This window comes from Pollicipes pollicipes, unplaced genomic scaffold (assembly GCF_011947565.3).
Source record: "Pollicipes pollicipes isolate AB1234 unplaced genomic scaffold, Ppol_2.1 Scaffold_4002;HRSCAF=4701_pilon_pilon_pilon, whole genome shotgun sequence".
NCBI classification, from domain to species: Eukaryota; Metazoa; Arthropoda; class Thecostraca; order Pollicipedomorpha; family Pollicipedidae; genus Pollicipes; species Pollicipes pollicipes.
Genome location: NW_023596420.1, coordinates 19,414,895 through 19,486,832, shown reverse-complemented (window position 1 = coordinate 19,486,832; position 71,938 = coordinate 19,414,895). Strand labels below are relative to the sequence as shown.

The window sequence follows — 71,938 nt, the reverse complement described above, 5'->3', positions numbered from 1 at the left end:
CGGGGGAGCTGGCGCGGCGTTGATCACAGCAGAGAGATGGCGAAATGGGTGGCGCTGGCCCCAGCGGAGGAGCTGGCGCGGAGGGTGATGTTGGTCACACCGGAGGAGCTGGTGAGATGGACGGCGCCGGCCCCAGCGGAGGAGCTAGCGCGGAGGATGACGCGGGTCGCAGCGGGAGAGCTGGCGAGGTAAACGGCGCTGATCCCAGCGGAGGAGCTCCAGTGAGCGGAAGGATTGCGTCTGCAAAGACGCTGCTAGGAGAGTGATTACCATTACCCAGGGCACAAAAAAGAAAACGCGCCCGTAAAACGGAGAAGTCTGCAGTCTTAACCTCATCTCCGTCCAAAGAAAAGCTACTTGTAAGCTACCTCAAGAAAACAAAAGGCACTAAGACAAAGCCGGCGCAAAAGAAGTCAGCGCCCGGCTCCGAGAAAAACGTGACATGCCTGATATGTCCAATGGACCTCTCCTTCTGTGAGGAGTGGACTCAGTGTGGGAGCTGCAAAGGATGGGCTTGTGTTCCTTGCACTGGCGCAGATGACACTCAGACGGTGTACGTATGCGACCACTGCCGTGAGTAGTTCATTCGTCTCTTGCCGTGTTTAGTTCTGGCGTAGAGGATGGCAGGAAGATATTTGTGGGACTGGTGTCCATTCATTATGATCAGCTGTGGGTTGTTGATGCTGCTTTGCGTCCACTGCTGAACGTGCACCAGTCACTTCAAGAACAGTTCGCCGTCGTCCATCCTGAATCACTGGTACCAGCGATGGACCATGGAGGTGTCCCATTCATGAGCTTGTCCAGCAGACGCTTTCTCGGTCAGATCATCACCGGAGTTATGTAACGTCCCGCGGCGCTGCAAGCAGCAACAGCTATCACAAGTTCGCCTCATTCCGCGCTAGTCAGCGCTCCGACGCAAAGTCTCCCACACTTGGCCAAAACCTTTGAAGGTGTCTGGGCAGTGGCAACACCAGTTTCGTCCATCTTCCAAGCCTGCCAGCTCTCAAACTTGAACTTTTCAGGAAGATCTTCAAATATCTCGAAAAACTGAGCCATCATGCCTTTGTTAAAGCCAATCGCCCGATGGGTGCTGGTCCCTTGCGGCTTTCTGAGGCTGATATCTGGGTTGCGGTTCAGAAAGCCGCATAGTCATTCTTTTCCAGCGGATCCATCTCGAAACTGATGCGGGAGTTTTATACGTTCAGCCATCTGAAATGCCAGCCTCCGTATGTCCACGGTAGTCAAGCCAAAAAGACGACTTTCCATCTAAAAAATGTGTTCTTTGAAAAACATTTCCATATCGGAAGGGAAGACTGTGTCGTACCTTCCAAGATGCTGCTCTCCCGGATATTTCACGTTACCGTCGCGATGACGTCGGAGCGTTCTAAGCGGCACACCATATTTGCGTGACAACTCCCGCACACCCAGTCCTTTTTTCAGATCATCCAGAGATTTTCTCATCACAATTTCGCCATATTTGATGCGCTGTGATTTTCGCTTGTATGTGCGCACCACACCTGAAACAAAAAATCATTTTTATTGCACGCTGCCCAATTACAATATAAACAACAATATGGCTGTTAACTTAAACCACATTTCAAAGCTTAAATGGCGAATCAACTGCCAATATCATTATCTTCCTGCTATTATATTTCCTCAAAATTGTGTCCCTTTAAAGTACTCCAGTACTCCAGTAGTACTCCAGACAAGCTACCGCACCAGCTAAAGCTACCATCCGCCTAACGTGGAGCGCAGGTATGCCTGAATACACGTCTATTGTTTTGGTACAAATCTGTTTTGGTGTTTAGAAAGGTGACATCTACAAGATGTAAATGCTTAGTTTAGTGACCGCAGGCAGATAAAAAATCTGTTTGAACCCCGACCTGAACTTTTGGTGTTAGATGGGATGACTCTCCTGGTGAAGTCCTTTGCCTTAATACCCGGGGCTTCTTGTCCCATGGCCCAGGGCTTCTTGTCCCATGGCCAGGGGCTTCTCACCTGCCTGCAGGCTTCTCGAAAATTACTTCCCGAAAGCGTATGAACTGAAGAATGAGGACGTAAGCCTTCCCTAAATCAGCAAAAATGTGCAAAGAATGGTTCAATAACTGTACTTGCAATGGTAATAAGACAGGACAAAAGATATTCAGCAAATTGCATTTTCTGGGGCGTCTTGCCCCGCCTTACCCTATGCATTCTTGCATTACGTGGCACAAAATGAAATTCGTATTAAAATTTGGCAAAGCTTGCACAACATTGGTTGAGAGCCAATTGGTGGCCGTTACATGTGGAAATCGTGTTCACGAACACTAGATATCAACGACGGACAATTGCATTTTTCTTTACCTAGGGCACCGCATGGCCAGAGGAACGTCCAAATTTAAGTTACGTTATTATTGCGTCATATATTCCTGGGTGACCTTGAAATAGTCTGCATGGAATTACCCGCAAATTTTCACCAGGGTGTAGCTCGGAAACTAAAACGTGTTCGGTCTTAAGAAGATCACGGCTATGGACTACACCGAATGATCTTCGAAATGGCATTTCAAGGCGTTATCAGCTGGTAATTTACACCTTTTTACGGGAATGCGAAACATTATCCAGGACTGGGGGCTCAGAGGAAAGTTAAGTCGATTGGGAATTTCCATTATCATGCATCGCCTTAAGCCTAGTGCTAAATGTCCACAAATCTGTGGGCAGACTTGAGCCCCCGAAGCCCTCTCCAGAACCCTATGGTTTTCACGCCTCTGCCTTATAGATCAGTATCTAAGTGCCCAAGCAGAGAAGACTGTGCGGTTTATCAGTGCTTATTCCTACACTTGGTACGCGAATATGAGGGGAAATTCAGGGTGGTGCATGATAACCAGTTTGGCCCGAAAACTATTGGGTGTTTATCTCCACACAGGGGGTACGTGGTCTTCGTCGATGCTTTTCTTAGAAGTGGTGGTGGGCACTCCTACTGCCCTTCCACTATGTTCGCGGGAACCGAGTGGAGGGGATGGGGAGGGAATCTCGCTCCCAGTCCCGTTTTGAAGACTGGGGACGTCCCTCCCATCCCAGCTTGGAGGTTCTGTGAAAGGCCCATGCTGAACTGTAAATGTATTATGCAACCTGTACAAGATAATTCCGACTTGTCAATGGGTCAATCTGGCTCATTTATGGTTCATTCTGATCATAAGAGGACAATTTTAGGCTTTAAGAGAGTCCATTCTAACCTGAAAGAGGACCATTATTGATTGTGGAGGCCCCATTCCACCTGTACATGGCCCATTTTGATCTGTACAGGGACCTGTTCAGGTCCGTAGAGGGCCCATTATTGAGTCTAGTCCACTATCTAATTTAACAGGATCCATTTTTGCATTTTTTAGCCCCCAAACTTGAACCTAGTTGCCGCGCCCCTGCCTTCCATTGCTTCTGGTTTTCACATGCATTGTTTTGCATTCTTCCCGAACAGGACCGCAGTCGGGATTTCCTTATGAGAGGGCCCGGAGCTCGGTGCCTTTGCACAATGCCAGGGGCCTAGTTTTGCAAAATCAGTAAGGGAGACGATGAGCAGGGGACAGTTAGTCAATCTTCCCCAAAGGACGCCAAAGAAACTGGTTTCACCCGGGATTTAGCCCACTTTCTCCTCAAAGCTTGCGCGTAGGGGCTTCTGAAGCCCAAGAGCCATGGAGCCTGTCTTGAGCCACCAAAATGGTGAATGAAGAAAGTGAAACAACAGAGCCGGGAATAAATAGGTGACACAGACCCCGAAGACCTTCTCTTGGCTGCTCCCTCCTCCAAAATTTGTATTTAATAGGCGAAACAATGTCAATCAAAGCTTTCCATATAGTGACGCAAAGTTTAGACATGTTACTGCGCTGCCAGGATGAAATCCCCACATCCCCCCATGCTCACATGATTGGAGGGGGAAGGGCATATTGGACTTGGAAGTATCTTGACTTCAGCGAAATGATGCGATTAAAGACGATTTATCTCGCGCTGGAGGAAAAGCCCTTCAGCTGCCGGTTCTGGAATGGGTCATGCATAGTACGGTTACCCCTGCAACAGGACTCCTGTGTTCTTCTCTCAGGTGTTAACCCTCCTGCATTACCCCCGCCATGGAGGTTTATCCATCCCATTTACACCGATGCCAGCAGTTACTATCGTCGTTAACCATTACTGGGAGGGTAACCCGCTTGATATGCGCTCTATGTAGGGGTCACTTCGTGTTTGCCTTCAGGTGATGAGGGAATTTTCTCCCAGTATGCAGGTGAACCCATTACGCATACTCCCCGGCCGTGGTTGGGAAAAGAATATGCTCCCAGCCCGGAACGTCATCCTTCCATTCGGCATTGACTTCAGCTGCAAGGTTCTCGTCTGGTACCATCAGCTCGACGGTGTAACAGGGTACAGCCTTATTTGGAAATTTTTCGGCTCGGATGGCTTGGTTTCCAAATAGGCTGTTTACAACTCCTTTTTAGTAGTCGTTAGCACGTCCCTTTCACGGCAATCCGTGCACACATTTACTCACGGCAAACTACGGCTCGTAAAAGGTATTGTTGCAGATGTCGGCACACCTGCCCATGTTATGTCACCTTTGTGCATTAGGCAATGCTCGGCTTGCGGGGGCAGGCTGGCCCCTCCTTAGGGCTTTGTATGCTCCTTAACTGTATCTGCTTTTACTTTGACTCAACTCCAATAGCTATGTTTGGCACAAAAGCAGGGAAGCAGATTAAGGGGCAGGGGTGGGCAACTGCTCCAAGCTCCAGGCAGCATGTATCGTTAACCCTGTGGCGCTGCGTGGAAGATTCGAGGCAAATTTGTGTCAGTCGTCTCCTCCTCCCCAAATCCATGGTGGTTCCGCGGGCTGTTCGTGAGTTGGCGATGACCAGCCAGTCAAGGCGTATCGTGTCTGAATCTGATGGCATTTGGCAGCGAACTTTAAAAGGAATGATCCTTGTTTAATGATACTGAAGCAAGCATCAGGTATAAAGAAATAAGATCACTTATAATTGTTGGATTCCTTTTTAAGTGGAGCAGGATGCTCCAGACAGCACAATTTCTCTACATAGTAAACATGCTCCTCAATACGTCATTGTTTGATTACTTCATCGTGCCTTGCATTACATTAGTTGATAGCCAATTGGCGACTGTTATACTTGGAGATCGTGCTCACGAACGACAGATATTAACGACTCGACACTTATATTTTTGTTGGCTTTGATCGCCGCATGACCAACGGAATGGCAGGATTTGAACGCTATTTTTATGGCGTCACGGATACTTGGGTGACCTTGAAATAGTTACTCCCGAAATAGTCTGTACATCTTCGCGGGCGGTAAGCTCAGAACGGGTTTGGGTCTTAAGAAGGGCAGGGCTGTGAACTGCACCGGATGATCTTTAAGATGGCTAGTTCAGTTCAAAACCCTATAAGATTGTGGAGCACTTCTTGAACTCGTTTTACCCTATGTTCTTCAAATATTAATGGAAAGATCCATTAGCACCTGAAAAAGATGCACGCGCGCCACGGTCATAGGTATTTATCGTCTAGCCCTCTACGACGCGTAGAAGTCGAAAGTTTCCCGATTCGAAATAAGATTTGAAGATGAAGAGGCCGAAATTTGGGATCTTCTTTTATAACACTGTCGATCTGTTACTGGTGGTACACCTTTCAAAAGCTGCGCACCGTTTTGTTGTCGCTTGCACTGCGGCTGTGGAGCATCCATGGCTCGACTAGTGGCCTGTGCAGCACGAGGTTGATTGCAAAGACGCGCTTGAATTTCGCATTCATTACAGCTGTCTGAAATGCAGTGTTTACGCCTCTTTTCACCCACACATTCCAAAAACTCGTTGAGCGAAATAGCTCAGTAATTAGACTATACAGGCCTAAGAAGCACATGAAAACGTATTCTCGTAGTTGAACTGCATTCCCATGTTGCTACATTTTGAGCAAAAACTAAGGCATCTTTATTTACAAGAACTGATACGGAGTATGGTGGACTATGTTTCCCATTTGAAGGCCCGGCCCAATATGTGTGCTCCCATGCCGTTACTGCGGGGACCCAGCTCTTTATTGGGGGGAGTGGCTCAAACCGGGGGTGTGAGCAGCTCAACATTGAGTGAGGCATGTCTCCGGCCCAAATGGATACAAAGTTCCGTCCCTGGTTGTGGCTGTGGTCGGACGCTCACCTGGACAGGATCAGCATTCCCAAGGCCAGCAGGCACACTGGCACTGCCAGCCGGGATGCTTTGTGTACCGATGCCATTGGGTTGACCCCTGTTATGGTGTAGCTAAGTTGAGTCTGGCGGGCGGGACGCGCCGCCGAGCACCACGCACTCGCGCCGTCCAGTGCATACTGCCAGCATTCATGGACTGTCGGGCCGACGCTAGCTCTCCCGAAGAGTCGGGCCGACGCCAGCTCTCCCGAAGAGTCGGGCCGACCGCCAGAGTTCTGGTGTAACCAAAGGTGTAGACGTCAAGACACGCGACCCCTACAGACCTCCTACACTTTCGTCCCCAGGAATATCGCATGCATGTATGCAGAGGGGCACAAACTCCCTGAACTGTCCCCTACAAGATATCAGCGAATAACCATCTATCTCACCAATCTTTGTATTATCTCACCACTCTTTCTCCACTCTTTGTCAACGTGAGATACAACTGATAGTCACTAGCTTTTGTGATCATTTCTCTTTCCTCATCATTTTTAAGAAGAACGGTTAACAGCGCGGATGTGTATTTTAGTGGTTCAAGCATCTAAATGCCAAAGATGAATACAAAAACGTAACATGCGTTCAAGTGGGGGTCAAAATTGTTCTCCCTCCAAAGTGTTTGTCCTGCGAAGTTTCCGAAAAGCGCGGTGTAGCCGCGCCAAACTTCGCATAGCTGTAAGCGATTGAGTAGGGGATCGTTTTGTATCAAGAATTTAGATGCACCTTGTCAGGTCGCTGACCTACAGCAATTCAAAGCCAGGCCACGGATTCTGCGAAGTCAATGTCTAGAGAGTCGTTAAATATGACGCAACAAATGAGTGTTAGACGAGACCATACATCTGTGGGATACTTTCTTAGGCAACACAACAATTGAATGAACAAATTGTATGGGCTTAAGGTCAATTTTGAAGGTCACACCAAGGTAAAAAACAGCCTTTTATTGCTCTAGGGTTTGCTGTGTGGTGGAGTTTCTGCTGATCGTTTCGAATTTATTGATAACAAAGCAGATTATACATCTTGGGGTCCTCAAAAAGGTCAGAAAAGGTTGCTCACATAAAATGACCCAGGTCGACGTTTTGCTTTTAGGAATAAACTGCGTAGCGTAATCTTTGTCGCTTATTCGAATATAAAACTCAAAGCAGCCTTGTATTATTTTGTCACCATAACCTTCAAAAGGTCGGATAAGGTTACCGACATTAAATGCGCATCTGGCTTTTTGCTTAGAACAGATGCCTAGGTTCTTGGGACACTTTGGAGACCAACCGGGGTATTGACCCTGTTTGACCTTATCTGACCCAAAGGTCACAACCTGGTGACCTCAAACTTTGGCCTGAGTAAGTTCAGATACCGGCCAACACACCTAGTAAATTTGGCGCCTCTAGATCTCTTAGTTCCTGAAATCTTAGGGGGGGGGGGGTAAACTGACCCTAACGGCTAGAGGGGTCAATCTGACTCTCCACCTTTTAGGGGGTCAATTTGATCCCCACCTGAGCGAGTGGTAACCAATCGGCCACCCGAACTCGTGTGAATTCGGTGGACACATTGTCTTTGAAACACTAACACTCATAATGCCGTAACCACAGCAATATGCACATTCATCCAGTACAATAGCTTTTGTCAATTCAATTCATGACCTTAAAAGCAGAATTGCACTAACGCGGGAGAATACATTGATGCATTTAGGTCTAAGATATCTCCTAAGCCAGAGGCGGATCCAAGACTTCGTCAAGGGGGGAGCACGCCACGTTGTGGGGCCCGCATAGAGTTAAAGCCTCCTCCCCCCCCCCCCAAAAAAAAAAACCTCGTCGAAGTCCCACCTTCAAACTGTAAAATTGTTTGTACGCTATTTTAATACGGAAACCCATCTTGCTCTGCACATCACCAGAAAACTAGGCAAACCACGTATGCACATACATGGATCTTATTCATTTTTATGCAGATCGTGGTGAATCCTGTCATTGTAAGGCGATGTTTGTCGGAAAAAGTGGCAAAAGAAGCCAGAGTTGGCTACTAAAAGCCATTACACTCAAACAAGAACTCGATTCCTTGCATATTTGCAGCTAGCTGGCTGGTCAATGTGATCAGCTGATGACTGATGGTTAGCGCATAGTTTTTGCGTTTCTACTAAGGAAAATGAGATGTTTCAGCATTAACATGCATTATGTTAAATGGATAGGGAAACCCATAAGTACAATAGGTATTACAAATTCAATAACCAACCGCAATATCACATACGACACTGGTGGCACGCCAAATTATGTCCGACAATTGTGCGTAAAAATTTGTCGGCGCATATCCGTCTCCTGCTCTAAGGCTAGGGCACCGAGGCCAACAGCGACGAAACTTGAGCGGCCATGGGTGCCGCGGCAGACCAACAAAGAGATTTCCGTATGGGGTCAAGTATGGGTCCTCAGAGCAAGTGAGAAGAACCCAAGACCAACGTGAACAATCGGGAGTGTGCCGGCAGCCTGACACGTAGGACCCTGGCCGGAGCACAGGGCCCTTTGAGCAAAGGGGCCAGTGTGCGTGTGCGCAACCAAGACCAGTGTGCGTAAATGAATGCGCCTGTGAGATTAGGGAATGCCTGGGAAGGTTAACAAAAAGGGCCGCGATTGGGGTAAAGGGTTCTTCGCAAACGAGATCAGAACGAAGGAGCCCTAGATCGATGCAGAGGGTCCTGAGCATCGAGTGGCTCAGTGTCTCACCTTACATTGGCCCCAACAACAGCACAAGACCCTCCGAGCAAGTGCAAGGAACCCGAGACCAATATGAAGGGCCGCTGGGTAACTGAGTGCACCCCAGCATATTGGGGCCCAACAAAAGCGTAAAAAGCCTTTCGGGCAAATGGGAAGAATACATGAAGGGCCCCTGATCGATCAAGAGTGCCGAGGCATGTCAGCTGATAGTGCCACAAAAGCAGCGTAGGGCCATACGAGAAAATGCAGATAGATCAAGGGCGGCGTGGAATTCTTCGTAGAGATCGGATTGACCCGGCAAGTAGACATATCAGGCCCTGGCAACAGCGTAGCGCCTTTTGACAGCGTGATGAGCTTGTCTGCCCACTGGCTTCACTTTCGCTTGTGACTGTTCCTGGTCATCTGGTGGCTTAAAGGCGTCCAATTTTGTTGTTTTGTGTTTGAAAACTGCGTCTTTTCGCCTTGTCATGGGCTTCTTCAGAGTCCATGGGTACCCACGGGATACAAAGGGGAGAGCAGGGTTTCGTTACCCCCCCCCCCCCCCCCCCCCCCCGCCTCACCCTGGATCCACCATTGCTCCGAGCAATTTGATAGATGAGGCCGCGACAAGAACATAAAGATATCCATTCAGACAAGAAGTACCCAAGACACAAAATGGAGGGCCTATGAATGATCGAGTGTGCCCAAGCACGTTATCAGAAGGCGCCCGACAAGAACGCAGGGCCCTCCATTCAAGCAAAAAGCCCCCAAGACCCAGTATGGAGGGTCTCCGAAAGATTGAATGTACCTGTGCAGGCTATCAGATGGCTCCTGACAGGGGCGGGGTGTCCTACATTCAAGTGCTAAGGCTCATTGTGCAGGGCCTCGAACAAGCCAGTGTCCCCGGAGAGGTGTACAGATGGGGCCGCCGACATGTGCGTACGGCCCTCCACTCAGTTAATGAAGTACCCAGGGCACAATGTGGAGGGTCCCCGAACGATCGAGTGTGCCGGAGCAGGGTAGCAGGTGGGGGGCCTCCGATAAAAGCATAGGGCGCTCCTATGAAAATAAATGCCTTAGACACTGTGTAGGAGCGCCTGAACGATTGAGTGGGCCAGAGCAGGCTAACAGACAGGGTGTCCAACAAGACGGTAGGTCCCTCCATTCAAATGGAAAGCACCCAAGGCCTAATAAAAAGGGCTCCCGAACGATCGAGTGTGCCCGGGCAGGTCATCAGATGGGGCCCCGACAAAAGCGTGGGGCCATCCATCCAAATAAAAAGACTTAAAACTCAGTGTGCAGGGTCCTTAAAACATTGAGTCTACCCAAGCAGGCTAATGGCCCCGTCAGGGGCATAGGGCTCTGCATTCAAATGCCAAAACCCAATGTGCAGGGCCCCTCAGCAATCAAGTGCACCCGAGCAAGTTAACCTGGACCCGCCCCTGTTCTAAACCTATGGTGTAATTACAAACCATATATGTTGTTGAAAATGGCACCTGGGTCTCTTCAGGCTAGCTAGCATACAGAACGTAATGATACCGATTAGAACCATACACCACATATTTTGACGGTACAACTTATTGGGGAGCAAACTATTTGTTTCTTTTTTCACAACAAGCAGGGTAACACAAAGTGCCCCACCAGGCTGCCTTCTGAAATTGCAATGTATATAAAATGATTAAAATCATGGCCCACCCGCAGTTCATCGCACCCAAAGCCGCATGATAACAACTTCGAAAGCAACAGTACGTAGGGCCACGGCTCCCATACTACATACATGTAGCTGATACCCTTAATAGTTCTGTACTTCATCTTGAAACACGCAGCCTTTATAGCCACATTGTGCATGCCTCCGTAATGGAGTAGTCATCCTCCTTCTCACACGCTGACATACTTCAAGCTTGCTTTGCTATCGATACAGTTGAAGCGACACGCTACGCAGCACGACACGACCCCTGACTGTCCACGACAAGCTAACGGTATGGCAAGCCCCAAGATGTTTTACCGTGCTGGTTGGCTAGGTTTTCAAATGTTTTGTGCCTTGTGTTTGAAACACGTTCGTCAAATTTGGTACATTGCTTCCTTCACGCTGCTTACGTGGAAGGTCTTCTGACCCGCGCAGTTGGCCCCGGACCGATGCAAGAACCCTCAATGACGCAACAACATCCCTGGTTACCGAAGGTGGTCCAACAATTGGCGCATAGCCTCCAGTTAGGGTTGGTCGGCCTATGATGGAGTTGGATTGGAGGGGGGGGGGGGGGGGGGGGGGGGGGCACCGCTCAGTACTCAGGGAGCCCTGACTGGCATAGGATCCTCCCATTGTCTTAATGTGGGCACTCATCATAAGTTATAATGTTTCGTTTCATTATCAGAGGGCCCCGACCAACGCAAGAGGTCCTCTGTTATTCGGAGTCCCGCTCCCGTCCATGTTGAGCAAGTTCTCCCCTGCCCGACTCGAAACTCCTTTTCGACACAGAACACCCTGTTAAGTACTGGGCCCCTGACCGATACAGGCACCCCCCATTGTTAAAGGGGCCCCGACCAATGCAAAGCGTGGGCTCGGCTTTGGCCCTGCTGGGAAAATGGGCCCCAAGACATCAGACCGACACGGAGCCGACTGATTGAGTCCATGGCCGACGCAGTGGTCCCGACATTGATTTGACTTGCGAGCACGCATGTTCAACACCACATGACGTGGTTTTCTTATCAGTAATTGGCTCTGACAGGATCTTGAGCATTTTGAGACGAACGTGAGTCAGCCATATTAATACAAATTAGGAACCCCATTTCATCTACAATCGACAGTTAAGGAGAACGCAATTTCTCTGAAGACACAGAAAAACACGCAACTGGAGTCTATGTGACAACTACGGACTGCCTGCAGTGATCAGGGATGTTGTTGCGTCAATGAGGGTTCCTGTGCGTATCCGGGGCAAACTGCGCGGGTCAGATGGCCTCCCGTGTCAGGGGTGGCAACAATGTGCTATGATACATCCTTCTAATGGCCTCCGGATCGACCAGGGGATCCCGCCCCGTGCCACCAGGATGGTAGCCAGAAGACACTTGGCGATGGGACGAAACAGCCATTCAGCCCTTGACCGGAAATGATAATGTACCCCTGGTGCTCTACTCAAGAAGCCCATTGCCCGGAAGGAAATAAGGGGTCTGATTATTGTTGAGTAGAACGGGGCTTTCATTGCTGTTGAATGGCGCGGCTCGAAATGATTTTTTTTGACGCTCATGGTCATGCGATGTTTGCCTGAGAACGTTCATTTTTTCAGAATGTATTGTTGAAACAAATCTCATCCGAAGGCTTGAACATGCCCGCCCGCAACCTCGAGAGCAGGGACAAGGATGATCTGGGTTGCAACTTTCGTAAAACCGAAAAGTTTCGGCCTCTGCAAGTGCCACCAGACGGCGGGCGCCGCGTTCACCTGTCTTCTGGACAGGTAAATAGCTGCGAAAACACGAAAAATGGGGATTTTACCTTCACTGTAGTTCATCCACCAGATTCCAGCCCCACTTCGCGGTGCTTTACGGGCCAATCCGTCCTTTTAATCAGTATAAATAGCGCACACGTGAAATATGCGCTCAGGCTGCCTTCTAAATGCAACATCTGATGTCACGAAGCGTCCAAGGATACTTTTTCACAAGCGTCGTCATTTTCGTCCACCCGTTGGACACAATTTGATACTAGCTCTTACGCCGACACTGCGCGGCCTGCGGAAACTGTAACACCTGGGGTCGAGGTTCGTGTTTCTAAAATTTTCGACAGCGCATGCTCAAAACTACGTCGCATAACTTGAAAGTGGTTAAAGGTAATAATTTCAGAAGCGTCATCATTTCCGTCCACCGGTGGGCCACGGCCATATCTTAGCTACTGGGCTACGGCTCCGCGGACTACGGAGACTGCAACGCCTGGCGTCAGGGTTTTTGTCGCTAAGACCTGCGAGCGCGCATAAAAAAAAACACTTTTAATAATTGTATCACTAATCGATTCTGAATGAATGGTGAACATTTTCTGACAAACATGGCTTGGCCATGTTAATGCATATTGTTCACCACTTGATCTACAATCAAATTTTCATCTTCAAATTTGGATCAAACATATCGATCTACAATCTACCTTCACGATTTCCTCAATGTCTGTAGAGCCAATATAAAAATTGACAACGCTGCTGACTTCTGTCGGTTTAGAAAGTCAACTAACCATTGTAAATTAAAAGCGCCTGTGATTTCTTCCATGCAGTCGTTTAACGCCTGGTTTTTGCAGTTTATTGACCCCAAAATGCAAATAGAATTGAGCTCACGGTAGCTTCCGGTTTCTGTTTTGGTTATAGGGTAAAATAACAATAAAATGAAGAAAACAGTGTCACTTGTTGACAAGTAAGCTATATCAGGGGAGTTTTGGGGAATTACCATAAACTGGGTTTTTGTCAACCTTGTGCTCCTCCTTGGCAAGGCTCTGGTTGCGCCCCTGCCTACACACAGAAGCAAATCAAGTCGCATGCGTTGCATGATGGGCAATGAAGTGTCCATTGGGCCAATTTATACCTAAGGCAGACAGCTTCACGGAGACTATTTTTCTGGGATGGTGTGGTGTGAGGGAAGATAATTCGGAAAAAGATGCTGCTGCAGGTGTCCAACACGTGTCTCACACACCACGTAGTAGTAAAGCTGGTCCCAAAGTATGCGACAAAGAGGCCATACGATCAGTTTGCAGTCAGTCATGCTGGAGGTATCCGGGCCAGGGCAGTGGCCACTGACGGCGGACAGAGGCAGGGCCCAGATGAGGGAATATGACAAACGGGCCTTGTTATGTGACTTGATTCTTAAAAGAGAATCTCCAGTTCTATGGCTTTTATCACGTTGTTTCTAGCAGTTTCAATCTCCCGAATTTGTTTCCGCCTAAAATGCTGCCACAAGTCTTATCCCTTGAAAAGCAGCCAACGAAATGAGGGCGCATGAAAAATCTGTCGCGCTGTGAGGCATCAATCCACTTTCAAAACTCTCCCCAGCCTATACCCAGGCCGTATTTTGGCATCTACGTTGTGAAGGCTTCAAGCTTCCTTATGACCCAAAATACCTACCAGCTCATGAAATTCCGCCTAGTCAAGAAAGACAGTGTTAAAATGGCCGCACGGTCTAAGGAAGCCGGATAGCTTTATTTGCCAAATGACAGATGAGTCGCATAGGCCAGATGTGCACCAGTGATAAGCAGCTCTAGATGCATATCTAGCATAGCAGCCATGACATTTGAGTGAGGAGCGATAACAACCTCCATTCCTATCCTCCCCCTCCCCCCCCCCCCCCCCGGATCATCGGGCTCACATTCCAGAAAAGTTCCTGAAGTACATCCTGAGCTTGCCCCCCCCCCCCCACACTTTTGGAAACGTTCCTACGCCCATGATGTGCAACGTTTAGGCCTGTTGAGAAACACAGTTTGAATATGACACCTGCCAAACAAAAACTGGCAAGCACACAGGGAGGCCATAATTTCTATATTTGCGAATTTATTGTTGCGGTCCAGGTAACATCCGAAAAATGTCGACGCACTCCCGAGAGAACCCCCCCCCCCCCCACAAAGTTCATAACTGGCGCGGATGAGAGGAAAAGGGCCACGCGTCCTTAAAAGACGGATACCGTCAGCGCTACAAGACCACCAGGCGGGTACCCGAATACCTCTTTAGAAAGTAGCCGAGTGATTATCTATGTGAGCAAGCTGCCTTATACCAGCAACATCTCTTCAAGCTAGGAAATAGATGGTAAATTTCGAGGGAATTAGCGGCGGAAGCAACGCAGCATTGAAAATGTCTTCATGAATGAAAACAGCATTTGGAAAGGAAATGTTGGGGCAGAATCACCACGAGACGAGAACAGATTTGAGTTCGTCATATGCACGGTGTAGGGAGCCGTAAGAATTTGGTCAATTTTAGTTGGCTGGGACAATCCATATAAGAGTGCCCTTTCGTAGCCTATTACTTAGGCAATTGAGCTCTAAGCTCACTGATACATATGGCAGAGTTACTAAACCTAAACCCGTCTTGAATCTGTTTCACAGGTATACGGCTGCGGATAGCTTTTACTATGTTCTTGGTGACAGCCATGGATCCCAACAGTCGACCATATGCCGGACTGTGTTTGGGAGGGCAATCCCAGCGAAGCCGATAACCTTTCGCAGCGTAGTCAGCTGTTGTGATCACGAAGAAGCAAAGCGTCGACCCCTTGAGAAAGCGGGGTTGTCGGATATTGTTGATATGCTAAGTTGTTTGGTTTGTTATTACGGTGATCTTTGAAGATTCAAATGGTCCAGCACTTTTCTTCTTGTTTTGAAATCGACGAAAATGTATTTAATCCCACAAAATTCAGGCTTTTTGGGTATGAACAGTATTACGACGATGATATTATACCAGTTATAGCAAAACGGGATTCCTGTCCGTATATTCGAACGCAACTAATTCCTACTCGCTCTTGCTGCAAAGCAAACGAACTAAAGGAAATGTTCCACATTTGTAACAGGTTTTGAACTGAAATAGCCACCCTGAAGATACTCCGGTGCAGTTCGCAGTCCTGCCATTCTTCAGACCTAAAAAACCTTCCGGCTTCCGAGCTACACACCCACGAAGGTGTGCCGACTACACGTGTCGTTCATATGTGGCGTTCATGATTACGGTTTTCAGACGTAACGACGTCCATTGACCCTCAAATAATGTTGTGCGGGCTGTGCAAGATTCAATCACGAATCACGTTTTGTGCTACGTAGTACAAGAAGTTGGATATCCTTATTAGTCATCACGGAACAAAGCCTGTGCTCGAGCAGCTTGATCGTACTGCAATAACGAAAAACGTGAATGCGTATCAACATCTTAAACTCACGAGTAAATATGCAAGACCACCACGAAAAGGGCCAAAACAAGAGCACATCCCGATTATTTGTTCTGCAAACACCTCCAGCAACACGTGACCATCTCTCGAGAGACTTACACTTAGTACTACACTTAGTACTACAAGTGGGTGCTAGGGTGGCGATTTCGCGTGGCCAGTCTAGCAGCACCTCAGCGACATGTAAAGGTTCCACGACGTAACCGATGGCGTAATGAGGAGCATGTTTAACAGGTAGAGAAATTGCGGTGCCTAGAACAGTATCTTACTCTATGAGGTATACCGATAGCTACAAGTGAGCTTACTTTATGTCTGACGTTCATTTCAACATGTTCAAATAAGGAGCACTTTCTTTAACAATGGCCTAGCAAGGAGATTGCTGTGGTCAATGAAGCTGGCATCGTTCCGAATCTACTGAGATCTAACACAGTATATTTTGGAGGACTCAAGTTTTGCCGATGCCTGCAAAAAAAAATCACTAGCTTCGATGTAAATAGGTGTAACTTTGAAATAGCCATTCAAGCGCTTGTAGCGTTAAGTTCTGCTGGCCGCGTGCATCTACCGAGCTGTTATCGCGGCCAAGACAGTATGCCTGCCGTTGATTTCGACTGTCTCCCGCCGCTGTCCTCCCTGTCTCCTGTCGTTGTCCTCTCCAGTCTCCTGCCGTTACCCTCTCCCGTCTCCTGCCGTTACTCTCTCTCGTCTCCTGCCGTTGCCCTCCCCTGTCTCCTGCCATTGTCTTTACATGTCTCCTGCCGTTGCCCTCCCCTGCCTCCTGCCATTGTCTTCCCCGATCTCCTGTCGTTATCCTCCCCTATCTCCTGCCGTTATTGTCTCCTGTCCCCTGCCGTTATCGTCTCCTGTCTCCTGCCGTTATCGTCTCCTGTCTCCTGCCGTTGTCCTCTCTTGTCTCCTGCCGTCATCGTCTCCTGTCTCCTGCCGTTATCGTCTCCTGTCTCCTGCCGTTGTCCTCTCTTGTCTCCTGTCGTCCGCTCCCGTCTCCTGCCGATGTCCTCACCTGTCTCTCATTGGGCAACACTCCTCACCATAAAAACAGTGATGTAGGACGGCATATCTGCATATTTGCAAGCATGCTTCGTACATGCTTTGAATCCGAACCCATATCACATGTTCACAAACACTAATGTGGCGATCTACATACACACTCGCTCACTGCATTAAATCGTGAAATGTCACTTTTCTGTCATTTAGAAGGAGTCATACCAGATGAAAAACCATGAGCAATGATATATTCCCAGTAGTAAGACACCGTTCACAAGTTCACTGCTTGTGCTCGAGACCTGCCGATCCTTCACTTCTTGCAATTACTCTGTTGATGCCCATGGTACCTGGTACCTTGCTTGTTAGCTTGGATTACCTAATGGTTCCAGCTGACATGCACAATATTATATTCGCCGCGTTCGTTTAAGCTGCCTCGCACAGGGTCGCAGCATTACGCACCACAGCAATTATTGACTATCACGCGACCGAGCCAATAGCTCAGATATCACTCTTGATACTACAACTAGCTACGATCCCTGGGGACGGAACAACCATGAATGCCAATGCTATGAACATATTGAAAATATGAAAATAAAACAGCGACTAGATGCATCAAGACAAAACCACAAACACACACACACACACACGCACACACGCGCAACCAATACCAATGGGGCGGGAGTGCGTACAAACGCAGGCATAACATATCAATTACTGCTGTGTTGAGTCTTCTGGGTGAAATCATTAATGTTGTGATAAATACTTACGATAAAAAGGCACCACGGGACGCACTGAAAGGCTTCATGGAGAGACTGGTCATGAAAAATCCAAGCACATCCAACAAATGACATTTGAACGGTCGCGTGACTGTCCGGCGAACAATGAAAGCGAGGCGAACACGCAAACGCTGCGCGCGAGCAGGCAGGATTGCCTGGCACAAATCTCTGGCCATTGCACGCCAGTCCCTTCTAATCTCGAAAGGCCCACTGTGGCACCGATCCCAAACAGCGAAATCACATGTTCACAGCAAAACACTGACTACACCAGACAGCACAGCACAACCCAATGACGCGACGGCAGTATGGGGTAGTCCGCCACTCAGGTTACGTTGTTTCGTCTTTTCGCCACCTGGCCAAGAATTACGAGCCCACCGCTTTGCGTGAGCGCTGCTGAACACAGCTACGCAGCCTCATATTTGCTGCACTAGAGACTGGGCCTGCTCTGGGTTGGGTGCAGTGTGGACTGCTGTCGCCGGCGGGTTCCGTACCGGCTGCTGCGAATACACACAGATGGCGACGGACACCACGGCGATGGCCACCACGGTGTTCAGGTACACCGGGATGCCGAAGATGAGCCAGCACAGCACGGCGGTAAACATCAGCTCCAGCGCGCTGGCAAACGTTTTCAGGATCGAGTTCAGCGAGTGAAGAAAGAAGCATGTGACGATGCCAATGCAAGCGTTGTTCAGCACGATGGCGAGCACAGCCGGATGCAGGATGGAGCGGAGGGCCTCGCCGGTCAGCGCCGTGCCCAGCTGGCCGCGGAGCCAGAGAGCCAGCGTCGCCGCCACGATCGAGTCGACGTACAGAAACATGTTCTGCAGCATGATGTGCACCTCCACTGCCTGGTGCTTCAGCAGGTACTCGTTGTAGACGCCAGCGAAGCAGGAGCAGAACACCTGCGACCGACACAGCCAGCCACAATCGTCTTCAACTCGGCTTCACTGTACGGTTCCAACGCGTTGCAAGCATTCCTTAATTTTGTTTAATGCAAAAACTGGCGCATTGGTGCGACGTGGTATGCCATGTAATAGCATGCTTAGACATGAAACATGAAACGCTATCAACACATTCGAATTTATCGTCACTTCAAACAGCATTACAAAAAAGAAGGTTCTGAATGCAAGTCAACACCAGCAGGAGCTACGCGCGCGTTCCAACACGCGCACAGAGTTGTTTTTTTTCTATGTAATGCGCTGCCACACCGTGCACACGCTACCTGCACTAGGATGAGAATTATATTGAAGCTGAAGATGCCCCGGAGCCAGTCCGAGCTCGACGCCGACGCCGGGCCCGTGTTCAGCTGTTTGATGATGCACCCCACGGTGAGAAGCAAAAGCGAAAGCCACTGACGGGACGTCAACTTCTTCTTGAAAAGCACCTGAGGACATGGGAAGACCATCATTGGAAACTGCTGACGCATTCACAGCACACGATGGATACAAGCTGGGCGGTGTGCGCACGGTCTTGACCCTTAACCCCCGCCCTGCAGCGGTGAGTCCAAAGCAAAGCCCCCTAGTATTCCCAACATTGCGGGAAAGTGCATGTTGCCGCTCTACACATGGTGACGACATCTTAATGCTCACAATTTGAGGCAAGTCACGACCTCGCATCATGGCATGGAGCACCAAACTACTGAATGCGCTATCGACCATATTCCTAGCTGTTCTGAGCGTGTAACGTAGATGCTTGGTAATTGATCATGGATTCGGGATAACCTTCAGTCAAAAAGTTACAAAAGGCCTGTGGGCGGCGTGTGGGCGGCCTGCAGGCTTGACCTCCCAAACGACTCTGCACAACATTGTTGTTTTGCCACGCCAAGCCAGTCTCAGGTTATGTCAGGCTACATGGGTTGCAGCGCCCAGAATGGGGCCAAAGCAGATTTTCGAGTGCTCCACGCTACCGTGCGGCGACATAAAACACGAGAAATATGGACTTAAATAAATAGGTAGCAACAATTTTTGACTTATCGTGCAAGCATCAGCCTCAGAATTGTCCCCACTTCGAGCGGTTTTACATTCAGTATAATAATTAAACCAGCCGACACAACTCAGGCGGTAGCCGGGGCGGAGTGACGTTAGGTTAAGGGACGTCACCATGGAAAAAGCTAAAGGTGTTGATAATCATTTGCCGGCTCGTGAGCTTTATGTTACCGGTTTGAAAACAGTGCACACACTTGTATTAACTGTGAAACACAAGACTCTTGGCAAAACATTCTTAGCCACCCTCCCTACTGGCTGCTACCATGACACCACACGACGTCGTAACGCGCAGGCATGCCTCGACATGTGCTGTTCGTTCCCCTCAGCCTCTGACCTGGAACGTGACGCCTGTGACCACCACTCGCAGCTGAAGCAGCAAGAAGTACGTGGTGGGATCGAATGCCGCCAAGTTGGTGAAGGTGAGGATGTTGTACACGCAGTAGAGGCCGGCTGGCACCGTATAGTAGAGCAGCGCTGGCGGTACCACAGCGGGCATGTCAGCCCGGGCGCACGCCGGGCGTGCCAGCCAACCGTCAGGTCAGGGCCCGTCGCGCGCAGCGTCGGGCGTGCCAGCCAACCGTCAGGTCAGGGCCCGTCGCGCGCAGCGTCGGGCGTGCCAGCCAACCGTCAGGTCAGGGTCTGTCGCATGCAGCACCGGCCAACACATCACGCGCAGCACTCAGCTGAGTACACACGGGTTGGGGTCATGCGCACATGAGCCACATGATCGGTGGGGGTCCATCTACGGAGAACGCGATCATGTGCGGAAGCAGGCAGGGCAACCGGTGATTAACACACTAAGCGGACGTCTCACCAAACTTAATGGGCATAAAATGGTATACCTCATATCCAGCTCCACATTTAGCGGGCAACGATTAAGTTCATGAGACGGACCAACCAGACTGGCGACAGAAACAACCGACTGCCACGGAGAAGACAACATTATCATATCGGCCACGTGCTGGCTATCGGGCTGGCGCGAGACAGCTGGCGCCACCAGACACGGTTACGCCGCCAGCTGTCGTCCGCGGTGGCAGTCAGTTTCAGTTTTTCAAACTTCAAGTGTCGCATACCAATGACCTTATATACAGGTGCCTAACGAGCGACTGCGTACAGCTGGGCCACGATACAGGACACAGGCCGGGCAGGACAACAGGCCGTCGACGCAAGCACGACGCTTGGTCACCATCGGGAGAGACAAGTGCCTAAATCGGGACTGGGACTACAGGGCGCGCTACTCCCCTACGCCGGCGGAAGGTGACGGCAAGTCCCTCCGTCTGGTAAAACAGCTACTCTGGACATGCTTATTTACTTCTCGTACTTTGCGTTGCTGAACTGAGAACCTCCGTTCAACTCAATATTCCCGCCATATAAAAACTGTTGTTGGCGTTCGAAAATTTTGCCTAACGGGACTAATAATTAACACGCTCAAATACTCGCCCAACCAAATGCCCGGTCGAACGCTGCAACGTGGCCAATCCGAATACTGGGCCCCAGCGTCAACGCACGACACGCGCTGTTCAACACCTGTGATCGCTCACAGTGTAACACCTGACAGCACACACATGGTATCAGCAGATGATGGCTAGTTGGAGTTTTGGGCCGCATCGGCTGCAGGGGGTCGTGCAACACCCAATACTATCATATCATGCAGGGCCGCAAATCAAACACGTTTATCAGACAGGTGTGAAGTTTGATGGGTCAAGCAAGATATCATGGTGAAAACGAGTCTTACCACGTCTGTGCGTACAGATATCCTCCAGCAGGTCCTGCACACGCCATTTATGCCTGAAAACAGCACAAAATCACGTTCAGAAGCAGCACACGTCAGCGCAGCGCAAGAAACACGAGGAGAAACGACATCATAGCAAACTGGTAACAATGACACATCAACCTATGTATGGATTTTGCGGAACGGATAACCAAGTTCCCAACGAGGACGTTTCGCAATAGCATCGCGACAGGCTCCCCATTCACAAGACGTCGACTGCAAGTATGTAACGAGTATTCTGTGAACTGCGCAAAGCAAACAACTGGGATGATATCACACATACCGAACACGCGGCATTTACTTCAAAATGGTCGAGCGTAAACTCTAGGTCTGATTCGCTTTCAAGTCGATTCAATTCAATAAACTTCCAGGTCCAAGTCGAGGCAGATTAGTTGGACCTAGGACTATCCAGTTTTAACATGGCATGACGTATGGGAACGGCGATCAGTAAATGCACTTTGGTGATGATTGTTTACTCACTCTTGCAGATATATTAAGGATGACATAAACAATTTGGTGACCTCAGCCAGAAGAACTACAGTCACCGAGTTATAGCTGTAACTGTTGTCTTCCTTCTTTGTGGCAGTAACCAGAAGCCCTGAAAGCACAACCAAGTCATTTGTATGGTGACACATTATGGCTACAATATCCTGTTATGGTGATGACAAACTGCTATGGCTGTGACAACATGCTATGGTCATTTCATATTGTAGCAGTAATGACATCCTGTTATGATATCTTCCCATGGTTATGACACACTGATATGGCTATATAATTGCACATGGTTATAAGGCTGTGCATGGTTACACTGCTATGCATGGCGAGTAGTAATGCTGACAAAGGGTTCAACTTCCTTGGCATGCACAACATGTCTTCAACGACCATCATGCCTACTCGCAGTAACGTATGGATTATTTGACTCTTAGCAGTGCAATGGTGAGGGTGCTTGCCACAATTGCAAGAGAGCATCAAATTTTCTGTGCTGACTTCCGGTGACGAATATCACCAAAACCCATCGTGACAGCTCAAACGCTGGCCTCACAGAGCTGTGGTGCGTGCAATGTCCTCCCTCCGCACTACAGCGCTGCAGTGCGTGGGTATGAACACGACCCGCATACGTTGGCTGTGACGTTCCGTGACGTGGCCAGGATTCCGCCCAGGAGGGGGGGGGGGGGCAGGTAGTTCGGGGTATTGTGACCGTTTTCACTCACAGATACTCCACTTCATCACTATGGACCAATTTTTTATTCGGGATCTGTTTAGGCTCAGGATCTGGTTGTGATGCATCGAGGGCCCGTTCTTAAAGAACCCCTTCCGTGAAAACCATGGAATGTATTGAATCCTTGGGCCCCCAGGAAGCCCATCACCCCTCTGAGGGGAATGCGGCCCCCCCTAAACTATCCGGTTATGGTGCTGGTTATGTCGGAATTATAGCACTGAAAAGTTTTCGACGGTTCAGTGTCATCAACGGTTACCTTGCGCTCCAGAAACGCGAATTTCACATTATTTCGTAATCACATCCGGTCTTCTACAGCCCCACTCTATCTTCTTCTTACGGACTATAATTTCATATGAACCAAACACCTTAAACAAGTGCCGCAAACATTGTGCCACACATACACTCGCACCCTTTTTGGTTACACCCACCTTGGTTGATGAAAAGAGCCATGTAAGCAATGAAGATGAAAAGGCTCCATTTGGAAGGGAAAAGCTCTCTTAGCTGGGTCATCAGTGGCATGGCTCCCAACTGTTGTGCTGAAAAAGTCATGACATCATGCTAAAAGCCTATTACAACCACTTCTTGCTTGGCATGAAGTCCCCACCCACCCACTTGTCTATACGCAATTCACACTATCCTCAATTTTTTGCTTCACACAGCCTACATGTAACTTGATGCAACAATTAAAAGTGGTTTTATTGTTTTTTCTCAAACACTCTGATTGGTTCTGTTTTAAAGAGCTACATTCCGGCAAATTTCGCGATATTTCCTACGGTGTCAATCGCGGCCGCCGGGATACGTGGATTTTCCTACACCTTCCATGTGATTGAATGCACCACATTTTCTTAACATTATGCTATTTTTCATTTCAGTCAACTGCACTCACATGTTCTGTAAATGAAGATTTTGAATGTGGGCAAATGGCCTAGATGAGCTCACACATTTCCAACCATCAAATTTCCATACCCCACATCAGCCTGTCCATGGAACATACATACCAAACACAGCATGCATACTTCCTCAATATTTTGGTGACTATGTCCACATAAGAGGCGTACACAGAGTTTGCATACAAGAATAGAAAATAGCATTAAACTCCCTGCTCACCACCATGAAAGTAATACATTGGATTTGCCTTGCTTTTTCCAACATGTGCATTCTGTAATGTTTGTAACATACCAAACTCTCAAAATGTGTAACAAATGCTATGCAAGTTTATGCAAACTTGAAGTTATCACCCAGCAAATGCAACAAATGTTATCTGAAGGCTTTGATTTCTCCCCTTTTCTCTCCTATCTTATCCCTTACCATGGTGTCCACCACAGCAGGTCTCCTTGAAGTTCACTTTGGCTTCACGACATGGAATATCACATGGTCGACAGTGACACACTGGTTCAAACTTTGGCCAGTGCCATATCTGGCCCTTGCTGCTGGCTGTATTGATCACAAATGTTTGTTTGTGCTGATGCCATTCAGCAACAGCTGATAACTTCCAATGTCAGGAGAGTGTTCAAGCTAGAGAGGTTCTCTAGCTGGATTATGCAGTGTGTTTGTAACACATTGTTCTCAGCTTATCATGGTTTCATGAGACATAATTGCCCAGCCATTAACAGCTTGGTAATATGGTTCATCAGGTAAAGCAGACAATTCATGTCTCCCACTGCTGCAACTTTTCTGAGACAAAACATGCCATGGTCATTTAGAAGCTGTGGGCCTGAAAAGGGCTTCATATCTGCTGGCACATGCAGGCACCTGTATGTTTACAGCTCAAAACATGGTGCCAAAATGGGATGGTTGCTGTTGTCTCTGATATCAGTTTTCCAATCCAAAAGAGACAATTTGCTTTTTTCAATTTTCATCTTTACGGACATGATGACAACTACTCATTTTGAGGTGCACCAAACAAATTATGTGATATCAATGGCATCAATTTCATATAGACTTGCAACTTTTTAAATTACACTAATTTCAAATGACCATGTGAATGGCCTTCAGCTTGAAGCATGTGCTAGACTGAGCTTATGGGTTTATGGAACTTGATGGGATGGAGACTAAGCTTATATATGCCCTTAAAGCACCACCCAAGCCATGCCCATCTGATTATTCATATGATTTTGCATCAGGCATATTTACTATGAAAAATTTTGGTGGATTCTACCTGAAAGCCAATATCAATACATCGCTGGCTCAGGAAGTCTGATTCTCGTCAGCCAGTTGCCATCTTACTTTCCACATAATTTGGGTTGCATTGCTCCAGATCCAGGACTGCTATGCAGCACCAATATATTAAGAGTCTAGCATTTTCCCTACTCCAGGGGTGGCACTGCATTTAATTCATCTATCATATTGGGATCACTGGCTGCAGAAAGACACCACTGACTGGCTGACTTCATATTGCCATGTTCTCTTGCTTCTTATCTGTTGTTGTTGTTTACTGGAGTTTAGGGGCGCGCCAACTGCGGTGGTCATTTGGCGCCCAACTTCTTACTTTCTATTAGCTAGTTTGGTACACCAATATCAAAAAAATTTCCTAGAACCCCCTTGTGTGTGTATTGAGTGAGAGTAAGTGATAAAATGATACATATTGTAATATGATGCCTGTGAATACTGTTGGTCTAATCCTGGTCCAAACACAGCAAACAAGCTACAGAAATGCTTGCGCAGCCATTCAGAACACAAATTCATGCATATTCAACTTAGCTGAACCACCAACTGAAGGCAAATAAAAGTGCTTCTTCTCCTAGCATCAGGTGACCTAAAGAACTTCATTCAGAATAGACTACTTGATCACTTCAAAACAATGACCTGGTATATAACTGAGCAAAATAGGGCTGCCCTTATATAATAATAAATAAGGGCTGCCTTTCCTTGATATTCAATCACAAAGGTGTTGAAAAGACTTTGGACAGTTATATGCACAGCCATAAAACAGGCCACACCACCACAAAAAACACATCATGCTGAACATGGCTGACACAGCAAGAACATTGCATACAAACTTAGTGTATGTACACTGTACACAATGCATGGCAGCTCACAGTTCAGTATACACACACAACCAAATCAATGTCATGGAGCCCATTTTTCAGGGAAGGATGCTGTGGTGAAGGTAATTTCCAAGCAAAACTACATCAAAAATATTTTCAACACGAAGACATATTTGAAAATCTAGCACAACATGGCATGGCAAGAATACAGTCATGCGAATGCAACGTTCATTCACGCTGAAGTCACAGCGGCATGCAAGGTAACAAGGCAGTGGATGCATGTTTAACGGATAAACAGGCAGACGGGTGTATGCTAGTCTTCTTATACTACTTAATGAGAGCAACAAGCATTACCCTCCCTTCCACGAACCTAACCTCGACCACCAGGCCCGGACGCTGAGCCTCACACCACCCCGCCAAGTCGGTGTGAGAGGCAAAACTGTCCCGTGATTCTCACGTCATCTTGTTAGCATGACGTCACTGGTGCTAATATTGCAATGCGTGGCGGGCTTTCAGATGCCAAAAGTAATGCTAAGGGGCAGCCAGAACAACAAAATAATCGTGCAGGTAATGAAAAAGCCGTTAGCAGGAGGTGCATATGATAAGAGGGCCGACTACGTACGATTCCACGAAGAACATGATGATTTGCCTCGCAGGCCTATGCGGGCAGACGTTAAAAATGGAAACGCTTGAAAAGTGCAGACGCGCACACAATACTTATTTCCAATATGACGGCAGGAACACCAGGATGCATTCGTTCCGATGAAAAAACAGTCTGCTACTGACAGCTTACATGGCCAGCGAGACAAATGTGTAAAAATTAGCGGCGGGCGTGATAATGTGCGTGGCAACCTATTAAGCGGAACGGCATTGCGATCCACTTTGATCCTACACGGCATCGCACCCCATGGATGTGCCGCCTCCGGCGGTGAGAGTGAGCGGCGAGAGTGAAGAGTCTGTCAATTGTTTTGCTCTAGATGCGCCAGACTTCCGCCAGATGTGCCGTGCTCGGCCCGCGCTGATGTACACTGCCGTGCTCGGTCATCACCTGGTTAAGGGCCGGCCGTGCTCGATCCATGCCCGTCTGCATTCTGTCGTGCTCGGTCCGTGTCAGGTCGCCGACAGTGTCCGGTCCCTACATGCCTGCTTAGTCACCGTGGGTGTCGAGTCACGTATGTTGTGTGCTTGAGACGTTTCTGTGCGTCGCTCAAAATGATCTCCGGATGGAATTATTGATAACTGATCGGAGTGCAGAGCACGATATGCATCTTTGATACCAAATTATTGTTAGCAGGAACAACGCTAGCTGTACAACTGATGAATATCTGTGCGCTTAACTCGAGTGGCAGTACGCTCCAATCACTATGTTTATTCCATCCCTGAACATAATTTGCTTGGCCGCGACCACACAAAAGCCCCGATGATGTAAACACAGAATGGCATGCGTGCAAAGTCTCATGGGCAGCACGCAGCGAGCCAGGTTCATGGCTGATTGTTTCCTCAGTCTTCCGTGGCAGCATTTAGGCTTCGTGGCCAATTATGAGCTTTCTTTGTTTAGTGCACTCCCCGTAACGTCGCTACTCAACCTCAAAAAGCGAATTTACAATCAGTGTTCAGCACAGAATGCTAGCCGGCTCCCGTAAAGGCGCGGGAGCAACAGAAGTTCCCTGAGTGTGTATGTGTGGGGGAGGGGGGGGGGAAGGCGGGTGATAGTCACTTTCGCTACTTCTTGGCAGTTCACACCCATAGGGCTTAAGATAAATGATAAGGCTTATTGAAGTTAGGGCTCATCCCCTTCTTAGTACTTGCGCGCCCCTTCGAAGACATATTCATTTCCCATGCCGACTGAATTTTAACAGCATAATCATAATCTCGCCGATCTCGTCGTGCAAATCTCGCCGAGCATGTGTTCATGCTTATTATTTAATCCTACTTTATTGGTTCGCTAGTATATTCACCTACCAGCAATGATCTACGCACTTAGAAATTGGCAAGAAAGTAGCTCAATGTTCAGGTTGCCTGTCTCGAAAAGAGTGAAAACGTGCACTCATGGACTGTCCGAACAGTCCGCGCGCGCACGTTTTCGCCATTCACCCTGATCACATTCAAACTGCTATGTATATGAACTTGTAATTAGCACATCATCATGCTCACCATCAAATTCTACGCATTCGGCCCTTACGCGTTTTCTAAATGTGCTTGCTTCCAACAGCTTGTTCATTTGAGGTGCGAAGGAAGTCCGGTATCTCGGCCATCCATTTATGTAGCAGTTCTCGCGAAAGGGTTTTCGATTTCCACGTCAATTTCATTGCGTATTGGAGGTCCACATAAGCCTGCTAAACCTGTATTCATATTCGGCGTTAAATGCTACGCGGTTGGCTGGCTGGTCATATCCACCTCACGCTAAAAATTTGTTCATTATTGATACGAGGAGAGCCCGACGTTCCGGCCGTCTTCTCTCTAAACTTTACCGTGTGTACGCTTTCACCTCTTATGTTATTGCATTTTGTCTAAAGGTTAGCGGCATAGTGACATACAGGTTGACTTGTTTTGCACATCATCATACTCACCATGGCATTCTACGTGTTTGACTGGCTGTTCATATACACCTCCTACTAATGTTCTGCGGAGATTTTCAGCTACATCGTTGTTTTCTTCAACTTGATGGTCGCTGTCTGCGTAACCCGGAACAAAGGCTTCTCATTTTTTTAGCAATTTTGCCATGCTCACCCGACTGATTTCTCACCGACAGGTAACGGCAATCACAAGGCTCTCAAAGCCCAGCTAGCATAATAGCAACACGCGCCATGACTGTCTCAATAATTTAGCTTAAGTTCCCGTATGGTTTTCGAAGTTATGCACTCGCACATGATTTTGTTTCATGCACAATGTCATAAATACCTTTCTAGGGCTAGTGGCTGTACTCACTAATTATCAACCTCACGACAGAAAATGAAAGCTCCTTGGGTTACGTCAGCAATAATCATATTTACTTAGATCGCTTATGCATGCCATTGCTAATGCGGGGCTGTTGGCTAGTTGGCCCACCGTATTGACCTGCAGGTGATTACCATCGAGGCCATTCCCTGTGATGAACCGACTAACTAGGGCGACTGCAAATGATGGGGAAAACATTGGCTCACCGACATTACATGGGCTTTTACGAAACAAATGCCTTCGTCCTAACGTGGGCAGTCCCTAAATGCCCCCCCCCCCCCCCCCCCCCCCCACCTGCATTCGTCGACACCGCGAAGTGGTAGGAAGCTAAGGGCCGTGTCCTCACCTTTTAGCTCCATGACGAATATGTTACAGTGGAACTGCTGGGGCGTCCGAACAAGGTACCAGGATCTCCAAGTATGCGTTAACGAGCGGCGGCCGGCGGTGGTACGTCACCAGGGGACAAAGCTGGCACCTGGCAGCGTTTTTGGTCTTTCGGGTTATGCTGCCTGGTGGCGAGATTTACCAGCTGACCCTGTTGCACATGGTGGCGTTCTCCTGACCGTGCGCCACAGCGTGTCTGCTCAAAGGCTGGTTTTAAATACGGAGCTTCAAGCTGTCGCAGCCAAAGTGTTCTTAAACTGCCATACGATCACCATATGCTCAGTCTACTCGCCTCCGGGAACCGGGTTTCCGTTCGCTCGCCCGAGACACCTGTTGGCTCAGCTTCCGCCGCCTGTCCTCATATTAGGTGATTTTAACACTCACCACTCAGCGTGGGGATGGGTCCAGACAAACACTCGCGGAGCTCTCCTACATGAAGAATTGCTGTGCCTCTTAAGCGCGGGAACATGAACCCACTTCCATCCCCATCGAGACGGGCATCGGCAATCAACCTAAGTCTTTGGAGCCCACAACTGACGATCAATTTTGGCTAGTCGGTGTCAGACGATCCCATGGGAAGTGGCCGCTTTCACATCTGGATCAAGTACCGGACTGACGTTCTCCCTGGGTCTCGACCACAGCGCTGGAATATCAGAAAAGCTGACTGAACTGAGTTTCGAGCGAGAGTCGAGCATTTCCTTGCCATGCAACCAGCGAGTGAACCCCCGTCAGAATAAGATTTGGCTTAGCTGGCTCTGCTCTGCTCTGCTCTGCTCTGCGGAAGGGTGTTTGCTGCGAACGTCGGGCTGTCCTCGCCGAACTCTTGTCCCATGGTGGACACAGCAGTGTCGCGGCGCCGTCTGTGGTCGTAAGAGAGCCCTTAGGAAGTTTGACCGTTTGAGCACGACAGAAAATCTAATTGCATTTCGACGAGCACGAGCGGCTACTAGACGCACCATTCTAGACGCTGAGCGGGCGTCGTGGAGAGCTTACGTCGGCCAACTTAACTGCCAAACATCTGCATCCAATGTATGGGCGCGCAACGCATTCGTGGACAGCACTCGTCTATACCACACCCTGTGCTCCATAGCAAAGGGCATGCCATTATACACCCAGCTGACGTCGCAAATGCAATCGCCCGCGCATTCTCCGGACGGTGTGGTAGCAGCAATGCCATCCCACAGCTTATACGTCACCGGATCCGCTGCGAGGCATCCCCTGTCGACTTCAGCACGACGGAGCAGATGTACAACCGACCTTTTACAATGGCCGAACGAATTTCCGCGATCGGATCGCTGCGCAACGTGGCAGAGGGTCCGAATCTAGGTCACAACGCCATGCTTCAGTAACTCCCCACTTCAGCAGTTGAGGACATCTTAGCAGCTAACAACAAACTCTGGGCGAATGGAGGTTTTCCAGAGACTTGTCGTGAGTCGTACATTGTCCCTATGCTCTAGCCTTGTAAGAGTGGGGCTGACCCTGCTGGCTATCGCCCTATCTCACTGACATCATGCATTTGTAAGTTGATGGAGCGTATGGCAACTGCACGTTTGTCGTGATTTTTAGAGTGGTGCAACGTTTTTACGGCTGCTCAATATGGATTTAGGAAAAGTGTAACACTGTTGACCATCTCATAGCTCTCGACACCAGCGTCCACACCAGCTTTAAGGAACACGTGCCGTGACTGACGCGATAATTTAGGTGGAGTTCCTGTATGGTTTCCGAAGTTATGCACTCGCACATGATGTTGATACCTTTCTGAAGATAGTGGCTGAACTAATTAATTATGAACCTCACGAACGAAAAGAAAAGCTGCTTGGAAATAATACGTCTGCTGGCGATAATCATATTTGCTTAGATTACTTATGCATACCATTGCTAATGGCGGCTGTTGGCTAGTTGGCCCATTGTATTGACCTGCAGGTAATTACCATCGAGCCAATTCCCTGTGATATACCAACTTACTGGGACGACTGCAAGTGAGGGGGAAAACATTGGCTCACCAACATGACATGGGCTTTTACGAAACAAATGCTTTCGTCCTAGCGTGGGCAGCAAACGTCACTTTACTGCCATTCCGCAACTAGCATGCGGGATACATTCACACCGTCTCATGCATGCTTGTCACCGGCTATGTTAAAGGGAGGTCTGTAGTGCGGTTGCTACACACAGTCTGCAGGGTAAATGCGACGATCAAACCCCCTGAATTATGAGCGTAACCGTACAGTCAGACACCACGTATACCTCGAAAGGCATACACCACGTGCATCTCGGAATTTAGCCGAGGTAAATAACAGCCGCCTGGCGCAAGGCTGACGGCGGCACTACCACGTAGCCCCTACCTTCTCCCGTCACTGAATAATGCCGGAATCCCTCATCGGTGCGCCGGAATCCCACATCGGCTCATAACACTTTGTCACCGGAATCACACATCGGCACGCCGAAATCCCTCATCCGCGTATGTGTGCGAGCCTCGCCTTCTGGAGCCGATGTAATGATTCTAACAACGGCACCCTCAGTGACGGAATTCACTGCCGCCGCTCGACGCCAGTTACTCACGTTCATCTTAGCAAACCTTTTTCTGAGGCCGTATGTCAATCCACCTCCGGAAAAAATCAAACAAATTTGCCGACAGCCCAAATCCTTTTCCGACCTCCATCTCATGGGAGTCGCAACGAGGCAGCTGAAAAACGCGTCTCACGGTCTACGAGAGGCGAATCCATCAGCGGTACCCTACACGTGCTGCTGCTTCTTTCACTAGTGGCCAGCGACGTACAAAAATGCGTCCTCATTTGTCAGCCGCGGAGAGATCGACCAAGAGCCAACTCCCTGATTTCTGTAGAGAGTGGAATCTTTCAACCCTCGGCTTAACGAAGTACCTACGTACCGCGGAGGATTTCCCCATCGCCCCCCTCGAGGAGTCACTGCGCATCTGTGAAGCATTTAGCCCGTGGTGACAAAAGTCCTTAGGTTAAAATCGTAGAAAATCCACAGCCATCCTAAGCTGTACACACTACATGAGCTACCCAAGATAATTAATTTGACATGTAAGCATGGACTTGACCACGACAGGTCCTCTCTCATGACACAAAGATTCAGGCCGCACATTAACCAATAATCTGCTATTTTCCCACAGATTCTTCGCTGATGCGCACAGAAAAATAACAGACGTGGGTCGGCACGTCACGTAACAACATACATTAGCGACATATTGATATATTAGGCATGCTAATTACCGCGACGCGATGTAAGTAATAAAAGAGAGCACGACATACAACATATCAGAATTTAGGTGCGAGCACGTGATCTCAAAACATCTGCAGAACACTTCTTCTTAATTATCTAAAAAGAGACAAAAGGGCCGGGATCTCAGATTTGCCGAAGGGTCGGCCATTCCTCAGTCGGGTTTACATTTTTCTGAGGTGAAGGCGCCGAGCGCCCGACCGTCGGCGCGCCAGGCCGATACGGGCTCCCATCACCGCCTCCGTGTCAGCGTTCCTCTCACCGCTATTGCACTGAACCGTGGCCATGTACTGGCTGAACCTCTCCTCCTCTGACAAGGTCGGTGTTTTTAAAGGGCTGCCCCTATTGATCGTCCTGGCGCGAATGTCCGGAACGAGCACTCGGGCCAAACGTAACAAACAAAAACCGTCCGCGCGCACAAAAGAACAGCATGTGGCCCGCGGCGGACAGATACGGCGCGTGCGACAATAGTCCACTCATATTCTCGTATATGGCTACCCATGATAAGCATTTTATATATATATATATATATATATATATGCATATATACTGATATTTATGTCTATGCATGTATATGTGCACGTATATATATATATATATATATATATATATATATATATATATATATATATATATATGTATATAAACTAAACTTACCACATAGTTTTGCAAGCTCCTGTCCGTAGCCACAGCAACACATTTGGGAGGCCGGCAGTTTTCATCAGCTTCGTTTATACGTACCTGTTTTGTGAAACCGAAGGCGTGTTATTGCATCTCTCTCGCAAACTGAAAAGTTCTATAAGTGCACAATTATTTATTATGTGCTCCTGTAGTTGTTTGGTGTATACATTTCTGTATTAACAAGAATAGTGTCCGCAAGATGTTGGCATTGCACCCCGTTCATGCAAAGCTTCCCTACATTCCAACAATGTCATCGATAAACCATATGCATTTCAGTTGATGTAAAACAAATCATAAGCACTCCTCCACACATCATTTCAGAAAACGGTTCCCAACCTTTCCCCAAAACGCCTAGGCACATGCCCTGCTCTTGGTAATATTTTTCCCGGGTCACTTCATTAAACACGCATTGCGAGCCAGCTGTAATTCAGGGAGACGCTATTCCATGCTGTTGCACCACTGGGGGGAAAGCAACTCTAAACCGCTTTAGTTCGCATGTATGGCAACTAAAACGACCAAAATGCCAATGTCACGCGGAGCGCGGGTTGAGTGTACAGCTGTTGCTAGTCGAGCTGGCAACAGCTGTACACTCAACCCGCAGCTGTACACTAACAAAGTGACCATGTTAGTCTGGGAAGGTTCATCCTTTCTTCAGAACCGATAAGTGAGAGAATCACGTAACATAGCTTTGGCCATGCCAGCTCTCAAGTCTTGAAACAAAAACCCCGATTTCCGGCGTTGCAGTCTCCGTGGGCCGCGCCGGGTCTGTCCCTTCGCTAATATTAAGCGGTGGTCGGTGGGCGGATGAAAAGGGCAACGTTTCTGAAAGAAGCACCTGCGAACGCTGTGAGATGTCGATTCATGCGTGTAGAACGCAGTCCGGAGCATGCTTCTCCAGGACAGTGTACACACACACACACACACACACACACACACACACACACACACACACACACACACACACACACATATATATATATATATATATATATATATATATATATATATATATATATATATAATAGCAAGGGATATGTGTTCAAAGCACTGCGAACCCGTGCTAGAATTTGGTTTTGGAACTAGACAAGTAAGCATGATATCCCCTTTTCTTGCTGCTGGCGCTTTTGATCTGTCCATGGGACATCATCAAGATTTTACATGCGAAGTTTCACTCGCCAGTCTAATTTCTGAGGCGTACGAATTCCTTTTGAAAGACTCTCGGAGGCATTATTTCATGACGGCTGTTCTCGTGCGACAGGCGCCGCCGTCCGGTGTAGGCCTGTCAATGCCACTCGGTTTGATGGAAACTGTAACCTCGGCCGTCGGTGCTTTTGCTTCGAAGACTGCGAGAATTGCAAGTCCAAAATTTTAAAAAATAATTTGCTTGACATATCTATCCGGAGCTAGAATGAACACAAGGGTGTAACTTTATAAAACAGGGGAGGATGAGCCAGTTAAGTTAACCTGTCCTGGCCAAGATGCTCCCGGGCGGCCGGTTGGATACCCTTCGCTCGAGTTGAAGGTCAATTTGACCCCATGGTATCTCAGGAACTAAGAAAGCTAGATACCAAATTCACAGGGTGTGTTGACCTGTACGTGAAATCACTCCGGTCAAAGTTTGAGGTTCTAGGTCATGACATTCTGGTCAAATAAGGTCAAACAATGTCAAATTTCAGGTTCGTCTCCCAAGGGCCCCTAGGACCTGCATAACTGTTCTAAGCAAAAGGTCACATGCTCATCTAAGGTCAGTGACCTTGTTTAACCTTTTGAAGGTCATGGTGACCAAAATCATACAAGAGCGCTTTGAGCTTTGCATTTGAATAAGCGACAAAGAGTACGCTGGGCAGTACGTTCCTGAAAACAAAATGTTGACCTAGATAATTCCAGGTCAGTGACCTATTCCGATCTTGAAAAATATATGGGAGGTGCGCAATGAGGTTCGTGTTATCAATGAATCCGAAATAAGCGCCAGGAACTGCCTCATAGAGCAAGCGCTAGAGTAATAAAACAGGCTGGTTTGACATTGGTCTGACGTTCATACCTGACCCTAGGTCAATGTAACTTGTTCATTCAATTGTTGTGTCGCTTAAGAAGGTATCTCAGAGATGTATGACTTCGACTAACACTCCGTTGTTGGATCAGATGGAATTATTCCTTAGAAATTGCCTTCGCTGAAACCGTGGCCGGACTTCAAATCTGCCATAGGTCAAAGACCTTACAAGGAACACCTAAATTTCTGATGCCAGAGAATCCGCTATTCGACTTGCCTACATCTATGCGAAGTTTGGCGCGGCTATGCCTTGCCCGTTAGATAGCCTTGGCCTTGCCGTACGGAAACCATTTTGGAAAAACCTTCGGGGAGGGGGTCAGTTTGACCTCGCACCCGAGCGCGTATAAAGTCCCGGTAACTTCTGGAATTTTGGACACTCTGATTTGCGTGTCCTGATCTTAAAATTGAGCTTAAAATCAATTGTTTGGTCGGTTTCAAAATTGTTTTGATGTTGGGAGAACTACTTCCCTTATGGAGCCAATGTGACAGTTACAGTGATGATATATGAAGATGAGGATATAGATCGTGATGCGCTTAGGACCTGTGCCCTGCTCGCAGTGCGGACAGGTCCAGTGCTGTTAACTGGCCCAGTGTTTCATTTTTCGTCCATATGCATTTGAGGCGAGGCTTCAGAATAGCAATAAAGTAGATTGAAGAGTGCCCCACATTTGTAAATGGTTTGGAAATGAAATAGGCTTTTTGAAAATCATTCGGTGCAGTTCACAACTCTAACCTTGTTAAGAACAAAAACCCTCTATTTTCTTAGCTTAACGCTCGCAAAGATGTGCGACTGCTTCGTGCTGATTATTTCAACGCCATTCAGGCATGCATGACGCGATACCAACGCCATTCAAATCCTGCCACCCCATAGGCCACACGGCATTCAAGGCCAACCACAGAATGTTCGTTGAGCAGTTTAGGCCCTGCGTCCGTGGGCATGATCTTCAACTATAGTAGTCTTTTATTGGCTGTCGCTCAATATTGAGGAAATTGAGGTTTCAATTACGGATCACGATTCGCGCCACGTAATGGGAGAAGTTGGACGTGGTTGGTAGCTATTACGGAAATGAGACTTATGATAGAATAGCTTGAAAATAGCGCTATAACCGAGGATATGAATGCAAGCAAATTTCCTAACCCACGGCGAAATGTGAAAAAAACACCACGAGCAACGGCCAAAAGCACAAGCGCGTACCGATATTTGACTCAGCGAACATTTCCAGCGCCGCCGATGCCATCTTTCGGCGAGTTGAAGTACTACATTTGAGGGCTTGGGCGGCGACCTTGCACTGCTAGTTTGGCGGAAGCGTTATGTCATACAAACGTTCCATGACGCAATCGCACATTGACCTATTGCTAATGACATTTGCTTAATTGGGAAATTCTGTCATCATGAGCAGTCTTTTCCACTTAAAATGTACCAACACTCACAAGCTCGCTGATTTCATCATATCTGATGTTTATTTCAATAGCTTCAAAAGTGGAACATTCTCTTAAGCATTATGGGGGAGGGGGAGGGGACTGAGGTACTCTGAAAGCATGCAAGGTGACACCCCTGGATGGACATCCTTATTTCTGTTGGCCTTTTTCTTATTTTTTTCTCTGATTTTCATCCGTCCCCGTCTCTAAAAACACGACAAAGAGGTCCCTGACCAACGCAAGAAGTCCTCTAGCACTCTGGGTCCGGTCTCTATTCCCGATCTGCAAATGTTTCCCTGGCCGACTCAGAGCCCCTTACTGGCACAAATCCCTATGTTAGGCACTGTGGGTCCCTGGCCAACGCAGGATCCTCATTGTTTAGGGGTCCCGACCAATGTAAATCAGCTGGTCCCAGCCTTGTCCTTGCTTGGGAAATAGGCTCCCAGGGCTCAGACCTGACACGGCAGCCGGCTGTTCGTTATGTGTGGTCTCTGACCAGAATAGAGGCCCTTATCGTCATAAACGATGGTGTCCCCAAACGGTGCAAGAGACTCTGACTGGCATTTCACGGCGCGCTCCTGCAGACCGGGGTCCTTAATGAGACCTACAGCGAGCTCTTGGTACCTTCCAGTCAGGCGCTTGATCGAAGGCCCTTCTGCGGACCTCCTCGAACACTGCCCCAGGCCGATTCTGAGCTCCTTGCCATACATGACCCTTGTTTTGCACTGTAGTCCCCAGATCGATACAAGGGCCCTTCATTGTCTCAGGGGCCCTGACCGATGTAAGTCGTGGGCAACGGCCTTATCCCTGCTAAGGAAATAAGCCCTCAATCCTAGACCTGACGCTGGAGTAGTTTGGTCGTCAATCCGTCGCGTGTCACGGTCGTTAAGCCTCGACCGCAGGAGTGTAATTTTGCAAGATAGGCTTGGGGAGGGGGGACTGAGCGGGAAGCCCTAACTTTAACTACACTAAAGATAGGGATTTTCCCGATTTGAGCCACTTTCCTCTCAACCTGATAAAGTTTGATCTACACCCAACTGAGTAGGAAACTACAGTACTCCTTTAACACGCGCCCGGGTGGCCGGTTGGACACCCTTCGCTCGGGGTCGGGGATGGGGTTCACTTTGATCCCTCCTGAGATCTCAGGAACTGAAAAAAGCTAGAGGCACCAAATTCACAGGCTGTGTTGACCTATACGCTAAATCACTTAGGTCACAGTTTCAAATTCCTAGATTATGACCTTCTGGTCAAATAAGGTCAAACAAGGCCAAATTTTAGGTTGGCGTTCAAAGAGCCCCTGGGACATAGATGACTGTTCTAAACAAAAAGTGGCATGTTCATTTAAGGTCAGTGATCTTATTTGACCTTTATAAGATTATGGTGACCAAAATCATACAAGACTGCTTTGCGTTTTACATTGTTTCCATATTCCAAAGGTTCATTCAACCATTGTCGGCCAAAAAACTGTTAACGTTTCTTGATATCAACATTTGACTGGTTTGTTTTCCATTTCCGACAAGACATCATAAGTGCGAAAACCATGAGCCTGACTGCGTGATCCTGACTACTGACATCATCACTTACACGTCTGACATAGCACGGGCGATGCACTTGCAGTTTAGTTCGAATTTTCAAAATTCACACAGAGCTCATTTATGATAAGCTGTCAACAACGTCAGCATAAACACAAAAAAGAATGGCTATTTATCTCGAAATTTCCGTGCAATAGCCGGGTTGGCTAAAACTAACAGGCGAACAACACCGTTCGGAAGATTACGCAACGCACGGGGCCGCGCGCAGAATGCTTCAGTGACGTCACGCTACCAATGGACGGATGGGGCGCTAAAATCGCCCGATGATCATGAGCACTTTATACGGCCTTGGCTCCCGGCGATTTCCTCGGAATTTGCTTGTTTACTTATTGTGTTGGGGGTTGTTATTCGACGCTCCGAATATGATATGCGTGATTCTGGCTGCTGGCCAGGCTGATAAGCTGGAAAATGACATTCGAGTAAGAATGGCCGTTGGATGACTTGGGTCCTTGAATGTTGGTGTATTATTTAGGGCACACAAACCGGCATAGTATAAGAGGTACACTAGTGAGGGCACTACTACAGTCCGTCAGTAAATGTGGTAACGTCTCGGCAGCTTAGAGTTATATTCAATGAATTTAGGTGTTGGAGCTACTACTTCAGTGGACATTGTGGGCACAATATGTTTGCATCTAATAAGCATGAATCACATTACCCATGCTCATGTCTGATGTGCACTGCACCAATTAAGTATGAATTGTACTGAAAGCAGGCTTTGGGCTGGTGTTGATGAGGTAGGGGTGATAAATTAGGTTATTAAATCTGTCACCAGGATTGCCATCAATGCTTGTTAATGAGATTCAGCATCAGCAACTGTTCAAGAGCTGGGCTGGTGCTGTATTAGTGGTGACAGCCTCACTATATTCAGATTCAAAACCCTCAATGACTTGCGGGCCCAGGGGATGAATGGATCCTTATATCCCATACACCTCTTGTACTAATATACATGCGCCCTATTCACCCCACCCCACACCCATGTAGGCAGTGAACTCTCCATCAATCTGCTATCTCTCCATGGTGCTGGGTGGCACATGCATTTGTATCACACAACCTCATCCTGGGGTTCCCTGCCCTGGACCATCACATCACCACTGTCCACCCCACCCCCTGAATAGATGATATTGACTAGGTGGCCCTGTTGTGTAATCATTACTTATTTGGGGTTGTGTAACATTGCTTACCTGCCATTGTGTAACATTGCTTACTTGCTGTTGTGCAAAGATCAGTTAGGCCACAAACATTGTAATATATTGTATTTGCTATTCCAAATGAACCAGATCTTAAAGACCAAGACCCATGGGTGTAACTAGGCCCCAGAGATTGTAGAGTACAAATCTGGATTGGATGAATGAAACTTCTTGGTGTCCTGAGAAGACAGCCTGACTGGAAAATGCTATTTTGAATAGCAAATACAGGGACATACATTCTGTTGGCAAGATTATACAAGTTGGGGCCCATTTTGTAAGACTGGGGTGATATGTCTTCCCCTCAGCCTCCATTAGTTACATCCATGCTTAGACCAACAAAACATCCAATGATACAATATTAGGATACTGGATGCACTGCACTAGTGGCTGCCATTCCAAGTCATTCTTAATTGGCATACTGAATGAAGACACAGTCATATAATCTTGGATGAGAAGATGAGCCAACAGTGACCCTTATTACAAGTACATTTCAGCAGAATGTGGCTGCACTCATTCAGTGCCAAAATGTGATACTCTACACCAGTTATCTAAAGTAGAAGCCTTAAGTTATTGTCATGCAGCAGGTCATGCCAATATGGAGTAAATGTGTACATATGTGTAGCAGGTCAACAAAATGATTAAGCTCAACAGGAAAGGGTAACCACTAACCAGTAAATCACACAATGTTGGCTAAGAGCAATAGCTCAGTATCTACCAATTATGTATATGAGCTGCACATACATACATGGTTGCAGGGTTTGCATGTACCCTTTCAGTTCACACAAGCTTCATAAATATGGTTGCTGTCATTGTCATATTCTGTTGTCTATGCTGGCTATTCTTTAGGTGTCAAAAGAGACCACCCATGCTCCTCCATGCCCTGACCTGACTTTTATAAGCCGCATGAAGCATCACCGCAGGATCTGCTTCCAGCCAACAATGCAGTCAGTGCCAGGCAGCTGGGCAACCACTTGTCACTGTTTGCATATATCTATAGGCCTCTGGAATGCACATGCTGGCTGCATGTGACTTCCAAAGAATCAATCCAACCAAGTTCCTGACACGCTGATGCACATAATGAGATCCAGAAAGATGAGGAAGTAGCCTAATGCCTCTCCCACCAGGTGTTGAAGGCTGACACAGTGCCAGCCATGCACAATTTAATACCTCATGTATTATTCCAGTGCGTTTTTTCCCTGTGACAACAAGCCACAGGTCCTTTTTATGAAGATGCTTTCAGCATTTTATATGCCAGGAAGAAATCAGATAATCATTGTGGCCATGGTGTTGTCTTATGACATTGCTAACTACTGATACAATTTCTGCAGGAAGATTTGTCTGATCAGTTCAGACACCTCGAGGGAGTTCCAAAAGCACTCTTGCCTGGTGTAGGAGGCAAGAGGATTCTCGACTACTGGTGGAATGCAATTAAGACGTGAGTAGCTGGTTTGGAAATACACTTGTATGTACAGCAACTCTGATAGCTATCAGTCAGTAATATTTGCCAAAGAATGGTAATGACAGCATAGAAGACACACACACGCACGCGCGCACGCGCGCACGCACGCACGCACGCACGCACGCACGCACGCACGCACCGCACCGCACCGCACCGCACGCACACACCACACACACACACCACACACACACGCACACGCACACGCACACGCACACGCACACGCACACGCACACGCACACGCACACACTCACACACACACACACACACACACGCACACGCACACGCACACGCACACGCACACGCACACGCACACGCACACGCACACGCACACGCACACGCACAATCCAAAGAGATTTTAGTGTTCCTATGTGTGAACTGACATGCTGATTTTATCGAGGTCCCCAGGAGCTATACTGTTGTTATGTGTCGGCCTTTTCTACCAGGCACATCCTACCCTGTTTGCCAATGCTTGATTATTTTTGTTTTTGTTTCAGACGCCAGCTGTTCAGTGATGTGTTCCTTGTTACTAATGCTGACAAGTAAGTTTTGTTATGCCTTAAGCTGATACACCACTAATCTCTTCACTCTCCTGCTGTGCCTGTATTCAGGCCTGTGCTTAAGTATGTCGCAGCAGTGTTCACACCGACTCAGACTCACGCTGCATGTAGTCTGTTTACACCTGTCTCCAGTTCTAGCCGTGGCCAGGATGGCGAAATTGTAGGCTCACTGACGCCGAGTCAAGAAAATATCCCTTAATTCTGAAATTGGTCCCGTTGGAGTTTATTGTGGTAACAACTGGTCACTGGCATGCTTGGAACGAGTTTTCGCTGTTGCCTTTTTTGTTGCTTGCCCTCCTGACCAGCCCATTTCCGGGCGAAAAGAAGGCTGTGTCACTCATTGGCGTGAGTTCAATTACTCGCCGCGCGGCGATAGCAAATAAAGTTCACTCGAATTCGTGGTGGTGAAGGGTTGAATTTGGAAGCGGCTTTGTTGGCCTGGGGCGCAGGCATGGACAGTCTGACGCTGGACGGGATAGTCTGACACTGTCCAGGACAGTCTGACGCGGGCCGGGACAGTCTAATGCAGGTCCGGACAGGGACAGTCTGACGCCGGCCGGGACAGTCTAATGCCGGTCGGGACAGTCTGACACCGGCCGGGACAGTCTAATGCCGGTCGGGACAGTCTGACGCCGGCCGGGACAGTCTTATGCCGGTCGGGACAGGGACAGTCTGACGCCGGCCGGGACAGTCTAATGCCGGTCGGGACAGTCTGACGCCGGCCGGAACAGTCTAATGCCGGTCGGGACAGGGACAGTCTGACGCCGGCCGGGACAGTCTAATGCCGGTCGGGACAGCCTGACGCCGGCCAGGACAGTCTGATACCGGCGTCCACCCCCCAGGTACAAGCATTTCGAGCGGTGGGCGATGGGCGCCGACTTCCCGCTGGACAACGTCGTCAACAACGGCTCGAGCCTGCCGTCGACGCAGCGTGGCGCGCTGGCCGACCTGCGGCTGGTGGTGGACACCAAGCGGCTGGCTGACCGGCAGGAGGACGTCATGGTGGTGGCTGGCGACATGATGTTCCAGGTGCGGCGGCGGCCGGCCGTGTCGGGCTACTCATGGGGCTTCCGTAGCCCCATGAGTTGGCTTCCAGTTGGCTTTGCTGGATGTAAGTATAGATTCGTACAACCAGATGTCGGGATTCCCGCTGGTCTCTGTTCTCACGTTTCGTCGACTGCTAATTGGTTGCCTTTTGAACCCGCAACCTGAGGTATGACCTGCTGGGGCAATTTGCTAAGCCCCAGACGCCGAAATGCTGGGTTGACTTCCGTCTGGCTTGATGTTCATTGGCCGATCGTTAGCGCGGGGAGAAGCAACGGATAATGAACTCCGAGCTGCAGGTGCGATAGCACGAAGAAATATCGGCGTCATATCGGAAACACCGCACAAGTCCGGAATCCCACGTATCAGGTCCCAGGTCCCAGATCCTATGTTTCAGGCCCCAGGTCTGTCCCAATCAGCTGGAGGCGCCGGCGGAACTTGCGAGCAGAATAGAGGCGTCAGGTTATTCTGAAGAGCGCACGTGGGCACGGTGTTTGTTTGCGCTGGCCATAGCTCAGTCGCCAAATGTTCGTCGCGGATATTTATTCTGTCCTGTGCGGACGCGGATATTTATTCTGTCCTATGCGGACGCGGATATTTATTCTGTCCTGTGCGGACGCGGATATTTATTCTGTCCTGTGCGGACGCAGACTGATTTTGAATGCTGGAAGACTGATAGGATATTCATCCTGACCCAGGTATGGATAGGACAACACGTTTGACCTGACCCAAATGTGCTTTACGAGCGCAACACGTTTAACCTGACCTGGCTGTGTGCCGGCAGGACGACACGTTTGACCTGACCCAGGTGCTCAACTACTACCGTCTAAAGCGGTCCACCGGCGACTTGGCGCTCTGCTACCAGCTGGATGGCCAGGAGGAGGCCGGTCTGCAGGGCGCCACCGGCGAACGCTGCACGCGCGGCCTCGTCCACGTCTGCCCCGATACCAACCGGTGAGTAGCTGCCCGACGCACACGCACACACGCGCACACGCGCACACGCGCACTGTGTGTGTGTGTGTGTGTGCGTGCGTGCGTGCGTGCGTGCGTGCGTGCGTGATCAGCGGGGTGGAATGTGATACCAGCTATCTGCTCCTGTCGCTGTGTGCGCCCCAACTGACATCCGCCAGATGTTGCCTGGGGCGCCTGCCTGACCAGATGTCGATGTCGCCCTGCATTCTAGCCACACACAGTTGTCGCGCGTCTGACCAAAACAGCGGAATGAAACAGGGAGCGCTTTATATGCGGGGAGCGCAATCGGCCGGGGCGGGCGATGAGCGGCCGACGCCCTCCGCTGCTAGGATCCTACGGTTTGCGGGCGGTGAGCGACTGGCGCCTTCCGCTGCCAGGATCCTGCAGTTTCTGGAGAAGCCTCTGTGGACGGAGACGCCGTCGCGGCTAGCCAGTGTGGTCTTCTACTGCCTGAGGCCGAGTACCCTGAAGACGCTGGACGAATACCTCGGCCTGGGAGTCGGGGAGGCGACGCCCACCTTCGGCAGGTCAGTTCGCCGGTCAGCGCGCGCCGGCGGCTCGCTCAGACGGCCGGCACCAGCGCGATCCTGTGGCGCTCCGGCTCACCCCGGCTGCCCACAGCCCTCTCCTGAAACCTTAGGCCCAGCGCCTGGCTAGGCTGTCGGGTATGTGGCTTTGCCTGCTATCTGATGTGTGCTCGGAGCAAACATCGGGCCTGGCCGCGGACGGTGAACGCGATACAGTTGTGCCCGCCGTCTGACGTGTTTCTTGCTGCAGATACCTGGCCTGGCTGATAAACGAGCGCGAGTGGACGGTGTACGCCATGAAGCTGGCCACCGGCTTCCAGCTGATCGGCGACGTCGGCCTGCACGACTATACCACCTGGCTAGCGATCTTCCAGCAGAGACATCTGTCGGACCAGCGCAAACCAATACGCCACCGCGTGCACGCTAGGTGGGTGTCTCATCGGCGGCGAAAATGAATGATGAGCAGCAGGTCTTGGCGAGCCGTTTGTAGAAATGGTGTGCATTAGCTTGAGTCGCTGATGGACTATTTCAATGCATTAATGCTCGAAAGGCAGTGACTGCTCCATTTAAAGGGATTGGATCCACTTACAAGTCATTAGATAAATGCATGGTAAGCCATGGTGGCGCTTACCCGTAGTTCTTTCGTCATTCTCGCTGCATCCTGCAACACTGCGACTCCCTCTTCATCCGGAGGAGCTACATGTGACAAGCATGAGTGTACTTGGGCGCACCCTGGTGGGAGGCCCTAGCACATGCTCCGTTTAGGGGTTCGTTAGCGGGCTAAGCCTCGGCGGAGAACTGACAGGTGCTATTTTGGGCAGGTGCATGCTATTTTTCCCAACCGTTTTCCACTTTCCGCCATCCCATAGCCCTAAAATGGCCACCACAACCGAAAGGACTATAAGCCGAAGGAAACCAAAATCACGGCATCTTCTGCTTCATGCCTTATCTTGTGTTTATGAGGCGTTTGCTGTTCACGCCGTAGTAATTTTGCCAAGTTTTGTCATCCAGATCTGTTCAATGAATTTCCTAATGGCACGCTGCTCAAACGTGACACTATTTTGTCGTGCTGTTACGGTGTTGTGAACCAAAGGAGTATAAAGCTAAGAATGTGTTGCTTTTTAGCATGTCTTTGTTACGAAGCTGCCTGTTGGAATCAATATTTACCTTGCGGAGTGATAATACTGTTGCGAGTACCTTTTGGTAGGTCCCATCCCTTAAAAGAAGCTTAGTTGGAATGATGAGTCAACGATTTTTGCGTGCACTGATTTCTGTATGCTGCATCTGCCCACCTTAGGCGCTGGGTTGGCCGATATTTTACACAGCCAATGCTCATGTCGATTGCTATGAGTTCTATCGACCTTCAAGATTCAGTGTTTCATCGACTGTGCGGTCGCACACCCTTTCCACTGGCCCGTCTGCTCCCGTGAGCTGTGCGGTCGTCCTTTCCACTGGCTCGTCTGCTCCCGTGAGCTGTGTGGTCGTCCTTTCCCCTGGCCCGTCTGCTCCTGTGAGCTGTGCGGTCGTCCTTTCCACTGGCCCGTCTGCTCCCGTGAGTGTTGCGGTCGCATCGTTTTCTACCGGCCCGTCCACATCCGTGGGCTGTGCGGTTGTCCGTTCCATGACGTCTTGCAGTGACGTGCTCCTCTTCCACTCCCCAGACTTCTCGCATGTCCTGTGCGCCTCCATTCTCCAGAGCGTGTCGTTAGCACCGGGCTTTCCTTCTCCCTGTCATGCTGATAACTTTCGGTCGATTTGCAGGGTAGGCCTGATGGGGAACCCTTCGGACGGTTTCTACGGGAAGACGATATCGCTGTCGATTCAGAACTTCTGGGCAGAAGTCACCATAGCAGGTGCGGATGGTTCATTTCCTGGCTATTGCTGAGGTTTGCAAAATCAGCTCCCGTACTGCGGTGTTTTACCTCGCTTTCAGGTATTTTCACTCACATTGTACCATTTACATTCGAATGAAGTGCTGTCTGATCTGGGAAAGCACGGAAAACACAAACACTCCCCTCTTTGTACTATTTTGTGCTCTCATTGTACTATTTCACTCGCCACATGAAGCAAGGATGTGGCTTCCTAGCCGGTTGGAAGGAGGAAAGTTATGAAAGTATTTCGAAAGTCATCGCTGCTATCAACGTCCTGCCTTGTGGGGGCTTTGGTGGTTAAGGGTGCGTTTGACTTGCATAATCTGTCAGCGAAGCAATCGAACTCCTGGAAAATTTCGTGCGTCCAGCACGGGCAGCACGAAGGACTATCGCAGATAATTACCGATATAGAATCCCGGAAAATTATCCGAGTATGCTCAAGGCGGAGAATCTTTTTTTTGCTATGCATAGTTATGAACGGTGTGTGTGTGTGCATGGCGCATGGGAGACGAATCTGAAGGATGATTTCCGGACCTGCCGAACGTAAATGGAGAATCTCGGTTAATGATTATCGGAGAGACAATTAGTCGTCGAATGTTTTCCCTCGGCCCAACGTGCCCTTGGACAACAGGCGGTTTGTGTGATCTTACGACTCATTCGCTGATAAACGGTTCATTACAGCCACCTCCGTACTAATGTCTGGATGCAATATATATATATATATATATATATATATATATATATATATATATATATATATATATATATATATAGATGAATTATACCTGTGGATGGCAGAGCAAGCAAAATGGCTTTTGCATACAAATACATGCGATGCAAATTTTCTTGTTGCCGCCTCAATGCAGCTTCTGGATACCCAATACACGTGCCGACGTCCAGCCGAGATGCACATCGGGCTGATCTCGGCCCGCTGCCAGCCAGACGTCCGCCCGCACTCCAGCAGACGTCCCCCGCTCTTCAGCCGACGTACCCCCGCTCCAACCGGTCTGTACCCCTGCTCTCTAGCCGACGTTCGCCCGTTCTCCAGCCGAAGTTCGCCAGTTTTTCAGCCGACGTACTCTCGCTCCAGCCGACGTTCGCCCGCTCTCCAGCCGACGTTCGCCCGCTCTCCAGCCGAAGTTTGCCACCTCTTCAGCCGACATGCACCTCGCTCCAGCCGACGTTTGCCAGCTCTCCAGCCGACGTATCCCCACTCTCCAGCCGACGGTCGCCCGCTCTCCAGCCGATGTTCCCTGCCCTCCATTCCAGCGAACTAGTCTGTTTGCCCGCAACAAATCTAATCAGTGTATTCAAGGATTCAAGGTCACAAAGTTGTTCAAAGCATCCTTTCGAACCGGCCTTCGTGGCCGCCAGCGCCGTTTTGCTATACCGCCATGTTCGTCGTCCGGAGGGCACTGGATGGAGTAAGCTGCGCCGCATGTCAAGAAGCGCTGGTGAGCCATCAGGAGCACGACGACCTCACATCCGTGCGCCACCGTCTGCGACTGTAAAACCGCAGTGGGCTGATGAGTACCTCCGCAAGAGCAGTGGATAGGTGGTCCTGAAAGCTGAGGAGGACCTCCGCCGCTACATTGTGCAGCTGTACGTGGCTTACCATGCCTTGTCCTGGCGGGTGCTGGAGAAAGCGGTGGTGTGCCGCATTGGTACCGATGACGTATGAGATCCCGACTGCTTCTTGGAAACTCGGTACGGCTGGGAAAGCCACCACACCGAGGTCGTCAGGATGCTGGTGGCCACCTGCCGATGAAGTCAAGTTTCGCCGTCTTAATCGCCGGGCGAGGCTGTACGACGCACACCCACAGAGGAACGGGAGCCTGCACAAGTTAACTAGAGCAGTGCTATTCTGGGGAAATGAGGCCACGTCCTGTAGGCGCTGATATTGTTTACGTTTGTCCCCGGCGTATCCAGCAGATGGCCTTGCCTACGATTCTCACACCTCTCCAATCCTAGAGGACGTTTGTAGCGCCTCGCCACGGTCCGGTCGCCGGCTTGTGCGCGCGTGGGAGTCAGTCAGGCATCGTGAAGGGTTCGTGAAGGCTACCTGTAGAAGTGCGATAGATCCGCTGTATTTGCATTATCGGTCGCTTGATGAATAGCCTGAATCAGGGAGTGGTGTGGCATCTGAAATGGATAAAACACGGATCTCATGACATTGGCAATTGTTTAATACGTGCTGTTGGACTACGAGGCATCGCGATATTGTCAGATAGTTCGGAGGTGAATTTGTGTTATCAGATGTATGATTCCTGTTATTGCTGCGGTAATTATTGCTGCGTAAGTAACCAGCTGGTCTTGAGTGTTCACAAGCATTAATTCCCTTTGCGGAAGCTGGCCAACCAACCCCTCAGCCGGCCGGGTGCCTGCTCGTGCGCCCAATACATATGAGCGTGGCAAGTACTTGTGCTCTTCATCTCTCGGCCGTGGAACACCGGCGGCATCATCGCAGCACCAGGCGTGCCGACGTCCACCCCACAGCGGTATCAGATGTCGTGCCCCTGGACACCCACCACGGGATCCGGCACAGTGGCGGGTGAAGCAACGACATTCGTCCCACGAACGGCAGGTAGAACGGCAGCCGCGCCGATGCCTGGCGTGAGCGCGGCAGAACCATCCGGGCTAGCGGGGGGCCGCGGCTGTCGTCGCCAGCGGTGGGTCCACACTCCACAGGCCTTCCGAGCGGATGTCGCCTGTATACATCGGTTACGAGCGCAGCCGACTCCCGAGGAGTTCTAGAGCGATAGGTAGACGGTAACATACCTGGTTTACCATCGCTCGGCGTGAGCACGGCAGACCGTCCGCGTAGGCAGCAATTGTGGAGGCCGATGGCGGGGTTTTCTCCATGCGGGTAGCTCACTGAAGGATAAAATACAATAAATAGGTGTTTCAGGATCGTTGACATGTGGTGCTATCTCGCAAAGCCTTTTACAATCGGCTCCAGCATTAAGTTTTGCTTCCGCGATCTTACAAAGCAACCTCACCTCGCACGTTGCAATGGTTCCGTTGGAGCGAGTCCATGTTTCTGGACCGTTTCAATATGGCGGCCGATTTTACGCGCCACCAAGCGGACCACTCAATTCAGCTGTCCTGTATTGTCCTTTATATCCATGGTTCGGCGCCATCGTTTTTGTTGCCTTGCACGGTACATGACCAATGAGGTGGCAGGATTTGTGGGACGTTCTGCGAGGCTATGCATGCCCGGGTGACCTTGACATAGTCCGCACGAAACGTTCTGCGCAGGTGCGCGGACATCAAGCTCTGGAACAAGAGTCTGCGAATGGGCTGGGTTGTGAACTGCGCTGAATTATATGTAAAAAGGCTATCTCAATGCAAGACCCCCACATAAATGTGGAACGCTCCATTTAAGTAATGCCGCATAGGTGGCATGCCATATGTGGTCATGCAAGTTCCAACGGCGCTTTTGCCGCCTGCTTGTATCTTTTGTATATGCACCATGAGCAAAAAGTTGATTGAAGTCAACACGTCACCTTAGCTGACTTACGGGGATGACGCGCAGCTATCCTGGCTCATTCGCCCTAGCCAAGCCCTACTGTGGTCGCTGCTCACATTGCATCGGCACTTGCGACAATGATATATGGGACCGCGTCACGGCGCGTGTTGTTTATGCGTGTATGCACCTTATGTGTGTGTGTATGTATGTGTATGCACCTTTTACAGTACCATTTTATGTACAGTGTATTCCAGGCATTCCCAGCCGGGGAAGGAGAGAGATGGGCTTATCCCCCAGAGGTGAATACGGGGGTTTCAGGGTTAATTGCTATACAGCCGAACCATGTCTGATTCGACAAATAACCGTCCTGGTGGCATTGACAGGTAGTCGCTGACTGAAAGCTCATGCTGCCACATGAGCTTTCATTTGCATTTGAACATTTGCTACAGTAGTAACAAACAAGGACAGTGCTTCCACTGGCATGGTGGTTCATGTGCGAGCCAGATACCGCGAGCTCATTTCTGTGTGTGGATTTATGATGTTGGGATGCAATTTGTGCAGATGTTTTTCTTGAACAAACTGGTCGCGCACACTATTTTGTTCGCTGTCAAGAATACGCGCGTATTGTGCTAATTGTATACGATTGTGTTGCGTGGGGAGGGTAGAAATCATAATTCAATCCATCCTCGGGACGAAATGAAACTTAAAAGGTTGAGAAACTCTGGTGTGCTCAGCCGATAGAATGCGTCGCGGTGAACTGATATTCCCATTTTTGTTGCCAAGATATTTGGGAAAGAGGTTCCATATGACGTGACACGGTCGCTGCAGCGGAGCCATCCTAACTAACTAACGAAAGGAGCATTCTGAGGGCTCTCACCGCGGCCCTGAATGCTGACAACGGCGGGGACGTGCCAGCCCTGGCACTCGGCCACTCTTTCGCAGTTGTCAACGCGACGCGTCACTAACGCAGCTCAGTCGGTCAGACAAGGAGCGCGCCGAGTGCACTCCTCGTCATGCCGGCCAGACTCATTAGCACACGCCAGTGTCAACAGCTTCTCAGAACAGCTGTTCTGTGTTAAAAATATAGGGTCGCAGTTTTCCTGTGGCCGCCGGTGAGGTTTTGAGTATTTCACGACTGCTCTGTTGGTTTGCGGGATTGCATGGTGTAGCGCACTTGCCATGAATCAAGATGCGTGCGTACATGGGCATTTGTGCCGGCAAAATCTCACCGGCTGCGTTTGCTACCACCCCGCTGTATCGGTCTTGCCACTGTGCCGGCAGAGTCACACCGGCTGCGCCTGCTCCCGCACCCGCTGTACGACCCGACCGAGTTCGGCTCACTGCACGACCTGCACGGCACCAGCACCAAAGAGGGCTACCTGGGCGGCCTCCGCCTGCTGCAAGCCACCTGCAAACGCTTCTACCAGTTTGCCTCTGAGAACGGGTGAGCCGCGACGCAGCCGGTGCGCTGGGCTTGACCCCCGACCGAGTCAGCTCGTCGAGGCCCGTCGCAGCCGCGCGACCGGCCGCACCCTTGACAGTCATGTGTATGTACCGCCTTCAGCCTTTTAACGGCCGTGTTGCACGGGGCAGGACGGCGCTGGGCCGGCTTCATACTGTACTGTTTGTGGTGGCAGGTAGGACGGCTCTGGGCCGGCTGTGTACTGTACAGTGTGTGGTGACCGGTAGGACGGCGCTGGGCCGGCTGTGTACTGTACGGTGTGTGGTGGCCGGCATGACGGCGCTGGGCGGGCTGTGTACTGTATAGTGTGCGGTGGCCGGTAGGACGGCGCTGGGCCGACGCAACTTCAGCCTGCGGTACGACACCAACATCCCGCGCCAGGTGGGCCTGGCCGGCAGCAGCGCCATCGTGACGGCCGCGCTGCGCTGCCTGATGGACTTCTACGGCGTGACAGAGCGCGAGGTGCCGCGCCACCAGCTGCCGCAGTTGGTGCTCGATGTGGAACGCAGCGAGCTCGGCATCCAGGCCGGCCTGCAGGACCGCGTCGTCCAGGTCAGACGCGCCCGCGGCCCCGCCCGGGCCTGGTCCCGTACCGGGGCAGTGTGAATCAGGTCTGGCAGCGGGGACAGTGTGGTTCAGGTCCAGCAGCGGGTACAGCGTAGTCCAGAGCCGGCAACGTGTAGTCCAGCGTAGTCCAGAGTCACAACAGTTCAGAACAGTTCAGGTCCGGCAGTAGGGTAGTCTGGTCCTGGGCCGGCAGCGGGAAAAGACCAACGGGACACTTAGGTTCAGGGCCGGCAACAGGTAATGTGTGGTTCGGGTAACACGTTGGTGATTTGTGGTCCGGCTCAGACATCATGACACCGGGTAATGTGTGAGCCGATCAGACGCTGGAGAATGGTCAAGGCTAGACATTGGAATGTGGGAGCCAAGTCAGATAGAATCAGAGGGTGTGGTCTCGACATCAACAGAATTGGGGATTTGATTATGTGTGCCTCGTTACCTTGCTTGCGTGCGGGCGAAGGGTGCTATAAGTGTCGCGGAAAATTGGGAAACTGATCTCCGGGAAATGCAGTTGGATATTTTGATGTAAAAAACATGATCAAACCCCTTTGGACGTTGCGGTCTTAAGGAGTGGACGTGTTTCACCGTTTGTCAACGCGTTTGTACTCATATATAACTGCTGAATTCGACCAAGTCGTGCTGAATTTTTTTCGCTATTTGAGGTCTGGTTGGTCTTTAGGAGCTGTTTGCCTTGGCGTCAGGCATCCGCATTAAAGGGAATGTTCCACATTTAATAATATTACCTACCTAGTATCGAGCTTCCAATTTTTCATCAATTTCAATCAGGTAGAAGGTAATGAAACCAGTTGATGCATGTGTATCCACACACATATAATGCACATGTTGTGCATATATATATATATATATATATATATATATATATATATATATATATATATAGTTGCACATATCAGTATGGTCACTATCTGTTTTGTATTCAACACAAGAAATCTGATTTATATGCAGAATCGTACCCGGCAATTTCGGGTGTGCTGGAATCAGACCCAAAGCGATTCCAATTGTCAACAGTCGCTTGTAATTAATTGGAATCCGGCTTCATGCGTTTTGGTTCGGATTCGGAATCGATGCCACCCAAGCGGAATCAAGCACAAGCGGGGCACCACCCAGCTGTGTTGTGCGCGGAGAGCTGGTGTGCGATGAACGCCTCTGCTCAGAGCTTTTCAGCAGCGCGATTGTGTGGTGAATAACGTCATTTGGTTCCGACTCGTCAACTGGGCGCTGTTCAGCTGCGGCCGGTGTATCGCTCGGATCATGCTGTCCAGCAGGCGGAAGAGCGGCATCTTCCCCAGCTGGGCGTTCCGCTGAGAAGTCAGACTGAACTGGGCGTCAGCCACGCGTTATACGAGACAAATCCTCACCACAAGGCCTGCCTCGTGAGGCGAACCGAACAACGCCGCGGGTCTCACGGTCGCACCCTGTTCAGTAGCGTGAGCAGATCGGGTCGTTGGGGACCCCCTTACCTTGCCCACGCAGGTGCCCCCCCCCCCCCACACGCTCTCCCTCCTCGCATTCAGGGGCTTGCATGGACCACTCACGGCGGCCCGAAGACTGAGGGTTCTGGCCTTGAACGACTTAGCAATGGGGCGTTCTGATGGGCCTTATCGGCCATCGCGGCCATAAGTGTTATAAGCGATGCGTCAATTAGTTGAATATCATCTACGCATTCAGTACAGATGCATAATGGTGAGGAAAACGCCTCTGAAATGTCAGTCGGCACTTAAACAGATCAATAGAGTCCTGCTTTCAGTACCGCTCATCTGTTAATAGGGTTACCCTCAGTCGAATAGACGGTGAGATGCCGCAAAGTTTCAAGAGATCAAATTATAACTTTTGATCCTACGCATGAGGAGCACCCGATGTCAATGTTACCGCACGCGGGAAAAATGAAAAAAATGCATGTGCTGCGCTGAAAGATGGTTTGCATGAGCAAGCGACGCGACGTACCGTACATGTCTGCGCGGCACATGCCAGGCTTGGCAGATGTGGGCTCCTGTTTAGACACCGCTGACCATCTGGCCAGTGGCCGGCTGATCTGTTCACACGAGTAGACTGGTGACCTGCGGACCTGTTCACACAAGTAGGCTGGTGACCTGCGGACCTGTTCACACGAGAAGGCTGGTGACCTATGGATCTGTTCACACGAATAGGCTGGTGGCCTGCGGGTCTGTTCACACGAGTAGGCTGGTAGCCTGCGGATCTATACGAATAGGCTGGCGTGTTTCTCGCATCCTGCTGCTCTCTCCCGGCGGCTTGTTTGTCGACAGTTGGCCGTTTGATAGCCGTTTGAGAGGACACCAGTCCACTAAACCATGTTACTGCTTGTTGCGTCTTGGCCGTGGCGCTTTGGAATTCTTCGTCTTGCTGTGTATTTTTTTTACTCGCTTGTTGTCACTTCATAGAAAACTGATGGGATTGAAGGGAAGTCTGAAATAGCACGCAACTCATATATCGTACTTGTAGTGTGGCTGTGGATTGTATGCGCAGTCAATGATGATATGTATTCGAGCGGTCGACTCTGAGAGCTTTGGCGGCGCGCTGAGGAGGGTTTTGAGCTGGACACCGGGACATGCGCCGAGGCGTCCGTCGGCCAGGTGTGCGACGGTCTTGTGTACATGGACTTCGATGGCGCGCTGAGGAGGGGTTTGAGCTGGCCACCTGAGCATGCGCCGAGGCGTCTGTCGGCCAGGTGTACGGCGGTCTGGTGTACATGGACTTCGGCCGGGAGCTGATGGAGGGCCGCGGCTACGGCGACTACCGGTGGCTGAGGCCGCGCTGTCTGCCGCCGCTCTTCCTGGCCTACCTGGCAGACCCCAGCGACTCGGGCAAGATCCACAGCGACGTCAGCCTCCGCTGGAAGAGAGGTGAGCACGTCGGCCGGCGGCAATGTGGCGGTGCAACGTCCGCGCGCGCCGCCCGGCGCCGCCCGGCTGGCCGGCTGGCCGGTCCTCAGCCCATCGGCGCCAGTTGACAGCAGGTGCTTTGTAAACGGTCTTCGTTAAAAGCAGAGCATATTTCTTTTCCGCATGTTTTTCGTAGTTTGCGGCGAGTTTAGCGGCCTTCCCTTCCGGCCTGTTGAGGTATGCGGCTTAATTAGTTGCGTTTTTTAACTAGCCCTGATGAGCCCGATGACACTGCAGAGCCCCGGCTGGACGGGACACTGCAGAGCCCCGGCTGGACGGGACACTGCAGAGCCCCGGCTGGACGGGACACTGCAGAGCCCCGGCTGGACGGGACACTGCAGAGTCCCGGCTGGACGGGTATTTGTACAGCTCAGTTGTACTTACCTGATCCCTTCTATGGTGGTCACGTCTGGCGATGCCATGCCATGTCATGCCATGCGATGTGGTGCGATGCCATGCGATACGACGCGACGCCGTGCGGAGTTGAGACGTGGCGTGACAGCATGAACTTGCAAGACGATCCGGAGATCAGATGTGCTTGTGCCCCATTTGCTGGCCTGAGCACAAATAGCTGTAACAAGTGCTTGCGGGCTTGCTTCGCTAAGCGACGGAGTGTCCATAGATGATTTGTGTTCGCATTATTCCGGGATGTATTCAACACCATGGGATTCCCTGGCCGACCCAACCTCTGGCGGCCTGGGTGCCCAACGGGAACCGGGTGTGATGTGCTAACTACCATGAACGATCAAATCTTGCTCGCCAGATTTCTACTGCGGTTGAAGCGTTGCTATGCATTCCAAAGGTTCAAGAAATCCGCCTTTGCCACCCTGGTAGATGTCAGATCTTCCTAAATTCACCACTGTCACCTGTCAGTGCTGCTGCCATGATCTGTGCTGTCAAACTCTTTAGTGACTTGAAAACACACCCCATGAAGCTAACTGGGTGCTGTTTTGCCGTAGCAGTGAACTTCGCTTGAAACTTGCTGTGTTTCGTGTGTCTTCTTATCTTACGCGTTGCAAATTATTCTTCGCTTGATAAGTGTAGTTTCTCTGGCATTTCGCAAAGCAGGGAGATCGAGGAACGCATTTCGTCGTCACTATGGCTCACCTTTCTCGACACAATGAATGAATGAATGAATGACGGCTGCCGGACGCCGGCAGCGTATGTCTCGCACACGTTTCGTCGTTTTACTTAGAACACTGGCCGCCGGCGGCTGGGCGATCAACCGGTGGCATTTTGGCGACGCGAAAATGTGGAGATACGACCACTTAGGTAAATCTAATGCATGGACGGAAAAGCACACATAATGACAAACAAGTGGGTGATCAATATAGGCATCGAGTCGGTGCACGCGGTGATGTAAATTTAGCCACGGCTGTGGATCAGTTCCAACGACGGCGTATTGTATTCTGCACCGTTTTTTTTCAAAATGCCGACGTTCCCGACATTCACGGCTGCTCGTCGGCTTTGTCTTCGGCCACATTTGCGAACCGCTCATGCAAAACCAATGGGCCTAAAATGCCCCTTCCGCCACGTACCACTCCAGAATCCCGGACCGTAACGGCTCGCCAGCCATCCGTAGAAAACCGCCTCATGCGCCCGCGCGTAGCGTCCGAAATTCATCTCTCAGCGACCCACCGTTTGGTCCGTGCATAGTGCTTCGCAAAACGGGATAAGCAACCGTACACTAAGCAAATGACATGTAGATTTTGATCCATCACCGACACTTTTGACCGACGGTGTCCATTGTTAGTGGGCATGCCAGCGTTCCGTCTGTATTGCGACGTATTACCTGGAATGCAGCAGGATCAGAGGAGAAGGTGGTGCGAAGGGCAGTCGTCTCCCTTGCTTATGAGTAGGGCTGACGGATAAGGAGAGGCAGAGGACAGCCCCTCTCCATGTCGACGGATAATGGAGGACAGAGGACAGCCCCTCTCCATGTCGACGGATAATGGAAGACAGAGGACAGCCCCTCTCCATGTCGACGGATAATGGAAGACAGAGGACAGCCCTCTCCATGTCGACGGATAATGGAAGACAGAGGACAGCCCTCTCCATGTCGACGGATAATGGAAGACAGAGGACAGCCCCTCCCCATGTTGGCGGATAAGGAAGGGCAGAGGGCGGCCGCTCTCCCATGTCGGCGGATAGTGGAGGACAGAGGGCAGCCCCTTTCCCATACTGGCGGATAAGGAAGGGCAGAGGGTAGTCCCTTTCCCATGTCGGCGGATACGGGAGGACAGAGAGCAGCCTCTCTGTCATGTTGGCGTTGAGGGAGGACAGAGGGCAGCCCCCTCATACATCGGCGGATAAGGGACAGAGCAGCCGCCTATCTCATGTTAGGGCAAGATTTAACAGAAACTCTTCATGTCATTGCATGGAAGAACAGCCAGTTCGCGTGTTCTTGTCCATTCCAGCCCATCAGCCTGATTTTCCACTTCATCGGGCGTCACTGGGTGAGTTGCGTGCACGAAGAGCATCTCGGAGGGAGGGGTGAGAGGACAGGATCACCTCCTCCCCCAGAAAAAGGGCTGTAGGACAAGAGCTGGGTTGGATTGGGCGTGATCATAGCCCGTCGATTCGAGCGTCGCGGATTTTTTCCCAGTCAAATTACCGAACTATTTTTAATACAGCAGAGTGGAAATTCCCTTAAACGGACATTCGGTAGATGTGAGTTATGTTGCACTAGTGGCCAGATGCAGACATGGAATACAAACATTTTCTTTAACGATATTCTGAATGCATACTGGAATGCTTTTATTTGCATGCGATGTTGTCAGAGCAATGAACTGGTAATATTTTGGCGTGAATAAAACAAGCATGATACAAATGCAGCTGGGAACTCGACTCGACGAAATAAGGGTAAAGTTTGCGCCGTTTGTATCAGCGCGCCGCAGAGTCTGTAAACCGAACACATTGACGGTTTAGCTGCCGCCTGGTAAAAAAGCAGCGACCGTCCGCAAGCTGCCAGAAAACTCGCCGTCCGAGGGCCGAGTGAAGCAAATAGGTCCATGACTTAAAACCAACAACAAAAAAAAAACGCGCGGATTGTCCGCGGAAAATGGTCTCTGTAATCCTAATTCTTTATTTGGCTGTGTTTGTATATCGCTTGCATTTGGTAGCCGTCCGATCTGCCTCTTTACCCGCCTCATGCTGTAGAAGACGTCGGACCGACTCACTTCCCGGGAGGAAGCACGCCCTGTCGTCCTGCATGGAGTATGGCGATGTGGCGCCCAGTTTGGAGTCCAGTCGGCCATAATGCAATGCTACGTAGTGGTTTTATTTTGCTCCGGATCATATCCCATCGCATTGCATCGCATCGCGGCGAGAGGGGCCCGAATGTCGAGGTCTTGAAGTAAAGTAAATGCCCTCCTAGGCGGGTACCTCTGGTCCCATACTGAGGCCTTGCTGCCGTAACCTCGCCCGATCGCGAGTTGTGACGCAAGGGTCCATTACAGGCATTATTTAATAACTAGACGATGGTTTATGCCAAGCTGCTGTCCGGTGTCTTAAAGATTATTTGACTCGGGACCACTTTTAAGGTCTGTTGACCGACTTGGAGCACATAACGGCCGGGTAGAGACTGGTCGTTTTAAGGACAGGGGGCACGTAGGTTTAAGGACATGAGGACTCGTTGGTTTTAGGGTAGGGGCTTGTGGGTTGCCAAACGTCGTAGACCTCATCAACTTGCTCGATGCCCATTCACTATCAGGTCAATCTCTTTGGATTTTTTTCTGCAGGATTGGTTCATGTCCTGTTGAACAAACCTACGAAGCTTTGTAGACCAGGGATGCTAGTTAAACACCAGCCGCTATAGATGCATTCGGCTCAGTAATGATGTCAGGGGGATAACTATGTACGTTTGCCAACACTGCACACAAACAGGTGCAATTTTTGCTGCTGCCACAACAATGGTCAGCGAAATGTGGTTGTACCGTACTGGGGCGGCGCCGTGAGCGGCGGTTCTCCACGCGCTGTCACTGGTTAGTGGACACCAGCGCGCCAGCGACCGCTCGGGCGAGCACTAGCGGGACCCGGCCGCCGCGCGCTCCGCCAGCGACGGCGCCAGCACGCGCCCGTCGGCCTCGTTGTGTGGTCAGTGGGGTGTGGGACGGGACGGACGCAGTGACACCGACCGCGCCGCTCTCTCAGGGGACGAAGACGCCGTGTCAGCCATGGCTAAGTTTGCCGAGCTGACGGACGCTGCCCGGGACGCCATCTCTGGAGAGGATTGGGAGGCGCTAGCCAAGCTGATGAATGACAACTTCGAGCTTAGAAAACAGTGAGCTTTTTGTACTTCTTTTCATATCACTGATAATTGCCGTGGAACGTGCATTGTGAAAGATGTGTGTCATATGGAGTTTTGCAAGTATTATCGTACTATCATTGGGCGTCTGTGAACAAGTCGCAAGCATCTCTGAACAAGTCGCGATTGTAAGGTTCTTTTTGTATGTACGTTTAAGTTCGGTCGCAAGGGAGATTTTCAAACACAGGTTGATGTACGCAATCCACATATATGTAAGAAACGCTATGGAGGCATCGGCAGCTGGGTGTGCCTTGGTGTAGGGGACGATGGGCGGGGACAGCCAGGGGGGGTGTATGGGCCGACGGGCTCGGCCAGCCAGAGGAATGTAAGGGACAATGGGGGGGGGGGGGGGGGGGGGGGGGGGGGGGGTGAGGGGACCAGTCAGCTGGGTGTATGGCCGATTGGCAGGGCTAGCCAGCTGGGTGAAAGGCCAAACGCCGCCAGCTGCCGGTGTCCGGCCGTCGGTGTACACATACGTGACCTGGTGTCCGTGTCGGGCAGGCTGTACGGGCCCGAGTCGCTGGGAGAGCAGAACCTGCGCATGGTCGAGCTGGGCCGACAGCACGGAGCGGCCGTGAAGTTCCCGGGTAGCGGCGGCGCTGTGGTCGGCCTCTGCCGCAGCGACGAGCACCTGGTTAGTGACAGCCGGCGGGCAACAACTGCAATGTCGTGTGCTGGCAGCCGCTGTGTGTGGAGACAGGAATGTATAATTTGGCTGGCGTTGCGTCGGATGTGAATGCGCATAGTGTATCCGTGTGGTAGCTGTGGGCGCAGGCTCGTTCTCTGCCACGCTTGACTTGTGCACTTCAGAGCGGCCGACCAACAGTGTGTTGAGACTGAGTCGGCGTTGGCGGCGGCGGCCGGTGAGCCCGGCGGCGGGTGCCGTCTCTAACGTGTGACCTGGCTCGGCAGGCCGCACTGCGCGAGGCCTACCAGGAGGCCGGCTTCGTGTTCTGTCAGGCGGTGCCGGCCGTGGACGGCCTGAGGCCCGAGTCAGCGGCGGGCGCGCTCTGACCGGCCCGAATCGCGTCTTGTCGCCCCCGGCCGTGGATGGCCTGAGGCCCGAGCCAGCGGAGGGCGCGCTCTGACCGGCCCGAAGCGCGTCTTGTCGCCGCCGGCCGTGGACGGCCTGAGGCCCGAGCCAGCGGCGGGCGCGCTCTGACCGGCCCGAAGCGCGGCACGCCACCGCCGCCGGCAGCGGCGAGACGCGCCCGGGCCGGCGGGCGATCCGTCGCAGCTGTCGAAGATTTTGTACAACGGGGAAGAAGACAAGTGATAATTAACGTGTTGATTGCGTGGAGACGAATCACAGATCATGCATACGGAACAGGGCCTTTTAATACAAGTGCGCGAAAAATGTCGCGCACCATTTTGCCGTTTGCCGTGTCATTTCCCCATCCCGCGCAGACCATAAGCCTCCTCACTCAAGGCCTTTTCTAAATGCAAGATTTTCCGCGCATGACGTTTAAGCTTAAGCAATGAATGGATATTCCTTTTCTTAATAATTGTTGGAGTGGTGCTTGCCTGTAACCTCGAGAAATCCGTATCATGTACCACGATTGCATTGTTTTTTAGCAATTGTATTGGAGGCAATCTTGCCTGTCAGTGCTACAGATGCTATGTTTAAGTTTTTGTTTTCACCCGAACGGAAAAGTAGCAGCCTGAGCCCCAAAAGTTCAGAGTTTGTAGGTAGGATGGGGAAATCCTGATTTCAGATCTGTCATATCATAAGAACTCCTCCCCTTTCACAATTCCTTTAAAAGGCCCTGTTACGGGATGAGTTTTGTATTTACGATGTGTCCAGCGATGTGATTGGCTTTGAAAAGAATTTGTTTTGATTCCGCGTCCTCATATAATGATAAGGGTTCTCCGCTGAGTTGAATATTACGTTCTTCTGTACTCTGTTCACTGTTATGAGCACCGACTGTATTCGCTTTTGAATGTACTGTATATTTCGTACTTTTTTCTTGCATCGTAACGATGCGTCTTTGCTTCCTTTATGTACTGGACGTATTATTCGCCCGAGAATGTACCGTATGTTTTGTACTCCTTTTTTTCTTGCATCGCGCCATGCGTCTTCGCTGCTTTTTCACAGCTTTACGTGACTGACGCTGTGCTTCTGCCTCCACTGAGCAGCCTTTTGGGGGTACCGTGGGATGACGGCGCTGTCCAGCTGTCGCTGCACTCTCGTCGATGACGTCGGCCAGTATTACGCTGTGATCTGCGGGGCGTGTGAGCGCCGGGGGACCCTCCTCTCGTCTCATGTGCTGGGTGTGGACGCGCGGCGCCGGTCCGGCTCCGGTGTGCGGTGGGAGGCCGCCGCGCCGCTCTGTTGACCATCTCGCGGCGTGCCGCACGACAGGCCTGTTTTTGTGGCCGGTCGGGGGCCGAGCGGCACCCGCTTGACAGCGTCGCGCCGGCAGCCGGTCCGGACGTCTTGATGATGGTGGGGACGTCTCAGCTGCCGGACAGGACCCTCGGGACGGACGGCCGAGAGCCGCGGACGGCGGCGAGGCGCCGGCACGGAGGTGGGGACGCACGCCACCGGCCCGGCGCCACGCGGTGCCGTGCCCGCCGGATGCTACTGCCACGTGAAGCTCAGGGCATCGCCACCGCTGTGGCTCGTCTGTGATTATGACATGATCGATTTATGTACTCATGCGAGCTATTATAAACCACATGAAGGGCAATATATAATCAGAAGTCACCTGTCTAGAGGATTTTTGTGTTGTCTGAAAGTGCATGGAACCCCTGGAACAAAAACGTCATTTTCAGGGCCTATAACCAGCGAGCTAAAGCTGGGAACATAGCTGGGCGGCGTAGCTTAGATTTTGTCATGAGCTGAATGGCCTAGGCGCCAGTCATTTAAAAGGTAAGGCATTTACAAAAAAAGGTTCGACGGTTCGTTGCCTTACGTGACGCACATAGACGGTCGGCCCACGCTCCGCATCAGTACCGTGCGGCATTGGCTCAGCCCCCATGTGCTTTCGGGGCTGTCGTGTGTCAACATGTCGGATATGCTCACGGGCTACGACAAGGAGGCCGCACTTGCTGTTCATGCTTGGGCTGGGTGTGAAGCCGCAGGGCTGGGTGAGAATGCAGGAATGGGTGTTGACGGCCCACGAATGATGGCGTCAGAGACGTGTTTGCACGACGCATGTACGCACACGCGCGCACGCACACACGCACCAGTTCATACGCGTGTCTATTGGCACCGGAACACCCCTGCACGCTCCCTAACAAGCCGCTCAATTCACAAGAGTTCAGATTCATGTCTGTAAACTGCCGCGGTTTGATAGGTCAAATCGAAGGCAGGACATCATTAACCGCGTCAAGAATGCCAGGTTTGGGATAGCTCTCTAAGATTCACACATAACTACGCAGCTTTTCATAGTTCAGTGCGCTTTGATGTGGAAAATGTTACTTTTATTTAACATCAAACCGCAGATGACCATGCATCTTGTTGAAACGCGTCACGAACTGGTGTGAAAGACAGTCCCACTGAAGGCTTCGTCGTTATCAAATGCAAGATGAACTGATTTGCACACCCTCATTAGCATGCATGGTCCTAACGGTGATACCCTGTGTTCTTTGACCCTTGCCACGCGAGGGCCTCAGAGCCCGCAAAGGTTTTTCTGGAAAAGCTCCTGAACAGTGTTGAGGACGGTGCTGAAATCTGGGGCAGCTAAGTTAACGCCACACACATTTTGATAACGTTATAAGTTTTGACCTTGATGGCAAATTATTTATGATCTCTTATGACTTGACCCCCATGAAAGTCCAGGAGCTCAAACTGAAACATTTGTGGCTAGATTTGACTTAATAAATGTCATTTAGTTGAATCTCAAAAGGCATACCTTACAGCTTTGAAAGCCTTCACCTCTTCACCTCACATGGTATTGCAGGTCACATCTGTAGACGTCGATGGTGCCATCTGATAAATGTTTCCAAGAGCTATTCAACGCCGCGTTCCGCATTGCGGTATGCTCCTTTCTTGAGATAACGCAAGAAAACTCAAGAAGTGTAAGACGCTGACTTGACGTCTGCGACCCTAGTTGACTCGCCAAAGGTCACATTGACCAATATTCAGTTGCAGTTTCCTGACGCAGTTTAAAGAGAGGTTTCTAACGTCGTTTTCTCTGGGCATTGCTCACTTAGGTTTCGAGATCTTAAGGACCCCTGAACTGGGGTGCTCGTATATGGTAGCCTCCGGGGGTCACGTGCCCCCTCCTTGCCAGATTATGGCATGCATCAGTGTCTGCGATGCTGTGATGGGTTGCTGTAATATGATGAAATGTTAACAGTTATGAAATCCGAGGTAAACACGTACAAATAAGGACATCGAGAACACGAAATGTTTTACGATACAATAAGAATAAGGACTGCTTTCTCAGCAGCCTTGGGTTGCGCGTGATTGTAACTACTATGTGATTGTACGTGACTGTGCGATTGAGGCGTCAACGGGGACCTCGGTGCGGTGGTATGCATTTCACCTGGTTGTACCCCAAAAATGCGTCGACGAATGAAATCGACACATATGCAGCGTATCCCGCCGGGTGAAAGAAGCATTAATGTGCTGTAGTTTAATTATCGCAAAGAAGTCTGACCATGAGCAGAACTTCGAAACATCGAGCAAGCGGCATTCAACGAAGACATGAACATGAAGACATCAAGATGGCTGGGTCTCATTTTTGGACTTATCACGTACTTGATGCGCTTCCTGACATGCCAATACAGGAGAAAATATTGTACAAATGTCGTGGACACAGAAAGGGGGCTGGAAGAAGCGATTTCCATTCGTGATCTGAAGCCTAGACCTCTAAAAAAATCAGAGTTGTTTGTCCATCCGAGTGTACATGTATCCAAGCTTCCCAGCGCGCTGCGCGATGCGCATGGACGGATCTCGGCACCAATGGCACCATCTGGTGCGCCGGATCGGCGGAAGGGCTCCGGTTCCGGTTTCGAATCGATCGGTAGAACGTGGCTCGTGACGTCGATGGTGGTGGCGCATGCACGTGCTGCGAGGATGGCACAGCACGCGGACATTATATATATATGTATATATATATATATATATATATATATATATACCTGAATATATGCATAGGTATGCATGCTTATGTTAGAGCCCCGAACAGTCAACCAGTCAGTCAGACCAAAAGCCTTATGACACACAGGAGTGCTACCGTTTCTGTTATTGGTATCAGCGTTTCGATATATACTCGGCATCATTATCAGGACACTACACGTAGTTACATAGCAGACAATGACCAGCAAAAGGCATCTACACTAAAAGAGTCGGAAGAAGTCACCAGCACGGTGCCTCCATCACCCTGGTACCCCTTCCACGTGCCAAGGCTCTGGCTATACTCCTTGGCCGGCCACAAGTACTGCTGAGGTGAGGTGCTGAGCAATACCGATCCATGTCTGTTTCGATACCATTTCATAAAGTCAAAACACGAAAATATTGCGATCTGCCCGAAAGTCACTAGGGTCCTGACTACTGAGTGTGTCATATGAGTGATATGCCGTGTGAAATAGGAATTAGTCTTAGCTTATACGGCTTATACTCGCATGACAACATACAGGCGTAACATGGTGCCAGAATTGCGCATTCCGTAACTCACATTAACTCCATTGATTTGAGTTTATGCTGTTATGAACAACTCTTTATTGACAACTGCTGTCCCTAAGGGAACCAGCATCGCTCGCCATGAATTGGAAACAGTAGTGTTGACATTGGCGGCATTTTACTGTTACCACAGGTTTTAACAATAAAGAAGAGGAACAGGTGGCAACCTGGCTCAATTGCCTGGGACCCGGTTAGATTGTGTTGGATTGGACTGGGAACAGATGGCAACCTTACTCAATTCCATTGGACCAACATCCTGGACGGGCTGCGTCCTAATGAAGATGAGCAACAAAGTCTGCTGTCAATCCTGCAAAAGTTCGACGAACTTTGCATCGGAAAAAGCAGAGAAACTTTTAAGCGATAAACGTTTAACATGCGGAACCCAGAAACTTATGAAACAAAAGATTGTGTACTGACAAAAATTGACTCCCAATGGGCATTCTGGCTCGGCAACTGGAAGTCCCAGTGCGATAAAAAATGTCCGACCTTTTTTGGGGTCGGAGACCCGGGTAATACAACTCGCTTGAACCAACTCCCCGCAAGAAATACTCGAACTCCGGTGAGGAAAGTCAAAGGACTTACTGCACTCGCTTCCCATGGCCTTTTTTTTCTCGCAGCGAGTTCCGTAACACCCCGAGCAAGTTGACTCTTCTACTTGCGCCTTCTACGAGTGGAATTTTCCACCATTGGAAGTTACGCGACTCGGTAATGGCGGATCGGTCGACTCTGTGCGTATATTGATGGGAAGCTGTGACTTGAGACGGATTAGCTGACCCGCTGGGGTGAGTTGGGTAATACGCATGCTTTCCTTCGGTCGTGCGACACACATAACTAACTCATAATATGAGCGCCATATGATCATTGTAGTCAGCGCGCCCCCAGGCCCAAATCATGATTAAATAACGACTAATATCGTATCGTAATAAGTAACGACAACGAAATTCATGTCAGTAGCGGAAGCCCTGATGTCCGCAACCACTCACGTATCGTAACGCCTGATCATCAATGCTTCCAATTCTTCATAGCACCTGATGTATCAAAACACGTAATGTTTTGTAATGTCTTAGGTATCATAACACCGAATGATTCATAACACCGAAGGTATCAAAACAACTAATACTTCAGAACACCTATTGTATCGTGACGGTTAATGTATCGGTAGCACTCAATGTTTCATGACCATTAATGTAACGTATCTCCTAATATGTTATAACACCTAATATATTACAACACCTGGTGTACCATAACCCCCAATGTTTGCGAGGCCTCATATTATTTGACGGCAGTTGCTGACTCGTACGCAGTTCTGTGCGACGGCGACGACTGTCGACGCCCCTCTCCCCTCGCTACCCAATGTTGGCTTGGGCCGCGCAATACTTTGGCTGGAATGATGCGAAAGCAGAGGAAAAATGAATCATTAAACGAAGACCCTTTTTTGACTTTTCGGCCTTGAGCACAGGGAAGGGTCCAGGAATTTCGATCTGTGGGACCCTCTCCAGAATATCAATCAAAGGGCCACCAAATCGACACAAAAAACCCTGGCTGGTAGCCTGGCTGAAATATTTTTGGATGGCCAGGCGTGACGTGAAGAGGGATCATCGCAGCACCTAATGTTCGTGACCACTGACGCCTCATAGCACCTCATGTTCGAAACACCTAATGTTCGTGACCACTTATGTTCCATACCCTCCAATATACCATAACACTTAATGTTTCATAATGCCTGAAATTCGCCACTCCTAACGCATCACAGAGCCTAATGCTCCTAACATCTAATGTTTCATAATCCCTGATGTGTCACAGCACCTGAAGTTCGTAATTCCTAGTGCATCACAAAGCTTCATGCTCATAACCTCTAATATGCCATCACCTCTAATATACAATAACCTCTAATATACCATAGCCCGTAATGAGCAACCACACATAAAGCATCGTTAGACCTAGCATATCAAATCGCCTAATGTTTCGTAACGCCTAACATATCGTAATCCCTAATGTTCGTAACCCCTAATGTATCTCAACACCTGATATATCAGAACGCCTGATGTGTAAAGTCGTCATAAGTATCCTCGCAGTGCCATCCCGGCCACAGCGTGAGGAGAGCATCGGCGTGAGCTCCGGTTATTATTTTTGAAAGAAAAACTTGGAAAGTGGCCAGATTTAACAATATTTTGATGGGACAGTACCTGAGCAAAATGCCAGTGTGGGATTGGTTTTTGTAACTTTCGGAGATATACTCAGCATATAAAGGCAACGTTTTTGAATTGCAGCGATATTTCTTTTTTAGTGTGCTGTTGCTAACAAGAAGGACCACAAATTAAGCAAGATAGTGCTGCTTTTGGGGCGAGATTCAGGCCGACTGATGCATCCCAGTGCCATCTTTGCCACGGTTTGCCAATTAGGAAAAACTGCTACCAGAAACCTAGAGCTGTCTCAAATCACAGTGCCTTCCAATGTATTTCTGATATATTTAAGCATGCATATTTGAAAATGACACTGAAAAATTCCCTTAAAAGTGAGCTTAGGATACCTTTCAGGAGTATTGTTGTGTTCAAGCTTTGGAAAGTGTTCTAGATTAGTTCCAAATGGTTGAAATTTCGTGATAGATCATATGTTGGAGCATGTTAGGCAAAACAGATGTATGCATTGGGGATAGGACCTACCCCATTTGGTGCAGGATTCGGCAGTTCTTCAGGTTTTAAAATACACAGCACTGTAATCAGCATAAAACAAGGAACACGCCTGTTTAAGTTTGGTGTCCCCGCCAGGGCTGGTCCCGTAAGTATGTCAAGCTGAAAAACTAAGATTTTTCTGGAAAGTTCGGCTTTTAATCTGCCATAAGGGGGCCAATTATTGAACAAACAACATGAAAACTAGTGCAAATCGTCTACCTCTGTCTGTTGGTTACATAGACACAAACGCTATAATGCTGGCTGTTTTGTGTCCATTTCGTTTTTTTCTCCTGTACAAGAAGGGAGAGCTGGTAAGGCTGCGCCACACATCGCTCCGATATGGGCAAGCTCGGCCCATGTGAATTGGGCTGCACGTTGGCTGGTATCATGTTGGGCTATATCTGGGGGCAAGATAGGCTACGCATATGTCACCGTCTCAGTCTCATAGACGCATGCACTGTAATATGTGTGCTGTGCGTTCTAACTGAATCTAAATCGAGCAAAGTAGCTTCTGAATCATGACTAAAATCACGTTCATTCGAATCGAAGGGAAAATCCACAGTATAAAAACATAGCAACACCGTTAGAATTTCAAAATCTAGTGACACCCCATGGTTGACGCGTTAAACTTTTAGAGGATCTATAAATGATGTGCATTCCATTGCAGTAAGAACATCATAGGACTCTAATTATGCGTTTGAGAAAAAAAATGTTTGCATTCTCTGAAGCACGGAGCATTCTTTCATGTGATGTAAATTTGCGGGATGAATAAGTTTCATTCCACCATGAATGCATATAAAGGCCTTTGGCTTTTGCGACTTCTCGGCAGATGTCCTGGACACCATCACATATCTTGATAAACCCCCGTGTTCATGTTTTTCATGTTGAGCGACGTCTTGGGATTAAATCAGTTAAGCCTTCATTAATTCCATAAATTCTAAAGGGATGCCGCCATTAATGGTGTCATTCATTTTCATAAAACTTACCAACCGTTGCTCTTCGAACCGTGAACGGCACTTAAGCTTGTTGCCGATTCAGTATGATTCAGTGTTGATTCAGCCAATTTAAACCAAAGTTATTCACTTAAATCTGGTCTAAATCGACTCAGTACCTATCATTTGAATTCGCCTTTATTCACATGAAATTTTGGGTGATCGTCGATTCAATTCTGAATCTTAATAGAAACAAACCAAATGTGGGGAGAGGTGGTAGGGCAAGCACGTCCAAACAGATACAGAGCCCCGCCCCCGGGTGTGACGTTCCTGTTCAGAGCTCCTGCCCGCTTTTTGCACGCGCTGCCGTGAGTCGGCCCCTCCCCTGGGCCGGATGCGCGCGCCGTGTTGCATTGTGGTGAGCAATTTAAGGAGCGGCGGCCGGTGACGTTGCAGCGACACGATGGCGGCGCGTTACCACCTCATCGGGGAGGCTCATCAGTCATGGGCGGCCGTCAGCACGGGCGTCGGCGCGGCCGGGCCGCCGAGGCGCGCACGGCGTCGCCTCTCACCGGTCCGCACCGGATGGACGGCCACACCAGTGGTCGATGATCTGAGGACAAGTGACGCGGCACGCCGGCCTCGCACCGCCGGCAGGACAGAGGGGATGGACAACAGCACAGCGCCGCCAGCAGGACAGCGGAGAGCTGAGTCTCGCAGCAGCGGCAGAGGCAACAGCGCGGGGCGACCAGTGAAAGCTGTGTACCTCACTGCTTATAGTGGCACGAACTGCATATTGATTCGTGTCTTTTCATTTTCTTCTTTCCGCCCTGTCTCCTCTTTCTTGTGTGCCCCTACACTGCTGACATCCAATAACGTTCCCTCCCGCATAGGGCGGGTGATATGGAGGTGATATATGGGGCGGGGAGGGCAACTGGGATCCGCCGACACGAGAGAGTGTTCCACGTCTTGAGTGGAGACACAGGCGTTCAACTACTCGGAAAGACAGTCAGCTGCTTATAGTCGAAAACATCAGAGGCCCTTATGACTGCCAGGGTTTGGTGCTTCCAAAATTATCGTAGTGCCGAGCAGCACGACTTGCAAGTCTTTTCAGTGTAACTATAGGGCACGTCCAGGACTTCCCACGGAAACGGAGTTGACCGGTCAACCCCCCTGAACCATCTACAACCTAATGGTGGAACTTAAATAGTACGAGACATATGCAATTGTACACGGCATAACATGACATACACATTACAAGCACAATGCAACCGTAGTACATTTATTGACACTCGTGCAAACAGCACACGCTAGAAATGGATTTTTAAAGTTTTCAATAATGCCCATGCAATTAGAGACTTGCAAAACTGCAAACAAGTAATGTCAGGGGAATCTACCATTCCACCTCTTTCAATTGTTCTTCGAATATGAGACGCGCTTTTGTCGCGTGAGACAGGCAATGTAGGGTAGATACGTTAGACAACGTTACACGATGGTTGTCACAAATCTATCAAAATAGCTTCATTCACATTATTTTTGCAGACATCAGCAATTGCCTAAGAGTGGCTTTAGTTGTAAACTTTCCTGAAAGCCTTCGATAATTAAGGGGTATACTGCAGAACAAATGCAAAAGCATCTCTAACGGATGGGTACAACGGATTAAGAATGGATAACGAGTGAGTCTGAACACATCCTCATCGTAGCGGGTAAATTGGGTAAAGGAAATTTCATTTCCGAAGGTCTCCTAGCCCTTAACCCAGTCCAAACCAGTCATGTGTCAATAATGCCGAAATATTCCCGTGTCAATGGCTCCTCAGTCTGTCTCGAGAGGCTCGAGCATTATTTGCTTGGCTCATCGGTTATACCGCTGCGCAATTACGAGAGCGACGCTTCGGCGCGCCAGCCCAAGGTAATGAATTCGTTTAGTCGGTGGTGCTGCAGCGGGCTGCGGTCGTGCGTGAGCCGGCGTGAGGCCGACGCGGGCTGTCGGGGCGAGGCCGGAGGCCGGCGCGGGCTGTCGGGCCGAGGCCGGGGGCCGGCGCGGGCTGTCGGGCCGAGGCCGGGGGCCTGCGCGGGCTATCGGGCCGAAGCCGGGGGCCGGCCTCGCGACAGGCCAGGCTCGCGCGCCGCCCGTAATGCGATACGGGGGCCGCCCGCGCGCCGCCACCGATTTCCCACCGCCGCCCCCATTAGCCGGGCGCGGCGTCATCGACTGGCGGCCGGCTCTCCGGCGGTGTCCCCCCTCCCCGGCGCCTGAGGCGGCGGCGCCCCTCGTCTGGAGGCGCCGCCGACCGAGGGCCATCAGCCGCCCACCCCGCCCCGCCGGCCGCGCCGCCCGGCCCGGAAGCTGGCCGGCCGACCCGCTGTGGAGCGGAGGCGACCGCGGCCCCGACTGCCCTCAGACGGCCAGGCGGCGCCGCGCGGAGCTCCCCGCCTCACTGACCGTGCACTGATCCGCCCGCGCAGATTGTGAGTTGTCCTCCCCCCCCCCCCCCCACCGGACCGAAGACTCAGAGATACCGAATGGCGAGGTTTTCTATAGCAACTCGGAGACAGTACACGGGTGGTGCCCGAATTGCCAGTGCCCAAGAGAAAAGCATCTCTACATGCTCCGTAAAAATTTGTAGTCTTCCTGTGATGTAACATGAGTGATAATGTCTTTGTCCGTGTCATGTCCGTCATGTTTCGGGTTTCAGGGCCTTTTGATTCAGATTTTCTGTAGACACATCAGCTACAGCACAGCACTTGTTGTTTTGCTCCATCTTACCATAGCACAATGTGCATGTCATGGTCTACGTGCCTATACGATGTAAAAACGTCCTAAGTCCCAATGTCTTGAAATGTTCTTAGTCAATGTAGGCGAGATGTCACAAGCAGAACTAGGGAGAGGTACCAAACTTGCGAGTCCTTAACAGATTATGGCCGTCTTTATCGTTGTCTTTGTCATTGCCACAGCGATTTTTTTTACCTCTAAATGGAAATGTGAAAATGAACATAATAATACTCGTATTCATTTCTCCATATCATATTTGCCTAACCTTACGCATGACCATCCTGCGGTTGGTGCTCAAGTGGAGTTGTAAAAGGTGTCACAGAAGGCTGGCTCTATGTATCATACCCTTCATGCGCGATTCATGTTGCAAGCCTCCACTTTCCTTTGCTCGCTTGCGATTTCCTACTGATTCACCACCCCGCATGAAAGAGAAAACAACCTACGGAGAGGTACTCTAATGCACATTCTAACACTTTGATGATCAGTTACCGTCAAGACAGTTATCAAAACATATATGAACTACTTTCGCTATGAAAAGTCTTATGTAACGCAAGAAACAGACGAATAATGCACTGGAACGGCATCGTCAGGTTGTCCCAATAAAGAAGAATGCGAATCACAGCTGTGACACCCGCACTGACAATCGCGGCCGTGTATGCCTCGTGCGCCCAAGTTTTGCAAGCGATGCACTGGATCCACTGCTCTTCGTGTCAGCTGTTGCTATATGGCTCCATGCAAACGAAGGACATCACGTCTTCATCATTATCTTCGTCGGAAGACGTCATCCTCTTCTTCGTTGACTACCGCTTCGCTTTTCCGCCTTGTGGTCTTGCTTTCGCGCTTAGCGGCTTGCCCCTCTTTTTCTGCTGTTCTTGCTAGAGTCGCTTTTTCGGGAGTCGATGTCAGTACCATCGATCTTCCTCGCTTCTGATTGGTTGTTCCACTCTTTCGTGGTGGAGCCCTTGGTATGGATGATATAGCTTCCACTGCAGCATATGTAACTGGTGCGTCCAGCACTCTTCCATGGAGTCGCAGCTCAGTTTGTAAAAGGGTGCTACCCGGTCCCATGCCGGAGGAGCCCGCTCCCTGCAGGGCGCCACCTGGTCCTGCGCCGGAGGTGCCCGCTTAATGTAGAGTGCCATCTGGTCCCACACCGGTGGCACCCGCTCCCTACAGGGCGTCACTTGTCCGGCGCTGGAGACATCCTGTAGCGGCCTATCGGTCACATCTGCCGACGAAAAGGCGTACTCTGGAAAGAGTTCTCTGTTGAAGGATAATATCCCAGTTGCTTCGAACGCAGACTGAATTTGGGGCCCGATGAAGGCCTTGGTGTGCGTGATGTCCACGATTTGTGGGGCGTCGTAGACTGTCGCTGTCTTGCCCGGATTTTGCCGCATCCAGTCCGGCATTTCCCTGTTGTAGTAGGTCTCCAGTGGACCAAAAACCGCTACGCCCAGAGGCTGAAGGCGGTGAGAAGTGTGCGGCGGAAACGTGGGAAGCGTGATACCGTTGGCGCGAGTGAACTCACTTGTCTGAAGTGAGATATGAGCGGCGTAGTTGTGGGGGATAATGAGGATTGTTGTTCTGCTGAACACCGAAAGTGTCTTTGAAAGTGGGTGAGGTATTCGGGAAATATATCCTAGCTAACCCATTCCCTTTTCGTTGCACATCCTGCAGTGTCTGTAGGTGCACCTCGAAGGAACTGCTCCCTGCAGTTCACTCTAGGAAAGCTAAGTGGTGGTACAAAATTGCCGGCGGCTTTGGCTGCACAAAATACCGTGCACAATTCCCCTCT

At 50.1% G+C, this 71,938-nt stretch overlaps 2 protein-coding genes across 4 annotated transcripts; one reads left to right on the top strand and one right to left on the bottom strand.

Annotated features, from left to right (window-relative positions):
• Positions 1-17,920: 17,920 nt before the first annotated feature.
• On the bottom strand, positions 17,921-25,920 carry LOC119093962 (UDP-galactose transporter senju). Of its 3 annotated transcripts, none has more exons than XM_037216991.1 (7): positions 25,865-25,920; positions 22,931-23,038; positions 21,764-21,881; positions 21,248-21,300; positions 19,847-19,986; positions 18,750-18,911; positions 17,921-18,429 (listed from the first exon to the last, which is right to left on the bottom strand). In XM_037216991.1, exons 2-7 carry the CDS (start codon positions 23,019-23,021, stop codon positions 17,941-17,943), a joined length of 1,053 nt encoding a protein of 350 aa, XP_037072886.1. In that variant the 5' UTR covers positions 23,022-23,038; positions 25,865-25,920; the 3' UTR covers positions 17,921-17,940. The 3 variants fall into 3 exon arrangements, with proteins under 3 accessions (XP_037072886.1, XP_037072885.1, XP_037072887.1); XM_037216990.1 differs by having other exon boundaries at positions 25,860-25,904; XM_037216992.1 differs by lacking the exon at positions 25,865-25,920 and adding an exon at positions 23,811-23,816.
• A 12,196-nt stretch (positions 25,921-38,116) lies between these two features.
• LOC119093548 (glucuronokinase 1) lies at positions 38,117-60,832 on the top strand. Its single transcript, XM_037216513.1, has 14 exons — positions 38,117-38,214; positions 40,311-40,417; positions 40,936-40,980; positions 41,841-42,027; positions 42,827-42,996; positions 43,392-43,541; positions 43,792-43,968; positions 45,303-45,394; positions 50,163-50,325; positions 50,667-50,895; positions 53,615-53,789; positions 57,981-58,110; positions 58,636-58,768; positions 59,047-60,832. Exons 1-14 carry the CDS (start codon positions 38,158-38,160, stop codon positions 59,146-59,148), a joined length of 1,917 nt encoding a protein of 638 aa, XP_037072408.1. The 5' UTR covers positions 38,117-38,157; the 3' UTR covers positions 59,149-60,832.
• Positions 60,833-71,938: the final 11,106 nt, after the last annotated feature.

Coding starts and splice junctions, on each gene's coding strand:
- LOC119093962 (XM_037216991.1), bottom strand. CDS start 23,021: ATGCCACTGATGACCCAGCTAAGAGAGCTTTTCCCTTCCAAATGGAGC. Junction 19,987..21,247: donor TATCTGTACGCACAGACGTG/GTAAGACTCGTT, acceptor TGGTACCGCCAG/CGCTGCTCTACTATACGGTG. Junction 18,430..18,749: donor TAATTCTCATCCTAGTGCAG/GTAGCGTGTGCA, acceptor TGTCGGTCGCAG/GTGTTCTGCTCCTGCTTCGC.
- LOC119093548 (XM_037216513.1), top strand. CDS start 38,158: ATGATATGCGTGATTCTGGCTGCTGGCCAGGCTGATAAGCTGGAAAAT. Junction 42,997..43,391: donor GTCTGCCCCGATACCAACCG/GTGAGTAGCTGC, acceptor TTCCGCTGCCAG/GATCCTGCAGTTTCTGGAGA. Junction 43,542..43,791: donor GCGACGCCCACCTTCGGCAG/GTCAGTTCGCCG, acceptor TTCTTGCTGCAG/ATACCTGGCCTGGCTGATAA.